This window comes from Rhincodon typus, chromosome 11 (genome assembly GCF_021869965.1).
Source record: "Rhincodon typus isolate 14 chromosome 11, sRhiTyp1.1, whole genome shotgun sequence".
Lineage (NCBI taxonomy): Eukaryota > Metazoa > Chordata > Chondrichthyes > Orectolobiformes > Rhincodontidae > Rhincodon > Rhincodon typus.
Window position 1 is genome coordinate 37,445,392 of NC_063342.1, and position 72,089 is coordinate 37,517,480.

At 39.6% G+C, this 72,089-nt stretch overlaps 1 protein-coding gene across 1 annotated transcript; it reads left to right on the plus strand.

Annotated features, from left to right (window-relative positions):
• Positions 1 to 5,543: 5,543 nt before the first annotated feature.
• Positions 5,544 to 48,972, plus strand: LOC109936274 (sodium/potassium-transporting ATPase subunit alpha). The gene is made up of 23 exons (XM_048603115.1): positions 5,544 to 5,706; positions 23,024 to 23,140; positions 23,241 to 23,300; positions 30,903 to 31,106; positions 31,217 to 31,330; positions 31,429 to 31,563; positions 32,027 to 32,144; positions 32,917 to 33,185; positions 33,585 to 33,783; positions 34,410 to 34,519; positions 35,264 to 35,398; positions 36,003 to 36,195; positions 36,921 to 37,096; positions 38,926 to 39,062; positions 39,607 to 39,757; positions 42,078 to 42,246; positions 42,982 to 43,136; positions 43,316 to 43,439; positions 45,449 to 45,594; positions 46,998 to 47,128; positions 47,726 to 47,827; positions 47,978 to 48,069; positions 48,766 to 48,972. Exons 1-23 carry the CDS (start codon positions 5,695 to 5,697, stop codon positions 48,792 to 48,794), a joined length of 3,078 nt encoding a protein of 1,025 aa, XP_048459072.1. The 5' UTR covers positions 5,544 to 5,694; the 3' UTR covers positions 48,795 to 48,972.
• The last annotated feature ends 23,117 nt before the right edge of the window (positions 48,973 to 72,089 follow it).

A 72,089-nucleotide genomic window follows, 5' to 3' on the forward strand; every position in this document is an offset into this window, starting at 1 on the left:
GAATATCTGAGCTTCAATATGTTCATGGCAAATCAATCAATCAGTACTTTGTTCCTGCTTTCTTGATCCTTTTTGATCTAAAAACAATATGTAAATCCTTGAAAATATTCAAAGTTTTGGCCTCAATCATTTTCTGTGGCAGAGAATTCCACAGGCTCACCACTCACTAGGTAATGAAATTTCTCCTTATTTCAGTGCTAAATGGCCTATCCTGTATCTTTAAACTGTGACCACTGGTTCTGGACTCTCCAGTCACCCGAATATCCTTCCTGCATTTACCTTGTCCAGACCTGCTAGAAATTTATAGGTTTCTGTGCTATCTCATTCTTCTAAACTCCAATGAATATAGTTCTGACTGATCCAGTGTCTCTTCATATATCAGTCCTGCCGCCTGAGGAATTAGTCTGGTAAATGCTTGTTGCACTTCCTCCAATAGTCAGAACATCCTTCCTCCGATAAGGAAACCAAAACTGCACAAAGTGCGCCAGGTGTGGTCTCACCAAGGTCCTGTACAACATCCCTGCTTCTGTACTCAAATCCACTGACTATGAAAGTCAACAGGTCATTTGCCTTTTTCACTGTCAGCTGCACCTGTATGCTTACTTCCATTGTATCTCCTTGTTATTAATCTACCACTATTCATATAATAATCTGTCTTCCTGTTTTTGTTACCAAAGTGAATTATGTCACATTTATCCACATTGTACTTCATCTGTCATGCCTTCGCTGACTCACTCAACTTGTCCAATCACACTGAAGCATCTTGACATCCTCTTCACAATTCATGCTCCTACTCAGTTTTGTGTCATTTGCAAACTCGGGGATATTACATTTAGCTTCCTCACTTAAATTACTAATATGTATTGTGAATAGCTGGGATCCAAGCACTGATCCCTGCAGTAACCCATTAGTCAATGGCTTGCACTTGTAAAATGACCTGTTTATTCCTACTCTTTGTTTCCTGTCTGCCAGCCATTCCTCTATTCATGTCAGTACGCTATCCCCAATCCCATGTGCTTTAATTTTACATTCTTTTTTGATGTTTTTATTTGCTTCTGGACTGATGAAGGTTCCTGCAGCCTCAGGCTCCTTGACAAAGGCACAGGAAAAACTCACCCATAAGCTTCTTTTCGCTGATGCCTGCACTCTCCTCATCCACAGTCAGTCAGATCTACCATGTATAACAACAAATTTTTCTAAAGTGGAAAAGCTCTTGAGATTAGAGTCATATAGCCATGGAGCCTTAGAGATGCACAGCATGGAAACAGACTCTTCGGTCCAACTCGGTCCATGCCGACCAGGTATCGTGGATAAATCTAGTCCCATTTGCCAGCATTTGGCCCATATCCTTCTAAATCCTTTCTATTCATATACCCATCCAGATGTCCTTTAAATGCTGTAATTGTAATATCCTCCCTCCACCACTTCCTCTGACAGATCATTTCATTCACGCACCATCCTCTGCATGAAAAAGTCATCCTTTAGGTCCCTTTTAAATCTTTCCCCTCTCACCATAAACCTATGCCCTCTAGTTTTGGACTTATCTACCCTGGGGAAAAGACTTTGTCTATTTACCCTATCTATGTCTCCAGTGATTTTATAAACCTCTATAAGCCTCCGATAACTAGAGGGAAAATAGCCCCAGCCTATTCAGCCTCTCCCTATAGCTCAAACCGTCCACCCTTGGCAACATTCTTGTAAATCTTTTCAAGTTTCACAACATCCTTCCTACAGCAGGGAGACCAGAACTGCATGCGGTATTCCAAAAGTAGCCTAACCAATGTCTTGTACAGTCACAACATGATCTCTCAAATCCTATGCTCAATGCACTGACCAATAAAGACAAGCATCAGCTTGCACCTCAAGAAGAATATGGATCTTCAAGTATTGTCATCAAGAGACCAAGCTGAATGATGTCAAGCAATTTAGCTATTTGGGGAACATCATCTTGTTTCATGAGTTGGGTAGAGGGCGTTTGTTTATGCCACATTTTCTAGGCTCGTTCAATTTGGGAGCAAACAGTCCCAGGGAAAGGCTGCATGGTTGCTCAGGGTACGACTAGGTGATGATGTCATCTCAAGGTCATCATCAAAATTATCAATTTCCTGAGCAGTGTGTTTGCAGAATTAGGACTGAGGTTCCCAGTGTCATCTTACACCTGTCATTTTTGCCCCTCTCCTATTGCTGCAAGACTTGTGTTGCAGTTGGTGTAGGTCAGTTCTTCCTTCCTCCCTGCATAAAAGGGGAGTGCAGTTTGTGCTTATAGACACCACCAATTGAGCATTTGTCATGGCCCAGTGAACCAGAATGGTGGCAGCAAGATCTCCAAGCCATAGGTTTGCATACAGAGTTGCGCTCTCCAAGCTGGGTTCCTGATCTTCCTTTGCCATTTTATCGATGGCTGGTAAACCAACAAGCATAGTCCATGAAACGTGGTGTTGTGTGTCTTTGGTCCAGAATATGATGGTCATTTGAATCACTTGGAATCCTGCCTCCCTGGATGACTATGACTTAGAGGAAGGAAGTGAATGTATAGCATCCAAATTTGCAGATGACACAAAAACAGGTGGAAAAGCAGGTTGCGACAAGGATACAGTTTACAGAGAGATATTGATCGGTTAAGTAAGTGGGCAAAAATTTGGCAAATGGAGTGTAATGTGGGAAAACGTGAAGATGTTCATGTTGGAAGGCAGAACAAAAGAAACGAGCAATAAGGTTCTTGAGTAGATTTGTAGCTCGGGTTGTGGATGCTGTAGTTGGTTCGCTCACCGAGCTGGTTTGTTAGTTTGCGAACTAACGAACCAGCTTGGCGAGCAAACCAACCACAGCAGAAACGAACAATAGAGTCATAGAGATGTACAGCATGGAAATAGACCCTTCAGTCCAAGTTGTCCATGCCAACCTATCCTAAATTAATTTAGTCCTATTTGCCACCATTTGGCCCATATCCCTCCAAACCCTTCCTATTCATATACCCATACACACAGAGAGTTGCAATACAAAGGGACTTTGGGATATTTGTGATCAAAACACAGAAACCTAGCACACAGATGCATCAAGTAATCAGGAAGGTTTATGGAATGTTGGCCATTATTTCAAAGGGTTGGACTATAAGTGTAGGGAAGTCTTAGTGCAACTGTACAAGGTGCTGGTGAGACCACATCTGGACTTAATTATGGAAACATATCATTTCATTGGAGGCAGTTCAGAGAAGGTTCACCAGGATGATCTCTGGCATGGAGTGATTTCTTATGAGTAAAGGCTAAACAGGTTGAGACTCTACCACTTGGAGTTTAGAAACATGAGAGCTGATCTCATTGAAACATACAAGATTTTTAAGGGGCTTGACAGAGTTAATACTGAGAGGATGTTTCCCCTCATGGTTGAGCCTAGGACCAGAGGGCATATTCTCAGAATAAAGGGGTGCCAATTTAAAACTGAGATGAGGACATATTTCTTCTCTCAGAATGTTGTAAGTCTTTGGAACTCCTTGCCACATAAAGCTGTGGGGGCATAGTCCTAGTGTAGATTTAAGGCTAAGATAAATCAATTTTTGATCGGCAGGGGAATCAAGGGTTACAGGCAAAAGCTCAGGATATTGATAATTTTGATGATGGCCTGGATGACATCATCACTGGTGGCACCCTGAGCTACCATGCAGCCTACCTTTAGCACTTTGTTCCTGAAAATGCAGGGAGGTGGGGTTGAGGAATGTCAGATCAGCCATGATCCCCTGTTGAATGGCAGAGCAGGCTCAAGGGGCCAAATGGCCTACTCCTGTTCCTATATATTCCAGTTGTATGGTGCAGCTGTTACCATTATCAAGGAACACATCAAGGGATGGGCAATAAATGCTAGTCAGTCAGTGATGATCATGTCCCACAAGTGAATAACAAAAGTTCATCATTTGTCCACTATGGTTTGCCCAACAGCCAATGGTGTGCCAGGCTGCGGTGTTTAGAGCCAGCAGTGAGACTTGTGTGCAGGTGATGACCAGGTATTCCAGTCCATTCTGAGTAGGGTGCAGCTGACTGAAGGTAATCCTGGTGGTCTGGGTTCAAGTCCCACCTATTCTGAAGGTGTGTAATAAAATCTCTGAACAAGTTGATTTTAAAAAAAACTATCTCTATCTGAACACTCCATGACTGAAGTATACAGAGTGTTTAAACATTCTCTCGTGTGAATTGTTGAGCATAATATAGGAAAAAAAGTAATAAAATATATTTTCATCACAATTTTCCATATTCTTGCTAGTGAGGGCTCATCACACAGGCAGTAACTTGTTTTGAGCACTTGATATATGATTAGACCTAAAATAAATACTGTTGCTTCTCCCAGCACTTACTGGTAAATTTCTTGTGTGGTGAGCTACTAAGTCACACAGAATAGTAAGGCAACGGTTTCAATTCCTGCTCTGTGCAAAATTTCCTGATGTTTGCAGTATTGCTGTGTTTCAAGGTCCCTGGATTAAGGAAAGGGGAAAATAAACCACTCAGGCTTCCTGATCCCAATTAGTAACCCATGTTAGGAAAATATTGGCACCGGCAAATTGCATACTGTCATTCGGTATCTTTGAATATGAAGACGGGTTATGTAGTACAGAGCTGGGACTTTTGATCCAGAACATGCTTCAAAGCAAGTTGCGCTGGTTCTGTGCAGAAAGTTCTGTTTCCAGCAGAGGGCAACAGTCAACCCGTCCCCGACGAATTTAATGACATTGTGGGTTTTCAAACAGACTTTATCGACGATGATTATCTTGGCTCTTACACTGACTAGAAATTGCAAAGGAGATAGATTGAAGCTAGATAGAAGATAGAAAGGAGTTTTAGAACACACAGCTTTCAGATTTGTTGCATAATCGCGCGATGAGAAACGCACAGCGTCCTGTACAATGTTGGAAGAGAATGAGCTTCTGTAAGGGGATTCGTATTGCTTTGTAAACTTCACCAGGACTGAAGTCCTCGAACACTCTAAACTTTCTTAGGACGTTAGTTCCTCCTCGCAAACACAAGCTTAAGAGTTGTAGTGAACAGATAAACATTCACATGATCTACTGTAAACTATTGTGTGTGTGTATAGGAAGCCCGGGGAGAATGTGCATTGCCAAGAGGAAAACACTGCGCTTCCTCCGCTCTCTCTTCATCTACCCATCACATCCACCCAGTTTGAAGACCAATGCAACATGCAAGACGGGTGAAATATACTTGTGCTTGTTCAGTCCGGTTCTCCCGTGCTTGGGGTGATGGTGGTGTCTGTACGAGACTAGTTTACACTCTGTCAGCTCCCCTCTGGCTTTGATAACTCTCCGCCACAAGCCCCTGTCTCCGGAAGCCGGAATCGTCGTTGCGCCTGCTTGGTCCTCATTCCCTCTCTGTCAATCATGGCAAGGGCCGCGCTCCGATTGGGCAATCTTGTCCTTACGTCACAGCATCCGTGTGATTGACAGGCCGAGACGGCTTTCCCATTGGCAGTAACCGTCCGAGGGCGGGGCGATAGGGGTCGGGAGGTGATTTAAGGGTCTCCCACCCACCCGCCGCGCCGCACATTTTCATCCGGTTCCGGTGGCTGAGGGGAGCCACGTGTGGGGGGGAAAAAAAAATTAGGAAAACAAAAAGTACTTCACTTCAGTTTATTTAATTTCTTTATTTTTAAAAGAATACTTTATTTATCATCCGATCGCAACTTGAAGAAGAAATGGGGAAAGGGGTAAGTAAGGGGGTGATGTTTGTGTGTGAACTTGTTTGAAGTTAGTGGGTCTGACTGGGGAGGATGAGTGGAGCTGGAGGAGGCCCCGAATCGGACTGGCGCTTCTCATGGAGCCATTAGGGGCAGGATTCATTGTACTCAAAAGGCAAGAGGGCTGACTCATCTGCTGTGGAAAAAAATGAACCAAGTTCAGATAGCCGGGCTGTTTTCTTTTTGGGTGATCAGGTTTTGTCAACACAGTCCTGAGAGGAATTGAAACCACCAATCTTGGAGCCACTGGATTCTGAACTGGAGAGGGAGTTAGGGCTGACTGCTCTCTCATCCGTTCAGTGAGTATCTAGTTGTTTTTTGAGGGGAATTGTACAGGTCCTGAAGCTCGGAACATGTCTTCGACCCGGCAGGTGAGCTGAACAGTGATGTGTCACTGTGTGTTACAAGGAATCAATCTGAGCGAAAGTTAATTTATTTTCAGATTGTCATCCCAAATAGAGGCTTACTGTCTTTCTTTGAGATTTTCTGTTGAAGGTATTGTGCGTGGTATGAGTGTAGGGTGCTTGTGTGGGAGTGAATGTTCCAATTAGTTCTGTAGTTACAACCGTGATGGAACTACATGAGGCAGGGTGTCGGTCGTAGGTTTTTCCTGTAACCCTTACTAACAAAAGGAGCATTGTTCAATATTTTTCCCCGTTTTATAAAATTGGTAGTGTGCGCTGATTAGTTACAAGTTACCAATTAGGACATGCAGTTAATGTAGAGTGGAAAAAAACAGGAAGCTGTTCATAAACTTGCACAAAGAGTCGGCATTCGTCGAATCCATGTCTGTAGATAAGTGTGCGGTTAATACGTTTTCGTTGCATGAGTAAGGCAGTCATACATGGCTTAGAAAATAAATGTCTAAATGAATTCGAGAAACGGAAGGATCGAAGTTGGTGGGGCCTTAGGGAGGGTGTGGTGTGGGCTAGAGGGAGAAAGACTGACATAGATACACACCACTAAGCTGCAACCAAAAGCAAAATAAGTACTGGGATCACAAACAAAAGTTGCTGAGAAAGCTCAGCAGATCTGGCAGCATCTGTGGAAAGAAATCAGTTAACGTTTCGGGGTAAAATGTCTCCTGAAATCCTTGCTAAGCCTTCCACTTTTAAAAATTATGTCCCTTGTTGACCATCAAGGAGAATAGCTGTTTTCTATTCACCCTCTCCGTTCCCTTCATAATCCTAGAGATGCTTATGCGCGGTAGTGCACATCTGAACAAGTTGATTAAAATATCTCCAAAGTATTCTCATACCTCTGGGCCAGAAGGCCTGTGTTCAAGTCCCACCTGCTCCAGGTATGTGTCATATCTGAACAGGTTGGTTGGAAAAAGCCCCTCAATCAGGTGCCCCCTCAGCCTTCTGTGTTCTAAAGCAAACAACCTAAATTTATCTAATGTCTCTTCTTAGCTAAAATATTCCATCCCAGCCAATAACCTGGTGAGTTTCCGCTGCACCCTTTCCAGTGCAATCGCATCCGTCCTTAAGTGCAGTGGCCATACGTGCACGCAGTACTCCAGCTGTGGCTCGACCAAACTTTTGTACAGCTCCAACATAACCTCCCTGTTCTTATTGAAAGGTGGAGCAGACTTGAAGGGCCTAGTGGCCTATTCTTCCTTGTTTATATGTTCAAAATTCCAAATGATAGAAAGGATGTAGAGTCGGAGCAAGTCCGAGAATAAGTTGCTGGAATGAAAGCAGAATACTGATGTTGTACCCATTAGGAGAGATTGACCAGGCTGCAGTAATTTCTTCTAGGAACGTTCAAGGAATGCCGTAACGGTGGTCTTTAAGATTATGAAAGTAGAAGCAGATGTTCCACTTGAGGACAGGATCAAACCTAAAGGCTGCAAATATAAGATAGTCAGTAATAAATCTAGTTGGAAATTGAGGAGCGATTTTTCCCAGAGAAGAAATGGTGAACGTGCTATCTCAGGAATAGTTGAGGTGACTGGCATAGATCTGTTTAAAGGGAAACCAGGTTAACATGTTGCAGAGAAGGCAATAGAATAATATGCTGATGAAGCTTGGAGAGATGAAGGATCTGTAGGTTGAGACATCTAGTACAATAAGATCATGAAACTAGCAGACACCTTTTAGAGATCAGATTTTTTCTTTTAGAATGTCTAATTATCTTACCCAGACAACAGCAAGGACAGACTGTTGAAATTTTTATGGCCAAGTTAGATTCTGATTAATAAGGGAGTCAAAGTGTAAAAGGGTTGACATGAAAGTTGAAGCCACAGTTTTATCAATTGATGTCCTATTCTGTACGTTAGATTCAGAAGGATAGGAAAAGTCTCTTGAAGTACATTAGTATAGGTCTGTTGGGCAGAGTGGCCTGTTTCAGTGCTCTTAAAAAAAAATTTATAATGTTGATTGCTTTAATTCCAAAATGTCATTGTACTGATCAGACGTGTTATAGTGATTCCTATTCTGTTATATATTAAATGGCGGTAATCCTGCTTAGCATTTACTGTAGCTTTATTTCACGTTTTTGCTTGCAAACGCACTGTATCAAAGTCATAGTCCAGGTACTCTAAAAGAATAATTTCCAAGCGATCATTTAGTAACAGACCTTGAATATTGCTGAAAATGGCAAATCTTTTCATCTTGCGCACACAGAGCAAATACAAGAGTACTAAATTTCAAATAACTGCAACAATTCATATCATAGGAGAAAAGGGTGCTCATTGATTGTCAAGATGACTGGTTCAAAAAGCAAAATGATATTCTTGGTTTTTCTGAGTTCCAAGGTAAATGAGGGCTGAACATAACCCTTCAGTTTGCAGATAAGAGGTCCTTGTGTTTGAATCATTGTCATTTTGATCAAGCTTTAAATCAGTGACAAAAGACTTTAAAAATTATAAGCATTAAAAGAATATATTTGATTTGATCAGCTAGTTGATGAGACATTCAACCTATGTATGTGGCATTGCACTGGAATTAACATTCTTGTGTGATCTTTTGGTTGTCCTCTGTAAACACTTAAGAGTGCGCTCAGGCAGCAGTCCTAGTAAAATCAAAAAAAATCTACCATTCATTGTGATTCCAAGATTGGGAAGTGTTGCTGAACCACCTTGAGTGCTAATAGCTACACTAGAAACCAATTTAAGATAATTGGACGAGGTTATAAAATTTCTCATTTACCCTTACTGGAAGCGACATGGTTCACAAACAGCGACCCTCCTCTGTAAATGAATTAAATGTTCAAACTTTGTACCTATTTTGAATTGCCAGTGAACCTGTGGTGTCATACATTCTCCATGGCAGTGCCTTGGCTAATCAGAGTTGATTTTCAGCCAATCAGTACCCTTTTCTCCTGTAGTATTAATTGTAATCAATCGAATTTTGGCATTTTTGCGATTGACCTGATGAGTGCAAGACATAGTTTCAGCAACCTATCTCTGTTCAGCAGCATAAAGTTCTATAGGAGCAAAACTTGCATATTAGAAATAAATCAAACTAATTTTTTGCTATATAACTTCTGTATTACAATTCTGTTAGTAAGAGAAAATGTCAACACTTGATCCTAAAGATGAAGTGAATTTTATTGGATTGGTAGTGCAAATCATGGATCACCACAAATACCATTACTTTGTGAATTCATTGGGATGTACAATAATGGTAATGATCAAGGTCCATTTGGGAGGATTGTGGGCGAGGGGATTGCAAGAAATTCAATGTATGTTTTACATGTGATGAGGTGATGACTATGTTTAAAACTCAATTGAATTTCAAAAGGATTCTGGCACTGAAAGCTGTAATCCTACCATCTTTTGAGGTTCTGATGTAATGTAATGCTCGATCACTGAGTCACATTTCTGTGCCTGAACTGACGAAATATGCAAAAGCATTTTTTATCCACTTCTTTTCCAAAAGAGATCAGCTGTGTCTTTTTTCTGCAGTGTTCCTTAAACTTTTATCTTTGCCCATCTCCAAATTGCTTTAACTGGTAAGTAGTAAAGCAAGAGGTGAAAAATAACAATGCAATAGTTCAAGCTGTTTTTTATTTTTATATATTGACAAGCCAGTGACACATCAAATGTCTTGGGGGTCCTCTTGTGGTGCAGTGGTAGAGCCCCTACCCCTGGACCAAGAGATCCAAGTTCAGGTCCCACTTCTGGAGTGGGTGTGTAGTAACATCTCTGAACAGGTTGATTGGAAAAGTAGATAAAATTTTTGGGCAGCACAGTGGCTCAGTGGTTAGCACTGCTGCCTCAGCACCAGGGACCCGGGTTCAATTCCACCCTCGGGCGACGGTCTGTGTGGAGTTTGCGCATTCTCCCCATGTCTGTGTGGGTTTCCTCTGGGTACTCTGGTTTCCTCCCACAGTCCAAAGATGTGCAAACTAGGTGGATTGGCCGTGCTAAATTGCCCGTAGTGTTCAGGGACGTGGGGATTAGGTGGGTTACAGAGGAAGGGTCTGGGTGGGACGCTCTGAGGGTTGATGTGGACTTGTTGGGCCAAAGGGCCTGTTTCCACACGAGGGATTCTATGATCTTGAGTTTTTGTTTTGCAGTTTCAAATTCACTCTGAAACATAAGGTAAATAGGAGAAGGCCATTTTGCTCCTTTAATCTACTTTGCTGTAGAGTTTAGTAATTGCTGGTCTATACTTCAACATCATTTATCCATTTTGTTACCTTGTTACCCTTAACCATGAAAACTCTATGCTGAAAATTTCAGTTGACCTAGCATCCACTGTCTTTTAGACTGAGTGTTTTGGGATTACACTAGAATTTGCATGAAAACCTGTTTTCTAATTGAACTTTTAAATGCCTGAAATCTAATTCTTAATATTGTCTTTTCATTCTAGATGCTCATTCTAGTTTCCCTATTAAATGCCTTTATCACTTTAGACATCTCAGCTCAGTTGCACAGTGACTGCTTAAAGTCAAGATAATGCCAAATAAATTCATACAACCTGTCATCATAATTTAGCACTTTCAACCTTGGCATCATTCTGAACAGCTTCCTCCTCCCCCTCCAAGACCAGTGAATCTTTCATGTAATTTGTCATGATGGCCTCACTTTTGATGAGCTGACTCCTTTAAATCATAAGCTTTTGATCCTATTCTTTAGCTGTCAATAATTTGGTTGCGCAGATACACAAATCCATTTTCTACCTTCCCAGCTTCATTTAGAAAATACGCTGACTTGACTTTCTAAGTAAATCCCCAGTTTTTCCATATTTTAATTCTGAACTACCATAATTTTCCTGCACTCTTTATCTGTCTGTTTCTTTGTAAACTCTTGTTGTCTAAATGAATTGTGTCTCTTGTGCACAAACTTGGTATGAAACACTATTCTTTTGTCCAAGGCTTGTATGCAAGGTGAAAAGCTGAGGGCTCAGTACAGATCCCTGAAAATGCCGCATCCCAGCAGTTAGAGAACATTCTGTGTCACAAGTCTGTCTCCCTCATGATTATTGGCCAGCTTTTCTTAATTTGCAAGTTGCTTTTTTGCTAGCTGTGCTACAATATTCACCGTACATATACAAATGCTCCACTCCATTATTGATAAGTATCTGATTGACAATAGTACTGCAGTATATGCCATGTTGCATTAATTTATATGTTCAAGTCTGACATGTCAAGAAAGGCACTGCTAAGACACTTGTATACTTGCTAACATTTGTTCTTGATGTTGATACTTGAATTCTTGTCATATGCTTTGTAGTGGTTATTTTAAGAACTGTATCAAAAAGTGGTTAACATTCCTGGTTGGGCACTCAGAATGGTACCCTGGGATCAACATCATAACATTTGAGGGTAGGATTGACAATTAGTTTTCTGTTATTCTGGAAGAGCTGAGAATTTTACTTTCTTACAGTCATGACTTATCCATAGGCTCCTTTTGTGTAAGGATGGTAGACAGCAATTTGGGAATGTATTCTGATTTCAGGAGTTTTACCAGAGGCTGTATTTGGTTGTCAAATTGTGTCATCACAACATCAGCCATTGTTGGTTTTATTGTGCCATTAAATGTGTATTCACTTTTGTTGGTTTATTCTTATAGCCCAGTTTCATGGAATCTAAGGCATTGTAATACATAAAGTTTCATAGAAAACTGCCAATTACTAATTAATTCAAGGGAGAATTTAGACCTTGAAAGATGTGTGACCGGTATGGGAGTAGTTGCAAGTCATGCTTACTGAAGTAATTTCTTGGCATAATAAACCTCCAAGCAGTGGAGTGGAAGAATGTCTTTGGATCATTCAAGCAGCCTTTTTGTGTTGGACTTGCTAAAGCTCTCTGCTTTCAGGAATGTTGCATACATTGAGATAATTGCATTCTCGATACAGTTAAAAATATCTGTTTGCTCAGGAATGCTAGTTTAACTTAATGTACAATGTACTTAAAGCTAAGGAGAAAAATAGTTCAAGCTAAGCCTGGTGTTAAATTATATGGCTGGTAATGAAGGTGCAGTAGAGAAGAGCTCCAGGTCCACTTACAGTCCCCGCCATGATATTCTTTCATGACCTTGCTCAACTCCATGGTAATGCTTTCAATTTGATTGGGAAATGGGTTTAATGCAATATAGGGCATCCTGTGTTCCTTGTGTAACTTGTCATTGGTCCTTGATCAATTATGACATGTTTTAGACATGGAATGCCACAGCCAGACCTGATCCAAACCCAAAGTCTACAAGTGCATGCCTATCCCCATACAAAGGTTGATAGTCTTTACAGTGCTCCCGTAGCTGGTTATTTTAATGTACATTAGAATTTAATGGTACCATCTTCCTCTCTATTCTCTTCACTTAAATCAGTAATTAAGGGAAGCCACAGAAATTTTAAGTTAATCAAATTTTAGAAATATCTCAATAGGATAATTAACGTATCTCCTGACTTGATTTTTGGAAACTGCTTTGAGTTGATGGATTGGTACCAACCAACTGAAGAATCTTTCGAGTTAGTTCAAAGTGGAAATGCATACTATATTTGGTTTTACAGCTGAAAAGTATGGGCTAGGCTGCAACTCTTGTGTATATGCATGTTTAGTTTGTTAACCTGCTATGGAAAAAATCAATGCCCGGATTAAACTACAAGCAGCTGCTACTTTTATATTTCAAATGGAGAAAAGTAAGATATAAAGGTGAAAAATAATTGCCTTCTAATTTTAATGAAAACTATCAGGTTGAGTTGTCTGAATCAGGCAACTGAAAAGTGAGGCATTTGGCAACTATTTATCATCCACAAAATATAAATAATCTTTGAATAGAAGCTATGTGGCAGTCCTAGCAGGAAAAATGCAGTCATTCTGTCATGAAGGAAGAAGTATCTACGTGTTTATTATTGTCTTGCACTTCAGAATTGGTATGTACATTGCTAAACGGGGATTAAATACTGCTACTGACCCAGCACACCACAAAACTGACATTTTCCAAACATTCCCTGTGGAAAATTTTTTTTAATCAGAGTAAAGCAGGTCAACCCAAGCTTTTTTTTTGAGAGTTAGGGGACATAGTAAAGAGATTCTAGTAGAAGGTCCCGTGATGTTTTTGGCAAAGCATCAATTACAATGTTTTCACTTGGTTGCTGTTGCACGTAAGAACAGTTCAAAGTTTGTCAGACTTTTTGACCAGGTGAATTATAATTCCCTTTGTTCATGTGTTTCAGTTGTTTTAGGTCAAAATCAAAAAAAATTGACTAGCGTTCTGTTCATTGTCTTAATCCAATAAGCATATCATGAATGAATCAGAAAACAACTTAAATGACCAATCTTTTAAAAGCCCCTTTGGTTAAATTTCACTCTCTTAAGGCAATTTATCTCCATTGTATTGGGTGCGGTATGGAGTGAACAGGAACAAGTTTGTACAGTGCAAACTGTTCAAAGACAGGAAGAGGGCGGTGATTCATATGGTGCTGCAATAGTTCTTACCCAAAAAGAGCTGACATTGCAGGGGGAGGCAACATAACTTTTATAATAAAAGGGCATCTTTAAACTTGGTTACTTGCCTGTAAATGGTGTATGGAGTGAGACTACAGACTGATATTTCCAAACTGTATATGTCCAAAATTATTTGTTCGGGTATAATGAACGTTACCTGTTTGTACACAAGTTCTTGACCTTAATGAAATGCTGCTGCTGTTGTGAATTTTTTTGCTAGTTATTGTCCAGGTGCTTTCAAGTATTAGCATTTCATAGAAAGCAAGATCTTTGTTTGTTCTCAAATTTTCATGCTAAATTGTTCAAATGATGGTAATGATTGAATTATTTGCGCAAGACGTATCTACTTGAATAGTTAAGTGCATATGTATCATGTCCTAGGTATTTGAAATAAATCTTTTTAACGGTGAGAACTTGGTTTTGTATAGTTTAATATCTCTAAAAGATATTTCGCAAGAAAATGTCAGCAGGGAAAGACTGAGTCAGGCAAGGAGACATCGGGACAGACGATTAAGCACTAGATGTAGGCATTGAGGTGAGACTAAGTTTTGTGGCAGAAATTTGAAGGATTGGAGCCTGACCGTTAGAAGGTATTGCAACATACTGTTGGAGGAAAAGGAACGTGAAATGGATAATGAATCACTGTTCAAGATTTGCAGAATGTGAATATTGTAGGGCTGGTGGGCCAGATTTAAATATAAAATAAGAATTCTAAAATAAAGCTTTTGGACAACCAGAAACCAGTTGAGGTCAGCAAGCACAGAAATGATGAGTGAAGATGGGGCTTGCTTTGAATTTGGATACAATCTGTTGAAGTTTTGAAAGAATTCTAGTTTATGGAGGGAGAAGATGAGATACAAGCCAGGACGAGTAAATTGGAATAGTTGAGGATGGGGGTAACCAAAGCATGGTTGAGGGTTTCAGTAACCGAATTGGGCAATATTATGGAAGGTCCAAGGTAGGTGTTAAGTGGTTTACCACCATCTTCTCAAGGGCAGTGAAAAGCACTTGTAACCTGAGCGTTTCCCATTGTGAGTATTTTATGTATAGGAGGAAGAAATTGAGACTTGCATATGTTACCCTGTCACCCCAAGAGTGAAGTACTTGAGCCTCAGCCAGTTGCTCAGTTGCTAAAAATACAACTGCACAGTTATAATGCATGATGTTCAGTTTTGGCCACTACTACAGGAAGATGCTAAGGCCGTAGAAATGATGCTTAAGTGGTTTATCAGAATGATCCAGGAGAACTGGTCTTTAACCTTTAGTAGAAATTCAAGAAGCTGGAGTGGTTTCCTTCGAGCTGCTGCAAAGTTTGAGGAGATTTCATGGAAGTGTTCAAAATCATGATAGAATAAGTAAGGAACATAGGACTGTAGGAATTAGGAGTGGGAGCAGGCAATTCAACCCTTTGTGCCCAGTCCATCAATTAATATGATCATGGCTGATCTTATCCTGGTGCCAGTTGCACTTGCCAGCACCCCATATCCCTTTATCTTGCTTTTCATCAGGCACATATCAATTTCTTGAATCTGTTGATTGATTTGGCCTGCACTGCACTCTTGGGGCACTGAGTTCCACAGATTCACAATCCTCAGAAGTAGTTTCTCCTCATCTTGGTTTTGAACCTACCTCCTCTCACTCTATACCTATGACTTGTTGTTCAAGACTGTCCCATAAGGGGGAACATCTGATCAATATCCATCTAATGAATCCCCTTTAGCATTTTATATATTTCAATCAGATTCCTCCTCATTCTTCTGAACTCTAGTGAGCACAAGCCAAAGCTATTGAACTGCTCTTCATATGACAGCCCTTTCACCCCTGGAATCAACCTGGTGAATCTCCTCCTGTGCCGCCCCATCCTTCTTCCAGTAAGGAGACCAAAACCGGGCACAATATTCCAGGTGTAGTCTCACCAACGCCTTGTATAATTGTATCACAATTCTTCACTTTTATGATCCAGTTGTTTTGCAGTAATTTGACCTTATTATATGCTGTAGCAGCATACTCACTTTGTGAATCATGCATAAAGGCGCCCAGATCCCTCTGCATGACGCTCTTTGAATAATAATTTAAAATAATCATTTGCTCTTATTTTTCCAGCCAAAATAGACAACCTTACACTAATCCACATGAAATTCCATTGCCAGATACTGGCCTATTCTCCTAGCCAGTCAATATCTATCTGTAAACTCTTTATCTCCTCATTACAGCCCACTTCCCTGTCAATTTTAGTTTCATCCATGAATTTTTTTTGCTTGCGTATCATTTGTATAGATTGTGTAAATAGTTGAGATCCCAGAATAGAACCCTGCAGCACCCCAATAGTTCCAGCTCACCATCCAGAGAAGGACCCATTTACCCTGACCCTCCACTTTCTGTCGGTCAGCCAGTCCTCTATCCATGCCAAACCTCTACCCTTAACCCCAAGGGATCTAACCTTCTTGAGCATTCTTTTATGTGGCACCTTGTTAATTGCCTTCTGGAAGCCTAAATATACTACATCCATTGGATCTCCATTATCCACGTGGCTGATCTACATTCTCGAAGAACTCCAAGTTTGTCAAGAACAACTTGCCCTTCATGGGTGATACTGATGAATTGAGCTTCTCTTCTCTCCCTCACCCACCACCACCACCATGTTCGGTATCCCTTACTTTATGATTGACTCCAGCAACTTGTCCACCACAAAGGCCAAACTAACTGGTCTATAGTTTTCCACTTTTTATGCCAATCTCCTTTTTTAAGTAAGGATAAACTGTTTCTAGTGGCAGTGTCAGTAACCAGAGGCCACAGATTTAAGGTGATTGACAAAATACCAGAAGTGACATGAGAAAGCATTTGTTTACAAAGTGAGTTGCAATCTTGAATGTACTGCCTTGAAAGGGTAGTGAAAACATATTTAATACCAATTTTCATAAGGAAATTTGCATAAACCATTGAAGGAGAAAAATAGAGTTAAGGAGAGAGCAAAAAAAAACTTTTTGGGGTTAATTAGATATTCCCCAGAAAGGTTGGCATGAAGTGAACGGTTTTCTTCAGCACTGTCATCTTTTGTGGTGTTATAAGGCAATGAAGGTTACTGGTAACCTCAAGCTTGCACAGTCACAATTGTGAATGGGTTGAAATGGAGTTATGTACATCGTACATTTGTAAAGTTATTTGTGTCTGAAGTTGGTTAATCTTAGCTGTGACTTGATGGTGCAAGTATTTAGACTCCTAGGTTAGGTTAACAATATTATCCACTCTTCATAATTGCTCAGTACCCCCTGTTGGGAAGTTGTGTATGTGTACATATCAGACAATTAAACTGTTGTGTGTCTCCACTCCTCACTGGTGATAGGTGGTTGGATAACTTACTAAAGGACAGTTTGTGTCTAAGTTATCCTACTCCAACATAATAATGTCCCTTGGATAAAAACCGAAAGAACTGTGGATGCTGTAAATCAGGAACAAAAACAAAATTGCTGGAAAAGCTCAGCAGGTCTGGCGGCAGCTGTGAAGGAAAAAAACAGTTAATGTTTCGGGTTCGGTGACCCTTCCTTATTAATGTTTCGGGTTCGGTGACCCTTCCTTAGAGCTGAGCTTTTCCAGCAACTCTGTTAATGTCCCTTGGATGTTTACTCTCTTAAACTTGCATTTGATTTGTACAAAAAGATGTCTTGGAAAAAGGAATATTACAAAGATCTAGGATCAACATTGCATTTGAAATGAAGGAAGGATCTTTGATTGATATAGCATTCTTCACACTCTCTGAAATTCCTGTAAGCACTATCCAGCATCGTACTTTTACATGAAACATTATAGTTTGCATACTTCAGCATCACTTGCACCCTCAGCTCATTTGTTTCAATTAACATTTGCTAAACTTTATCTGGGAGCTTTTGGAGAGCTTTGTAACTCTTACTGTACGCACTGCATACATGCCATGTACACGAGTGTAAAAGTCAGCCCTAGTTTTTCAGGATCCATGCCCAAGCATTTGCAAACAGAATCTGGAGAGGTTATCTTTCCCCAATATGATTCCATCTACATGATACCAAAGTGAAAATTTAGATGGGGTGGTGGCATGGTTGGGGTGGTTTCAAGAATTCTGACTTTGTCCTGAAAAAGGCAACGACAGTACCTATTTACAAGTTGTGATTGTAGCAGACATTGGGCCTCGGGGAACAAATTACGAAGCCGCACCCACAGATGAAACAGATAGAAGCCCAACCAGGCATCTTGTACAATTAATATGACCTTGCAGCTATCAAACTTCATTGCAAATTCTATGGCCATTGTTGCTGCCTTCAAACTTGTGACCCCAAAATCCTGTCCCTGCAACTCCATTTGAGGTCAAGAAGTCTCAGTTTCGAAATTCCCTGTTACTGATTTAATTCAATTGAATTTAAATCAAATATTTAAATATTTAATTCAAATATTTAGACACTTAATTATTTGTTTAAATTACTGACTGAAGTGATTGGATTATGGCAATATGAGCGCTTTCATATTAATGGTTTCTGTTTTATTCCATTGCAGTTGTCTTTTGGGCTCAAATGGAACTTAAAGTCAAATTTTGCCTAAAATATTAATCTCAAAGCTTTGGCTTTTAGACGTGTAAATGTGGTAAGCGAATGGGAGATTCCAATTCAAGGTTTTTGTTTCCTAATCACTATAATTCTATGTTTGTATGAACCTATTCAGAGTTGTTATTTTGCATCTCCGGAGCAGTTTGGACTTGAACCCTGGTCCCCTGGCTCAGCGGTAAAGACATTACGACTGTGCCATAAGATCATGAGAAATCCATTCAGCCCTCAAGCCCACTTTGCCATTCAGTAGAATCATGGTTGATCTGGCACCCTTTGTCTGTTCTCCTGTCCTATTCCCGTAATCTGTCATTCCCCTACTGATCGTGAATCTATCTGTTTTGGCCTTAGACATATATACACAAGCCTTTGTTCGCACAGCTGTCTGCCGTAGGTAGTTTTAAAGACACTCATCCCTCTGAGTGAAGAAATTCCTCCTCATCTCAGTCGTAAATTGGCGCCCTTTAGTTCTGAGACTATGCCCTCCGATTCCTTAAATGGGCTGCTAAATGGAATTGATGTGAATGGAATCAGGAGAGATATTACAGACTATGTTGAAACTTGGCGAAACTGATACTTCTAATTTTTTACGTTCACATGTTGCCACAGGTGTCAAAACGACTAATTTTTAAAATTGGTGTGTTCATTGGACGTACTGTTCTGTCAACTTAGCAACTAGAAGGCAGTGTACCATGGAACTGACAATTTAAGTTTTTAATGTGCACCCAATTGTATTGTGATCTGGTACTTAACAGTGCATGATGACATTACTGAAGGTATTGGCTCAGTTCTGCATAAAATTAGTTGCATGTCTGCCGCTGTGTAGAAGTTTTAGAATTTATACTGTTGGCTAAACGTTTCATCTGTCAAAAATAAAATTCCCTATAGAACAATGTATTCAAATGGAGTGTGATGGATACTACCATTGTGCCACAAACCTTACTTCTGAACTAATTTTTGTGTGTATAAATGTTTTATGACACACCACTGAAGCAGGTGGGACTTGAACCTGCCACTGTGCCATAACGGCCCTTGTCCTGGACTGATTTTTTTTGTGGGGGTGGGGGGAGGTAAAATTAAGGTTCTGCATCTAATGTGAGAATAGGGAGATCATCAACATTTTGGTGCCATGTGGTCACTGTATTCCTTCAAAGTTTGCCTATTTCCTTTTTTTTGTTTAAGACCTTTAGTATCTATTCAAAGGTTCGGAGGTTGCAGTTTCCAAAACATTTAGCTATTATCTGCAAGTATTTGCTGAGAAAACTCATGTTTAGACTGAGGCAGTGAAAATTGCAATTTGCGAAAAAATAATTATGACTTATGCAGTCTAGCCAGAGATTAAAATTTCTTTGTGTCTAGTACTGATATTGAGGGCAGTTTGTCTTAGTGATATTTTTCTTCTTTAAATAACGAATCCCTACTGAAATTTTACGCAAATAATCCTGTTCAATTTGAATTGATTAATATTAGAAACAAAGTACTGGATATTCCCACTACCTTTCCATTTAGTTCAATATCTGAGTAACTTGTAAATATGAAAAACATTATCAAATGAATGACTGCTGTATTCAAATTCTAATTTAATTGGCAGACGCTGCTGTTCCGAGATACCAGATAGTAGCAGTGTTGACTTTTAGCACAATTTTGCAATTTGGTACAGTGGGTTAATTTTTTTCTTCTATCAGTGAGACGTATTCTAATTTCACTTCATTTTGTAGGTCATAATTTTGCTGTACTTGTTATAATGTGGTCAAATTGTTGGAGATTTGGTGTGTGATTGACATGTTTTTCTACAATAGGGGTAATAATTAATAGAATATAAAAACAATAGAATGGAGTTTTGATAGAGATTCTCATGATCTAATTGAATCATGAAAATGCTCAAAGGTTAAATGGCCACTTATAGTTCTATAACTTTTGATATGGAATGAAAGTTGCAAAGTGGTATAATTAATCCAAAAGAGGAGAAAAATATGGAATTGAAAGGTATTCTAATGCTGACCATGAAGCCATTGTCATAAAAAACCCATCTGGTTCATTGTCCTTTATGAAAGAAAATCTGCCATCCTTACCTGAACTGACTTGTATGTGACTCTGGACCCTTAGCAGTGTTGTTGACTCACAATTGTCCCCTCAAATAGTTGAGCAAGCCATTCCATTTAAAATCAATTAAGGATGGGCAACAAATGCTGATCTCTCCAGCTATGCCCAAATCCCTTGAAACAAAGAAAAAATGTATGTTGTAATACGTTCTCAAGTGCAGAAATTCCTGTCCTTAGGGGGTGGATCCTGATTTAACTTGTTTTTCTCGAGCTGGTGAAATAGGCTGCTCATTTAACTGCATTCAGTGATATTTTACATCTGAGTAAATTAAATCCTGAAGACGATTCCCAGCATAAGAGATCTGGATGTTGAATAAGACTGCAGCTCAGTGGTTTTAGTCACTAAAACACCACCAGAAATGTTAAGACTGGCTTGGGTCCTGAATAAAGACAGGTGTAGCAACATATCTCATAGAAGATCTCATAGAATCCCTACAGTGTGGAAACAGGCCGTTCGGCCCAACAAATCTACACCAACACTCGGAGCATTCCATCCTGACCCATCCCCATAGTCTACACATCCCTGAACGTTATGGGCAATTTAGCATGGCCAGTCCACCTAGCCTGCACATCTTTGGATTGTGGGAGAAAACCAGAGGACCAAGAGGAAACCCACACTGACACAGGGAGAATGTGTAAACTCCACACACAGTTGCCCGAGGGTGGAATCGAACCCTGTTCCCTGGCGCTGTGAGGCAGCAGTGCTAACCACTGTGCCACCCCAAAGAAATTGTGAACTGCACACGAGCCAGGTAGGAGTCAAACCTACAACCTCCTGATCTGTAATCAGGCGTGCTATCCATTATGCCACTGACCCCACATTTATAAAGAGTTAACATTTCAGGTAAATCCTCTGTATCCTGCTTATGTTGCATCCTGAGTAACCTTGTTTGCTGGAGTCTGACGAGTGAATGAGGGTGTTGTTTTACATTAATTAAACCCAGTGGAACCACAGCTAAGAGTGTACTCTGCTAAATAAAAAGATGATGGAAAAAACAGTCTTTGGGGATGAAAAATACAAACTCTTTGTTAACATTTGACATGTCCTTTCAGTTTAATGATAAACAATGTTGCAGAGCAAATGGTATGTAATGCTTTCAATCCAGTGGTCCACAGTCAGGAGTTTTTAAACTGATTGAAGCTAGGATCCAAAAAACCGTTTTTATTTTCAATGTTTAATCCCATTGCTCCCAGCTTAATGTCCTTCTGTTAGTCATTCTATGGCTATTCTTTTTCTTAATGTTCTTGCACGCACTCAAACTAAAGCCTCAGCCCAAAACAACAGAGAAATACACAAGTGAGCATTTAATTCCACTAAGTAATTTAATTACATCTAACCAATATACTAAATCATAAGCTGTCCTCCATCTCTAATATAGTTGTCCCCTTGGAACTCTTGTCTTTTCACATTAAGTATTCGTCTAATATTTCTCTCATTTTGGCTCCCCTAAAATTGAGATTTGCGCATCATTGGCGAGCCATTGGTTTAGCCATTCATGGCCAGCTAGGAATGCAAATATAATTTGTAGCTTCGCTTTTCACCACTAACAATATTTTTAAATTGCTCTCCTTTATGTCCTCCACCAACAACTGAGAAGAAGCTTATGGACATTTTTTCGTTCAAAGATGTCAACCTTTGTTCAATTATCTCTGCTTTCCTCCTTCCCATAACCTATTGAGCCAATTGTCCTTTGGCTCCCTAGCCAGAATTGACAGCTTTTGTAGATTCTTTCCCATTTCCTGCAGCCCCCATCTTCAATCTGCTATTCTGCCCGTGGAAACACTGTCTATTCCTCTGATCCTATTCTGCGCGAACTGTTGAACACTTCTTTCCTTTTGGGCCTCATGTTAGCTGTTAATCATTTTCCAGTTTGGTTGGACAACGGTGCAAATGTCATTGCACATGCCTGTGATAAACCAGTCTCTTGATCGTGCCCTCCTTCTCCAATACTTGTGTCATCCAGTTAAATGGAACTGGCCTTGCTTGGTTCCAGCCCTTTTCAAAATTGCAATTAGGAAATCAGTTGCGATATTTTTTCCACACTTTGTACTGTATTGTTGGGGTTTCCCGCAGAATCTACCCTTGACCCGCCTTCTATTTCTCATCTAAATGCCATCATTTGTTGGTGTCACCCAAAATACATCAGGTTCAATGCACCAGCAGCATCGCTCAGTTTCACCAGTCTGGACTCCACCCCCTCTGTCTTATTTCTCCAGAATCTAATATTGGATGAGCAGAAATTTCTCCCAATTAACTATTAGGAAAACTGAAGCCATTGGCTTTGCTTCTCTTCACAAATTGTAAAGAAATATCATTGTAAAGCAGAGGATCTTTGTAATCTGAACAGAGGAGGGTAGCAGGCAGCATGACAATCAGTAATTTCTGTTGATTTGCTTCCCATTAGGAGAGTGATGTATCGCAGTAGCTACAGTTGAATTCCAAGGCAAAGCTAGCAAGCACTTGAGTATGCCAAGTGCATTTCATTGAGTAGAATAAACAAACTGATCTGACCGGTATGCTTAGCTTCAAAGGGGCTACCGTCAGCGGTGTTCAAGCAGGGCTGAATTAAGCTGGTCTTGAATTATTGTTTGTGTATCTTAAACAAGAGCATTGTAGTTTTAAAATTCTAATAAATAGTTCTTGTTGATTCCAGGTCCTAGATGTGATATTTTCTGTGCGTATGCATCCATGTAATAAACTTATGTTTTTTTATACAGACAGCAAGTGACAAATATGAGCCTGCGGCAACATCAGAAAATGCTACCAAATCCAAAAAGAAAAATAAGAAAAATATAAAAAAGGATATGGATGAACTCAAGAAAGAAGTGGCATTGGTATATAACGTTTTTTTTTTCTTGATCATGTAAACTTTATTGTCTACCTGATCTAAATGGAATCTTTGAAGTTTTCTCATGCTTGCCTTTCCTGTTCCAGGATGATCATAAACTCAATTTGGAGGAACTTACACGCAAATATGGTACAGACCTGACTCAGGTATGGGATTTAACGGTACTCTGTAATTTTCTGTGTCTTTGTTTCCAATACGTCATGTTTAGTCTCTGCACTTGACTAATTCTGTGCCATGGAAGTGCCACAAAATAACTATCTCCAGCAATAGAGAATCATAATTATCTCCCTAATAAAAATGGAATCAATGGGTATCAATAATGTAGGAACTGCGCTAGTTCTTCAGTATAGTGTCCGAGGACCAAGCATCTTCAGCTGCTTCATCAACGACTTCCCTCCATCACAAGGCCAGAAGAGGGGTCGTTCGCTGACAATTGCACAAATATTCTGTGCCATTTGTATGTCTTCGAGCTACAGTCAGTGTCTACAGGCAGTAAGGCTTAGATAACATTCAGGCTAGGGCTGAAAAGTGGAAAGTAACATTTGTGCCCCACACATGCCAGGCAATAACCATCTTCAACAATCTAACCATCACCCATTGACATACAGTGGTTTTACTAATACTGAATCTTTCACTGTCAGCATCTAGGGTGTTATCATCAACCCAAAACTGAACCATATAAATACTGTGGTTACGAGGTGAAGCTCATGGGCTTGGAATTATGTAGCAAATAACTCACCCCAATTCTCGTTTACCATCTCTAAGCGACAAGGCAGGAATATGATGAATTCTGATCCATGTACCTGCCTGGGTGGTCCACCAACAACACTTGGGAAGCTCGACACCACCTAGGACAAAGTAGCCTGCTTAATTGGCATCCCAGCCCCCACTTTCAACATCTCACTCCTATCAGCAGCAATGCACAGTGGCAGCACTGTACTACTTAGCAGGTGCATAGCAGCAACTCACCCAGGTTCCTTCAACAGCACCTTCCAAAGTCATGTCTTCTACCACCCAGAAGGACAAGGGCAACAGATGCAGCAGAGCGACGCTTTCAGTTTCCCCTCTGAGCCGCGCACTGTGCGTAGGCAGTGTTTCCATTTCTTCACTAATACTAGATCAAAATCTGGGACTGCCTCTCTAGCAGCACTGAGCATCCTTACACCCTGCAGATTGTAGTGGCCCAAGAAGGCACCTGACCAGCATTAAGGACATCTGAAGATTGGAAAGAAGTGCTGGCCTACTCAGCAATGCCAATATCCTGTGAACACAAATTTAAAAGATAACTTATTTCTGTTTTGCATTCTTAAGCACTCTATTTCTATCTCTGTACTATTTGGTTGCTTGTCTAAGGCATGTTTTTTTCAGGCTGAGCAGCAATTTCCCTTAAATTTAAATATTGGGAAGTTCACAATTGTCATTTTCAACTTTCACTGCAAATTCCATCCCTTTCATAAGATCCTAAGAGGTAGGATGGGAGCAGGCCATTCAGCCCATCACTTCTCTACAGTTCAGTAAAATCATGGTTGATCTAATTGTGGCCTTAAACCTAACTCTCCTGTCCCTCATAATCCTCGACTCCTGTGTCAATCAAAAATCTATCTTAACTCCGCACTGAGAATATTGAATGACACAGCCTCCTCTAGGTTTTATGACCCTCAGAAGAAATTCCTCCTCTTTTCTGTTTTTGAGGGGAACCCCTTTGTTCTTGAGCTGTGCCCCTGTTCTAGATTTCCCCCATCAGAGTAAACTTCCTTTGAGTATCTACCCTGGAAAGCCCTTTCAGAATCTTCTTTCCATGAGACCACCCTTCATTCTTCTAAACTCTACTGAACATATTGATCCATTCTGCTCAATCTTTCCTTCCTCATTTCGACATCACAGAGATCAGCCGAGTGAACCTTAGCTAAACTGTATCCAACAACAGAAGCACTCCTTTAATGAGGAAATTTCAAATATGTATGCCTAGGTGCAATTTCACAATCTCTGTACAGTTTTAAGGAACTTGCCTTAATTTTATACACTGTCCCCTTGAAATAAAGGCCACCATTCTATTTGTCTCTCTAATTGTTTGCTGTAGCAGCAAGTTGATGTCTTGTGATTCACGTACAAGTACACAATTTGTACCACAACTTTGTAGTCAGTATTTACTCCTCGCGTCTTGTTTCATACCTGTCTTTGTATCATCAAAGTTGGCCACAATACAGTGCCTCATCCAAGTCATTAACGTAGATCGTAAGTTGTTCAATCCCCAGTACTGATCCCTGCAACACTACTTAGTCTGTCAACCTGAAAATAACCTATTTATCCCGACTTGGTTTCCTGTTAATTAGCCAATCCTTATCCACACTAGTGTATCACTCCCCAACACCACTTATGCAGCTACCTTTTCTGTGGCACTGAATTAAAACCCCTTTGGAAATCCAGGTGCACTATATTCTGATTTCCCTTAATCTAGTCTTGTTTGTTATGCTCTTGGAGAATTCTGATAAATTTGTCAAACACAATTTCTGTTTTGCTACACTACATTGACTTTGCCTGATTGTAGTATGACCTTCTAAATATTTTACTATCTTGCAAATGGATTTTAGCATTTTCCAAATAATAGATGTTAGTATTAATAGTCTCCTTAGTTTCTTGAATGATGCTATACATAGAAACAGAAAATACAAGCAGAAGTAGAATTTTCGGCCCATCAAGTCCACTCCGCCATTCAGCATGATCATGGTTTATCCTCTATCCCAGTGCCATGCTCCTTTCTCCCCATATGCCTTAAATCAGTTTGCTTCGAGAAATTTATTTGAGATGTATTTAGTAACTTCAATTTCCACAGTTTTCCGTGACAAAGAATTCCATGGGCTCACCGCCTTCTGAGTAAAGAAATTTCCCCTTACCCGTCTGAAGTGACCTGCATGTCCCCTTATTCTGGACCCAGCCAGGGGAACATCATCCCTATATTCAGTCCATGCAACCCTGGTCAAAATTTTGTCAATGGGGTGGCACGGTGGCTCATTGGTTAGCCAGGGACCCGGATTCAATTCCATCCTCTGATGACTGTCTGTGGGAGTTTGCACATTCTCCTCATGTCTGCATGGGTTTCTGCCGGGTGCTCCGGTTTCCTCCCATAGTCTAAAGATATGCAGGTTAGGTGGATTGGCCATGTGAAATTGCCTGTAGTGTCTAAGGGTGTGTAAGCTAGGTGGACTGGACATGGGAAATGCAGGGTTACAAGGAAAGAGTAGGGGGATGGGTCTGGGTGGGATGGTCTTCAGATGGGGGGGTGTGGACTTGTTGGGCCGAGTGGCCTGTTTCCACACTGTAGGGATTCTATGATTCGAAGATCCCATCTCATTCTTAAGGCCAGTGAATACAGACCCAGTTAACTCAATCTCTACTCACTGGACAAACGTGCCATCCCAGGAGTTAGTCTTGTAAATCTTTGCTGCAGTCTCTGGCAAGCTTTCATTTTAATGGGTAAGGAGATCAAAACTGTACAGAATACTACAGGCATGACCTCACCAAGGCCCTGTACAACTGCATTTAGATTTTCATGTTTCTATATTTCAAGCCTTTTTGCAATACAGCACAGCATACCATTTGCCTCCCTAACCACTTGTTGCACCCGCACACTTGCTTTCAATGACCAGTGTACGAGGGCACCCACATCCCTTTGTACATAATATTTCCCAATCTTATCATTTAATACTCTGCCATTCTGTTTTTCATAGTGAAGTGTGCAATTTCACACTTATCCACATTATACTCTATCTGCCATGTGTTTGTTTGCTCACTCATCCAATTTGTCTAAATCACTCCGACGCCTCTTTATTTCCTACTCAGCACTCACATCCATTTAATTTTAACCTAGCTCTGGTTTGTTATATTGTGGCTTTCCATTGGAATCTCTCCAGAATCTAGGACATTTTTTAATGTCAGAACAAATGCATTCCAGTTGTTTTCAAAGAAACCTTATCAGGTTCCACAGGCATTGATGCTCTTTTACCTTCCCCAAGTGACCACAGTGCAAACTTGAATACAGCAAACTTTGTTTTAACCTTATGAACTGGCACTCTTGGTAAACAGGCAAAATTATAGACCTCAAAAATCGCAATCTGCCAGGATGTCTGAGTATTTATGCTGTAAATAGAGTATAACTGTGTGTACACCCCTGCATTGCTTTTCCGTTACTTGCTGAGTTTTTACAATGATTTTGGGAGATGTGTTGATGTTTCTCCATTGATATTTTTTGTTTTGTTTTGAGGGATGTTGATGGCCTGAAGCTTTACTTCATCAGGGTCTCTTGTGTTTATGCGTACCTTTTGATTATCCAGCATATTTGATCAACCAGCACACTCCTGGCCCTGTAGGTGCTGGATAATAAAAAGTCTGCTAAAATTTCAAGAGCCATCTCAATTGGAGAATGTCCTTTCCTTGATTCATATTCAGTTGTGTTCTTCCGTAGGGTTGGCATCCGGAGGGGGATCTGTGCTGTGCACCAATCAAACATTGATAAGGATCTATTATACCATGCTGTATGACTCTATTTGGTGTAGTGAGAATATTCTGTTTTATTGTGAGTTTAAGAGAAAGATTTTAGTGCTGTACTCCAGTTAAAGAGTGTCAGTAATGTCACAGAGATGGTAGTTTTCAAACCAGTGGGGTTGCTGTAGGCTTAGTATAATATTCCCATGATTGGTGTTACAGAATCCTTTGACTTTTAATTTGATTGGGCCATATTGAGGTGTGCGGGTTAAGCCAGCCTAATCGCAAAATAATGTTATCTAATTTCAAAAGCTGCTATTCGTCTCATCAAACAGTAAGCTTTTTTGATTTAAGGAAAGCTGCCTATTTAATTCAGTTTAGGCTATGATATGAGAATTCAGGAGTTCAAAGTCATTGTGTCCTCTTCCCTGAAGAATCACATGAACATTAAAGTTTGTGTCAGCAGTTTCAGCCATGAATAAGACCTTTTGGTCTGGTGATTTGGATTTCTGAAACTTGTATTACAGATCATTTCCTGTTTGGTCCTGCAGACTTTTTTTTGCAGAAGAGTTTAAATGCTTGTAATCCCTTCTGAGAACTCTAAAGCGACTGACTATTTCAACAGATGGCGTCCCAGATGCCAGTCTTTTGTAAATTTGATTCATTTTGTGTGATATCAAGAAAGCATTGGATACTGAGCAGGCTACGGGCCCTGAAAACATTCCCACAGTTGTACTGACGACCTGTTCTCCTGAGCTATCTGCACCCCTTAGACAGCCGTGCAGTTCCAATATATCTACAGTACTGATCTCTACCTATTGCCATGGTATATCCTGCCCACAAAAATCAGGACACATCCAGCCCAGCCAACTCTATTGCCCTGTCAGTCAACTCTAAATCAACAATGGAAGGGATTATTGACAGCTCTTAAGTGACACTTGCAAAGGACAAACATACTGATTCTCAGTTTGATTGAACTTTGACCAAATACAGCCTTAGCTCAGTCATGGACAAAAGAGTAACTGTCCTTCACATCAAGGCTGCATTTGACTGAGCATGACGTCAAGGACCCTTTCCAAATCTGGAGTAATTGGAAATTGTTAAAACCTCCCCTTTGATTGGAACCACGTCAAGCAGAAAGATGTTTTGGAGGGCAATCATCTCACTCCCAGGGCATCACTGCAAGGTTCCAGGGTAGCATTTTGGCCTGATCTCCTTCATCTGCTTCAGTGAGGAAGCTGCTCGACCGAGGACATTGCCATCTCCATAAGGTCAGAATAGGGAATATTTGCTGACCATGCAATGTTCAGCACCATTCGTGACAACGCCAATGCTGAAGCAATCTGTGTAGCAAGACCTGGATAATATCCAGGCTTGGACTAAAAAGTGGAAGGTAATGTTTGGTGCACAAATGCCAGGCAGTGCCCATCTCCAAGAATCCGACCATTGCCCCTTGATATTCTATAGCATTACTATCACTGAATTCCCTATTGCTAGCATCCTGGGGGGAATGTCCATTGACTTAAAACTAAACTGGGCTGGGCAAATAAATACAGTGGCTACAAGAACGAGTCAGAATCTAAAAATTCTGTGATGCAGAAGTCACCACCTACCTCCCCAGTCCCTGCACGCAAGGCACAAGTCAGGAATGTAATGGAATGTTTGTAGATTGCCTGGATGGACACCACTGCAACAACATTAAAGAAGCTCGACATTATACAAAACAAAGCAGCCCACTTGATTGGCACTGCATCCGCTATCTTCAGCATTCACTCTCTTCTTCATCTAGTCATAGTGACAGCAGAAAATACATTCTGTAAGATGCCGTGCAGTAACTCACCAGGACTCCTTTTGATAGCACTTTTCATACCTGCAATTTCTACCAGATAGAAGGGCAGGCAACAGGTACATCTAATTACAGCCACGTTTAAGTTTCCCTCCAAGGCACACCATCCTGACTTGGAGCTATATTGTCATTCCTTCACTTACATTATTACAAATCTTGGAGCTGCATCTCTAGAAGCACAGCAGGTGTCCTTACAGTCCATGGGCACTTCAGTTCAAGAAAGCAGCTCACCACCACTTCCACCTGAAAGAACTGTGGATGCTTTAAATCAGAAACAGAAATGGCTGGAAAAGCTCAGCAGGTCTGGCAACATCTCTGAAGAGAAATCAGTGTCAACGTTTTGGGTCTGGTGACCCTTCCTCAGAACTTCTGATTTCTCTTCACAGATGCTGCCAGACCTGCAGAGCTCTAACAGCAATTTGTTTTTGTTTCAGTGTTTGAGAGTTTGTTGACATGGCATCCTAATGTATTGTCAGTTGTTTTATAATCACTGATATTTATTGGGACTTCAAAAAAAGTCTAATTAAACTTCACCATAATTTTACTTATTGTTCAGTCACTGTCTGCCATGTGAGAATATTGTATTTTGTAATTTAAAAATTGATTAGTTTCCTGGGGATTGCAAAACAAATCTTGCAGGTTAAACAGCGCTAGTTAGATAAAACAGGGACCGATTAACTGTTATGACACTTCAGAACCTAGTTGAGTAGATTTTTCAGTCTTTCCAATAGAAGTGACCTCTCTTCAGAATATCATTCCTGAGCTTTATATTGAAAATAATTATTTCTGCAGCAAATATTTGGTTATTGGCCTCAGACTCAGTAATGTTCTACAAAAGGTTAACTAACCAAAGATGCTTCGAGCTAACTAGGGATCACTTTGGTGAGTTTGCTAGAAAGGAGGAGAAAGAGCAACACTTTCTGCATATCTTGTGTCCTGATAAGTTTTGTCCAAATAATATGAAGTTACTGTTTTCTACTGGGTTAAATTGTTCGGGGAGCATGGAGTAAATATAACACCAATGGCAAATATGATTGACCAGTAAGATCTCAAATTTAATCCCCAATCATTGTTGCCAAAAATTATGATGAAGTATCACAGTGTTCCTAGTTAAAGGGAGGAATTAGCCAAGCCTTCCAATTTCTATTGTTATCCTGTGATTGGTATTCCAAGTATCTCCTTGATGAGTCTTAAGAATCAGGACTGACTATGAAATTCTAGAGATTAATTGACAGTGAACCTGCACTGCTTGAATCTGTCTGTCTGTGAAGAATAAACAGTTAAGCATCAGGAGGCATCTGGTACCTTTGGAACTGAAAGATGTTGTACCATTGGAGGAGAGAAAACGTATTCAAAAATTGAAGTTTAAAAGTATGAAAGAAGGCTGTCTCTTTGGTGCTGATGATATTTATCTTTTCAGGGTCTCAGCAATAATCGTGCCAAAGAGATTCTTCTTCGTGATGGTCCAAATGCACTAACACCTCCGCCCACTACTCCTGAGTGGGTAAAGTTCTGTCGGCAGCTTTTTGGTGGCTTTTCAATCCTTCTGTGGATTGGTGCAATTCTTTGCTTTTTGGCATATGGCATTCAAGCTGCAATGGAGGATGAGCCAGCAAATGATAATGTGAGTAAAACACTTTTCCTGACCTGTAGTTGAGATTATGCTATGAATATTACGTTGCCAACTTGGTTTTGTTATATTTCTCTTTCATGTATATCCTGTGATTTTTGCAGTTATACTTGGGAGTTGTATTGTCTACCGTGGTCATAATAACTGGCTGTTTCTCATATTACCAAGAGGCTAAAAGCTCAAAAATTATGGACTCGTTCAAGAACATGGTGCCCCAGGTGGGTTGTACCTAAGATCCAATGAAACAAAGGGTATTGATATGAAAAGTGTGTATTGTTATATAACTGCGGTCACATTTTGATTCTCTCTACCCCAGCAAGCCCTGGTTATCCGAGAAGGCGAGAAGATGACTATCAATGCTGAGCATGTAGTTGCTGGAGACCTGGTGGAGGTAAAAGGTGGTGACAGGATCCCTGCAGACTTGCGAATTATCTCAGCACATGGTTGCAAGGTGTGTATGCCTAATGCAATGGGATAATCTCCTTGCCCTAACATCACCTCGTCCTTATTACCGTAATTGTATTAATGAACTAAGTCTATTTACGGAAGCTTTTGAGTTTGACCTGTATTGTTCTTTAAATGAAAGGGGCTATGATTGAAATAAACTCCAAGCTAACCAAATTCAAAACGGTCTCTAGGCCAGGCTCATTTTACAATAAATTAGAGGCCAATATATGCAGCCTGTATTTAACTGCATTCTGATTAACGTGGTAACATTACTAAGCAGCGATAATTATTCCTAGATAGTAGGTTCAGTTATGTGCTGCTGATAAAGAGCTCTAGGTTTTCCTTGAAAAAAGCAGAGGATATAAATGTGGCCTTGAAGTAAACTTGGTATTGCAGTTGACAGTTCAGTTGTACAAAGTCATTATGATCCTACCCAAAAATAAATGCATTTTTATGTTTTCATTTAGGTGGACAATTCATCATTGACTGGAGAATCGGAGCCTCAAACTCGATCACCTGAATGTACCAGTGAAAGTCCCCTGGAGACACGAAACATTGCCTTCTTCTCCACCAACTGTGTTGAAGGTATGAGTAAGCTTCATTTGTTAGTATTGAGAGTGCTAAAGTAATGAAAATCAAACTTGGCTTAGTACTAGCCCTCCTGTTTTGATGTAGAAAATTGTGGGTTTCAGCTATACTGAGACCTAAGCATATAATTAGACTGCTGTAATGCTATACAAAGGAGTTTTTTGTTTGTTTGTGGGTTATGGGTCATCAGCAATTATTGTCCAGAGGGCAGTTCAGAGTTGACTACACTTGTGTGTCTGAATCCTATGTAAATCAGATCAGGTAAGGATGCAGATTTGCTTACCTATAGAACGTTAATGAACCAGATGTGTAGTTAACGTCATTTAACCGTTCTTAGATGTTGCCATTATACTAGCTTTATATTCCAGTTCTTTTAATTGAATTCAAGTTCACCCATCAGACATGGGATTTTAACTCGTGTGCTCAGAATATTAACCTGGATTCCGGTCCAGTGACCTTACTACTATGCCACCAACCATTTAGTACTACATCTATTTTGGTAGATCACTTAAGATGGGCACAGAAACTCCATGGCGTTTCTTAGATCATGGAGTTCTCAGTCTCCTGGCCACCATTTATCTCTCAACCAGTTTCATTAAAAAGATGTTGTTTTTCACTGCTGCTCATGGTGGGCAGTCCAATAGAGATTGTGTTACACAAGCATTTAATTGAACTTGCAGCACTTCAAACTTCTCTTGGACTTGACAGGTACCATGCAAACCAATTTCATTTTCATAAAATAGTGATGTCAGGCTCCTCGTTTGCATAGGTACTGCTCGAGGTATTGTCATCAATACGGGTGACCGCACTGTCATGGGTAGGATTGCAACTCTAGCATCTGGGCTGGAGGTGGGACGAACGCCAATTGCTATTGAGATCGAACATTTCATCCACATCATCACTGGAGTGGCTGTCTTCCTTGGTGTGACCTTCTTTATTCTCTCCCTCATCCTTGGATACACCTGGCTTGAAGCAGTCATCTTCTTGATTGGAATCATTGTTGCCAACGTGCCAGAGGGCTTGCTTGCTACTGTCACGGTATGAAATAGTCTTGCGTGCTGTGGGGTCATTTTCAGGTTCACGTAGGATGGAATTTATCGGAGCGGATTTTCTATCTGTTGTAGAGCTAAGCCAGCATTTGTTTCAGTAATTACGAAGTGTTTTAGGAAGAAATAGAAAGAAAAAGATTTGGGAGGCCAGGCAAGTTAGACATAAAGTCCTTTCTCTTCTGAAATGAATAAAAAGTCTTGCAGTTTTATTTCTTTAACTTCTTAAGATACTGAAGGGCTTTTATTAAAAGGAAAATAAGGGAGGTTTGGCATTTTTCAGAGCAAGAGGTAACTATTGATATAATTTCACTTGTGGGCACATTAGGAAATATATCATGACCCTGGCAGTCTGCAGAATTTACTCATAATATCAATTATGTCCCTTCAGGTGTGTCTAACTCTGACTGCCAAACGTATGGCACGGAAAAACTGCTTGGTTAAGAATCTTGAAGCTGTGGAGACCTTAGGATCGACTTCCACTATCTGTTCTGACAAGACTGGAACACTAACGCAGAATCGAATGACAGTGGCTCACATGTGGTTTGATAACCAGATCCACGAAGCTGATACTACTGAAAACCAGTCGGGTTAGGAGAATAATTTTTCCTGTCTTTCAAATCTCGGATTTTACTGGCTACATCCCTTTTGTTAAGCAGGAGTTCAGATATGAGGTTGTAGGCTTCCTTGTTAAATCTCCACAAGATAGGTTTGTTCAGGTACCTATTGATAGGGAATTGGCATTATTTCCAGTAATTGTCAGTGGCTTTAAGTCCTACCAAATGCTACCTGTTGTTTAAGTGAATTCTTGGCAGCTTCCAAATTTTGCAATGGGGACTGAAAATTATGCAGAATTAGCAGTCATTTTAAGTAAGAATGACCGCTGGGTCAAAATGAGCAATCTGACATGCAGAGATTATGTAATGCGTGGGAAGCTTGCAGACTTCCAGCATTCAGTAGAGCTGAGTTCAATACCTTTCCCTGTTCAGGCTTTTCTCCATCACCTGGATAAGCATGTGAACTAACTGCACAAACCACCCTAGAGACTACCTCATATTGGCTTGTTCCTTAAAAGACTCACATCTAAGCAAAGCACATGTACGTTAAAGATTAATAGTTGCATAAGCTAAAGTGACACAAACCTTTCTTAATTTGAAATTGTGAGTTGAAGTCTGGAATCACCAAGACCTAACTACCTATGCCTGTCTTTTTATAGGTGCTGCTTTTGATAAGTCTTCACCCACTTGGTCTGCACTGTCCCGTGTTGCTGCTTTGTGCAACCGTGCTGTTTTCCAGGCAGGACAAGAAAATGTACCAATCTTGAAGGTGAATTTAATTGAGACACATGAATTCCAATAGTTTCAGTGTGCCCTCACAACAGTGGAAATTCCATGGTTGCAGCAAAGCTCAGCTTAAAATTCCACGTAGAGGTGATGGTTAAATATCTAGCATAAATAATGGTACAACTTTCAAGGCGGATCTTAGTTTACCTGGTTACTTTTAAGCTGTTCTGACCATTAACGTTAATATTTGATACGTCTTTAAAACAAATAGTTTTCAGAGCATCGTACCAAACGCAGTCGTCTTATTTCATTCAGACTTTTAAGCTGCATTTGCAGTACTGTTTGGTAGCACCTGTAGACTAGTCTCTTTTAAACTGATCATTCTCAGTAGCAGACTTGCAGACTCTCAGTCAGTGCTGCGCCATTGCAATAAGAATCAGTTTTCGCAGCATAAACGCCACTTTGAAAATTAAGGGTATAAAGGCATATTAGGCTTTACATTTTATTCCAGGTTGTTTGTTTGTGGTGTAATGTTGCACGTGTTTGCTTTTTATGTAATTGGGTAATAAACTTGTGGAGGTTGATGGTCATGTTGTCAGAACTCCTACATTCATAAACCTGTGAAATCATTTTAATGTACAGCCACCCTTCAGTTTGAATGCTGAGAATGGCTTGAAAGAAAGCTTTTGAGTGCTGCATTGGTGGTTTTGTTTTTGCCTGTTGAGTGCAGTTATTGGGTCTGTGGTGTTAGATCAGCTGTAATAATTGTGTTTCTATTTTCATGTAGCGAAGTGTTGCTGGAGATGCTTCTGAATCTGCTCTTCTGAAGTGTATTGAACTGTGCTGTGGATCAGTTCAACAAATGAGAGACCAAAATCCGAAGATTGTGGAAATTCCATTCAACTCCACCAATAAATATCAGGTAACAAGAAAATTCGGCAGGTTTGAGAACCAGCTTTGGGGAGGCCCAGAAACCAGACGAATGCTAATTGGAGGGGAGCCAATTAGAGTTTGTGGCCATGTTGCAGTAGTTGCTGATATTTGAGGAAACAAGCATGAATACTAAAGATCATCTTTCCAGCAGCACCAAATAGTGTATGGTGGTGGATGACAGCTTATCTTACCCAGAGTTAACGCCAGTGCAAATGAAGTTTCAGAATTCAAGTAAAGGCAACTTTTATATGTTGCTGGGCTATCCTGTTCTTTTTATATGATTAATTGAGATGGCCCAGTGAGTAGAAAATATGATCAGTTTTCTTTTAAACCCAATAATATTATAATGTTTCCATAATTGGCTTGAGGCTAGTTCACAATTGTGTATATGAATAAAGGGGGAAGAGCCACATTCCATTTTAATTTATTCTTTGGTCCATTTTCCTGTTCCAAAAGCTTGTAAGCATTTAATTGTATGATATGATTAAATACATCTCACAATCTGGTTCTTGTGATTTTCCTTAACGTAATTTTAGCAATGCATTTTAGAAATGTTCCTGACTCTTCCTAAGTTTCAGTAACTTTTCCTTCAGCTATCTATCCATAAAAATGAAAAATCCAGTGAAAGCCGCTACCTGCTGGTGATGAAGGGAGCACCTGAACGCATACTGGACCGTTGCTCCACCATCCTTCTAAATGGTGAAGAACAGCCATTGAATGAGGAAATGAAAGAGGCATTCCAGAATGCTTACTTGGAGCTAGGTGGCTTGGGAGAACGTGTGCTGGGTATGGAACAAGGCTTGGGTCTGGGAGGGTTTAGAAGTGCTGGGATTAATGGCACAAATACAGTGAGCATTTGAATGCTAAACTGCAACCATCTACTGAATATAAAGCAGAATAATTAATGTTCTTGAAAAGGTAACTTGCTGTCTTTAATGTTTACTTGGTTAAGGCAGTGTGTAACAAACTACACCAATGCAGTTGCAGATTTAATTCCTAGTCTGTGCTGTTAACTGGTCAGTGATAAGACTGGGTTTGTCACATTTGACTTCAAAAATCAGGCCAGTAAGGAAAATCAGCCAGTATTTGCAGAAAATCGATACAATTTCAAAACCTCTGTTTTTAAAAAGATAAAATCTTTTAACTCAAAACATGTATTGGATTTTTTTTAGACATGGGTGAATATTATGCGGGCATAAGCTTTTATGGATTTTTGAAATATCACAAATTATCAGCAGTTGTGCACTGGGATCTTCTACTCGCTGTAGATTAACACAAGAATACCTAAATTGAAAGTATAAAGGGCCTAACTGCCAACAGGAGAAACTTTAGTTCTATCTGAAATGGATTGCAAACCATATCTCCGCACAAAACACTTTTGATGCTCTCTACCAGTTCTTCTAAGTAAGATTGTTTTTAGCGAAGTACAAGTTAAGTTGTACTTGTAGATATTAGTTTATACAAATAATCAAGTGCAATTTTCCCTGCTGAACCTTCCAACACTCCTCTAGGGTTCTGCCATTTAGCACTGCCTGATGAAACGTATACAGAAGGATATGCATTTGATGCAGATGAGCCCAATTTCCCTCTGACTGACCTGTGCTTTGTTGGACTCATGTCGATGATCGATCCTCCTCGTGCTGCTGTACCAGATGCTGTTGGTAAATGCAGAAGCGCTGGGATCAAGGTAAAGATGAATGATCTGAGGTGCAAAGTGGTTGAAACTAATTTAAAGTAATTTTACAAAACTTCATAGAATGCAAATGGATTTTTAAGACCTCTAACCCAATGCAGAGGTTTAAAAAATATCTGAGAAATTAATCTGACTCAAATTCCGTGTATCCCATTGGCCAGTATCTCGGCTTCACTCCCTTTTGAATATTTGCATTGTACGTGCATTTACTGCACAAGCTGGTAACTTGTTCCTGAGGTCAGCAACCCTGCCAAAAACGAAAAACTGACATTAATCTATTTCGATGTTTGCATAATCTTTACGTGTCACCTGTTTTCCCGAGTTTACTTAAATTAGGAATGATATTCCTGGGCCTGGGCTGAACTCTTGTTCATTTAATAATCTTTATATTTCCCTAACATTTAAACATGTTTTAACAAGGCAAACCCAACTCCAATCACAAAAATTTCAGGGGTGTAATCCTTTGACCTCTCGTGTGAAAAGCCAGATATATAAACAGTATTGTATATAAGGCCAAAGAAAGGAAAATGAGGCTTTTTGCTTTATCTTGGCTCACCTGATAGTCCATTTACCACAGGCTCTCGGTTTTGGCCATGTATTTTGAGACAATAATGTTCCATGACATTCAGACTCGTTTTTGTCTGAAAACTTTAGTTCTGAACCCAGCATGTTATATCCATTGTTGACATTACCCCATCCAACAGGCATAATGTTATTACATTTAGCTTTATTAAACAACAATGGGTAGTGTTGTCGAACAGAGGGACCTAGAGGTGCAGGTACATAATTCTTTAAAGTTTGCGTCACACATAGACAAGATAGTTGTAAAGGTGTTTGGCACATTTGCCTTCATTGCTCAATCCTTTTAGTTTAGCAGTTGGGAAGTTATGTTGAGGTTGTACAGGACATTGGTGAGGCCTCATCTGGAACGTTGTGCCCAGTTCTGGTCGTCCAATTATAAGAAGGATATATTACCGAGCAGGAGAGATTTACCAGGATGTGGCCAGGTGTGGAAGGTTTGAGTTATATGGAAAGGCTGGATAGGCTGGGACACTTTTCACTTGAGCGTAGGAGGTTGAGAGGTGACCTGATAGAAGTTTATAAAATAATGAGGTATAGATAGAATTAATGGTAGTTATCTTTCCCAAAGATGGGGAATTTCAAGACTAGGACCCATTTTTAAGGTGAGAGGAGAGAGATTTTTAAAAAGACATCAGCAAATTTTTTACACAGGGTGGTTTATGAGTGGAATGAACTTCCTGATGTAGTGGTAAATGCGGTACAATTACAACGTTTAAAAGACATTTGGTTGGATATATGAATAGGAAATGTTTGGAGCAGGCAGGCAGGTGGGACTAGTTTAGTTTAGGATTATGATTGGCATGGACTGAAGGGTCTGTTTCCATGCTGTAGGACTCTGACTCTATAACATATCAGACAGGTGTTCATTTTCAACAATATTGAAATCTGATTTCAATTATTTCTTCAGATCATTGAGCTAGTGGCAGTTCCATATTACTATCCAAATTATTATGAGCAAAGATTGAAGAATATGAGTTCAAATTCCAAAGACTTTGAACACTATCGGTGACCACTCTGCACAGAGCCACCACCATTGATAACCACTTACAAGAATACAGTCGATTCCTTAATCTGCCCTTCAGTCCCCCACAACTTATCTTTTAAAGTAGTCTGTTGTGTGGCACCTTTCAAAATGTCGTGATATTTCTGTAAATTGTTATAATTATCTCTAAGCAAGAATGTGGGGGCAGGGTCTTCTGAGATTTTCTTTTCAGTTCATATTTGTAATTTGTAATTTATAGGTTATCATGGTAACTGGGGATCATCCAATCACAGCTAAGGCTATTGCTAAGGGTGTGGGTATCATCTCTGAAGGAAATGAGACCATTGAAGACATTGCTGCTCGACTGAACATTCCCAGTAGTCAGGTTAATCCCAGGTAAGCAGAATGTGGAATCCCCTTTGTGCTTCACTGTTTCTGTGGCTGTTCATAATACTTCGCTCTGACCTTGACTGAGATTAACTAACTGAGAACTAGATGGATTTGGGACCTAGATTATTGAGGTTCTCTTTAATGAGAGCCACTGATGGAGATCATTCCCAGCGTTTTTCATTCAATTCATTATCACTCCTCCAATGACTTATCAAATAAAGGCGCAGTAACTGGTACCGACAGATTATAAACTTCGATTCCTGGCATCTGCTGTGAGTTAGCTGACTTCTGGATAGTGACGCTAAAAAAAAGGCTGGGCCCTTTTTCCAGCTGGATTTTAAAAAATTGAGCAGGAATGCTTGCAATTGCTGTTCTGTAATCCCCTACTGAGAGAATGGTGAGTGAGTTAAAGATCAGTTTCATCTGTGATTCTTTCAATGGTTCAGCAGCCCAGTAATTGCAAACTACATTCGAATATGAATGATAATCACTAATCATTTATGTAAGTATTGCAATTTTTCTGAGGCTCATCTTGCACTTTGTGATACAGGGATGCCAAAGCTTGTGTTGTTCATGGTTCAGAACTGAAAGATCTAACCTCAGAAAAGTTGGATGAAATCTTACATCATCATACAGAGATAGTCTTTGCTCGAACCTCTCCCCAGCAGAAACTGATTATCGTGGAAGGCTGTCAGCGACAGGTAGGAAACAGTTACACTTGTAAACATGATGCAGATGCCTTCCCATTCTTCAAACACTATGTTGCAATTAAGGGGACTGAATAAGAGGTTTGCATTTAAATTATGCTTGCATTTTGAGCAAGTTTTTGCACAGTGCACAACTTACTCAGCAAATAAATCTAAATTTTACAAGTGTTGAATCCCAGATCTTGTGCTTGGTCACATCTTGGTTGTGACAGAACTTCTGCCTGTGGCGTAAATGAGCCTCCCATTTTGAGGCATTTTCCAACCTGGACCATTTTATATCAATGGGATTCTCAATGTTTACTGAAGAGTGGGTCCTGTAAAGTCCAAAGAATGGCTCGTACAGGCTGCATTGTGCTCAGTCAGCAGCTTCTAAGATTAAAACTGGAGTTTTTATTTAAATGAATTATCTATGGAGGTTTTATTACATACGTTTGCTTGTTTTTTTTGTTTAAAAAACAAGTACTCATCTTTCACCTAACCTTGTGCGGCACTGCATGTGAACCAAATGCCCCCCTTGTCCAGTGTTGCTCCAGAAAATGTGACAAAATACATCAAAAATTCTCTTTCCCTGAAAATTATCCAGTTGTTTGATCTCCGCTGCACAGCAAAGTAATTTTCTATCAGGGTTTTTTGAGATTTTCTTGACTGCTACATTTTGGTTTTTTGGGAGATACATTTTGGTTTTCAGAGTCCTAAGATCTTCAAATTTAAGTTAGACTCTGAATTGTTCATCAACCAGGAGTTTGCAGACTTGCTGTACAGCTTCATTAAAGGATATTAAAAGAAATGAGAAACTTTGGTCGGCGCACAGCCAAGGATCTAACAACTATGAAAGAATTTTTTTTTTTTTCATTCACCCTGCGCCTGCAAAATCCTCATTGTTATCATCCTCCAGTGGCTGATGGTAAAGCAAGCCTTGGGTCTGGAAGGTCAGGCTGTTCTGGAACAACTGGACCTTTTCAGCCCATTAAAAGAATTTTAAAAGTGGAATTAACCATGGCCAGTTGAAACTTGTATACAGATATTTTTGAGGCAAAAACATCTAAAGAAAGACTAGCAGGCACAATATTTTTCTTCCTCTATCCCAGATGCCAGTCAGCTCTGGAATTACAGTTTATTGGACAATTTTAAAAGAGGAAGCAAGATATTTGAAAGAATTTTTCCTTCATTTTTGTTCAATTATTTTCCAGCAGTCATTCATGACATTGAAAGCCTAGCTCAGGAAGAGGGTTTCAAAAGAACGAAAAGATTTCCTTTTAAAAGGAGTTGATGAAAATTGTATTCATTAATAAATAACACAAGCTACAAATGTTAAAGTGAGCAACGTAGCCTGTTGACCACACCTCTTCTCTCATTTGTCTTGCCTCTTCAATTCTCCCTCTCCTCTTTCATTACTGTTCTTTTCTCTGCTACCTCCATAGCATTGCGTCTGTCTTAGTGATACAGCCAGAACTGGCGTCACTTCCACTGGATTGGCTATGACCTTGACCTCCCTGTCTCCTTTCTCTCTCATTGCCTTTATTCCGCTCCTCCAATTATAGGTTCTCTCCCACAAGGACCGCTTCTGTAATCATAGGACATAGCAAGAACTACAGATGCTAGAGTCAGAGACAACACAGTATGGAGCTGGAGGAACACAGCAGGCCAGGCAGCAGCATTTCTGAAGAAGGGTCCCGACCCGAAACGTCAACTTTCCTACTCTGATGCTGCCTGGCCTGCTGTATTCCTCCAGCTCCATACTGTGTTGTCTGTAATCATAGATTCTGTCTCTGGAGTCGAGCCACAAAATTGACAGAGGGCAAAACTGTAATTGGAGGATCCAAATCAGCCTGCATGAGAGTTGCTTACAAATAACAATACATCAAATGAAAGGTTTAATTTATAAAGGACCTTTCACTGCAGAATTTATCAAATGACTTCATAGTGAATTAAGTACTTTTGAATTGTAGTCATTCGTTATTATGATGCAGGAAATGTCATGCAATACAAATAGCATGTTGGTGACTAGATGATTTGTTCCTGTACAGTTCATTGGGAGAAACTATTGGCCTGGATAGTTCTTCAAAATAGTGCCATGGGATCTTGTACATAGACTTGTGAATAAGCAGGACCTTAGTTTAGCATCTTGCCCAAAGAAAGATACCTATGACAGCACAGCATCCACTCAGTATTGTGGCGAAGAGCTTCCTTGGTTTTTTTTTTTAGTTCCGATCCTGTTTTGGAGTGGGACTTGAACTTAAAACCTTGCAGCTCAAGGCAACTGAATTGAGCCAAGGCTGATGGTTTGATAATGTTTTGATTTACTATCTTGCAGGGTGCCATTGTAGCTGTGACAGGTGATGGAGTGAATGACTCTCCTGCCCTGAAGAAGGCTGATATTGGTGTTGCAATGGGTATTGCTGGTTCTGATGTGTCCAAACAAGCTGCTGACATGATCCTGCTAGATGATAACTTTGCTTCGATTGTCACTGGTGTAGAAGAAGGTGAGGGTAATGTTTTGAATTGATAGAAACATCTGTCTTTGGGCTATCTAAATTTCTAACCAAAATGGAAAGTGCTAGAATTATAGAGCATATCAGTCAGTATTTCAAAAGAACTATTTAGTTACAGTAATTTCAATTTTCTGTACAGATTTGTACCTATTCCTATTACCACGTACTGCTATTTGTCCTACGGGAGTAGAAAACAGTTAAATGGAAAGTTTAAGTTACCCCATCAGAACTCAAGCTGCAGTTGGCTATTAAAAATATTTCACACTTCAGTGAAGAGGGATGTAGTTCAGTTAGCAGGTTGCAGCTCCTCTGTATTCAGTAATCCTGAAAAAGCATGTATGTAGTGATTTAACCAGAATAACATTGATTCAGCTGTGATGCTTCAGTAACCTCTTGACACTTTGCTGTCCAGCCTGACATTTTGAATAGTTTCCAGCGTAATATATCATGTTGAGATGAAGGATAAGGATAGAGGGTTGGAAGAGAAAGAAACGAGACCTTTGTTTATATTTCTTAAATATTTAAGTTTAGAACATTCAGTCACGGTTGCATCTTGAGCTGAGTAATACCCATGCCTTTTTTTAAGAGTAAGAATTATATATCCCATCTTGCTGAGATGTCTCATGTCTCATTTTTGTTATTTTGTAAGAAGTGCAAAGTACGGAGCTCAGTTTGTGCAGAGGTATTTTAATTATTTCTCCAAATTGTGATCTGATCTCTTTGCAGGTCGCCTGATTTTTGATAATCTAAAAAAATCCATTGCTTACACATTAACCAGCAATATCCCTGAAATCACACCATTTCTGGTTTTCATTATTGCAAACGTCCCACTGCCACTCGGAACTGTTACAATCCTCTGCATCGACCTGGGCACTGATATGGTGAGTTTTCATTCAGTCCTCCTTGTATTTGTTTTATGGAGGTGAATATTTAAGGTTCCATAATGTACTGGTACTTGCTTCTTCACCCAATGGATGTCCTCACCTCAGGCTGTTTATCCTACATTTTACCCAGTGACAAGAGGATGACCCATTAACTATTTCTGTGCTGTCGGTCGCAGGTTCCTGCCATCTCACTTGCTTATGAACAGGCTGAAAGTGACATAATGAAGAGACAACCACGCAATCCCAAGACTGACAAACTGGTGAATGAGCGATTGATTAGTATGGCTTATGGACAGATTGGTGAGTGATAGTTTTTGTTTGACTATTCTAATTTTTCTACTTCCACCATTTTGAAAAGTATGCAAGTACTGTTCGCAGGATTTAAAATTTTTGAATTGGTTTGATAAGGCTTTCAGCATTGAAAGAAGTAGTGAAATTCAAAGCTCCATTCAGTGCAGAAATGCCTAGATGAATGACTTTTTACCCACTACAGTCTGGGATGAATCCAGACTGGTCTACAGTAGTGCTTTATTTGGCTTAAATGTCCCCAGGCTTTGGGGTTTAAGCCAAAGTGTTTATTCTTGGACTGTTGCTCAGTGAGCCTGTGAATGACTGTCACATGAAGACTCGATTGAGCTCCTGCATTGAAATATGCTGCTTCTGCAGAATATCAAGTGTAAAGAGTGGCTGTTTTGACAACGTACTAGGGAGGTGTGCAATATGCCATGAATGTAAGTTGTAGTTGCATTTAAATGCATCTCCTCATTCTCAACCTGCTGAGGGCCAGCACACTCGGGTGGAAGGGGAGCATCAGTAAAATTGCAGCATCAGTAAAATGGCTTTTGAAACTAAACAGTGGAATGATTGGAGTAAGTGATTTAAGATTAGTCTAGAATCACTCTTTCAATTTGCTTTTTTTGACTTATTTATGCAAAATTGTGTTGCTCAGCCAACATTGTTTTCTATTTACTAGCACTCTGTTCATGTCAAATAATTTCCCCAAGTATGATTGACATGCATTTAATTGGTTTTGAGTCATTGCTTTATATTTGAATATTGCTTCACTAGAAAGTTATGTTAGCATTTGATGAGTACTAACTGGCTCATTATAAAGAGTTCTGTAATCTTTCCGGTAGTTCTATCTAAACAGTTATATCTAAACAGTTATATTTACTGCGTTAACTGTTTTAAAACAAAAAATTTAAGCCTATTTCTCTAAAATGGAACTGTTACAAGGAGTGAAATTTGAAGTCTTCCAAGTCCCTGAAATGCCTTCTCTCAAATATTGCTCAAGTGAGATGTGCCAAACTCAGTTCATAGAATCATATAGCACAGAAACGGACCCTTCGGCCCAACTTGTTCATGCCAACCAAGTTTCCCAAATTAAGCCAGTCTCAGTTGCCTGCATTTGGCCTATATCCCTCTAAACCTTTCCTATTCATGCCAGTGTAACTGTAGGCATGTCTTCAGAATGTGAAAATCTGAGGTCCCAGTGTGAACCCTTTGGTAATATTTATTGGTCACATCCTAATAACCTAGGCACATGCCCTTAATCCTAACTCTTTCCTGTTTATTACCTTTCAATCAATTTTCAGCTCATGTTGCATGATTGTCTCCATTTGTCTGCTTTTGTGTGCTCAAATCTTGTATGGAACTATCACATGCTGTCACTATGGTATATATGCATGGATATAATATACTGTTAGTACTCCCCTATAACATGATGATAATCTTCAATAAAAAAAAAATGCAGCTAGATTATTCAAATTTACTTGTTGATCACAAATCTACAGTGACTGATCAACTTACTCATTGGAATGATTCTAATTCAATTTCTTCCATTGATTTATTTTTATTTTCACTGCAGGGATTTTGTCTTATCTACTATGAAGATAAAGTACTGATCTAACAAGCTGCCTTTTTCCTAATGCCAATTATAGCATCACTTCCCACCTGTCTTTTATAAATGAATATTTTCTGTGGTCATTGACAGATTTAGTCTTTGTCTTTCTAAGTTTGTTCCATATTTTTTCAATTGTTAAACTTGCTTTGCTACTTTTTATATCGCATTTTTTTGCAACAGTCTCTGCCTCTTAGCTTGAGACTGTACTTCAGTTGACTATGTTTTGTATAATTACACAAATCTTTATTTTTCTTCATTCTGTACAGTGTTTTCACTGCCTACAAAACTGTATTTAATGTTTCTTGTCAGACTTTCGAAATTTCCTTCGTCTGTGCTATCTAATAGGTTTTTTATGAGCAAATGTAAAGGCAAGAATTAAAACACTAATGTAATTGTTTCTCTCCAGGAATGATCCAGGCATTGGGTGGTTTTTTCACATATTTTGTGATCCTGGCTGAGAATGGATTTCTACCAGTTGATCTAATAGGAATGCGTGTGAGATGGGATAACCGGTGGGTCAGTGATGTAGAAGACAGTTATGGTCAACAGTGGGTATGTACAAATCTCCTCACTGCTATGTATTTGTGATAACCAAAGCCTCGTTTCCAGTAATGTAGTTAGTTTAGACTTCGGGGATGCACAATCCCTCTGGTAGCTAATGATTAGAGTAGCTGAGCCCATTGTCAGAATTCACTCTTAACTGGCAGGCAGCTTCAAACATTTTCTAGAGCAACTTTATTAATAGAAACAATCATCCTACTTTACATTGGAACTTGACATATCATATATATCTCTTATGGGGTTTGGACCTAATTTAAAAAATCAAACTCTTTGAATCAGTTTAAGCAGAGACTCACGCAGGGTCCGGTTTTACATTTGTATTTGTGTAATCCTGCTAATAAAACTTACTTCTCCAAAAGGCAATGGGGTTGGGACTGCTGATAATTTCATTTTTGATTCCTCTTTCTAAGATGGAGGAGTCGTTCAGTAAACACTTCATAGAATCACAAGTCTTACGACATGGAAGAAGTCTATTTTACCTATTGTGTATGCGCTGGCTCTTCAAGTGACAGCATCAGTGCCTAATGCCAATCTCCTACTTGCCCCATACTGTTGACCATTATTACATTTCTGATAATCATCTAATGCCCTCTGCCTCAATGGAACCTGCCTGCATTACATTTCCAGGTAGTGTATTCAATACCATAACTACTGGCTGAGTGAAAAGGTTTTTTCCCAAATCACCCTTGCTTCTAACCCTAACCGTTGCAAATCACTTTAAATGTGCTGCCACTTCCTTATTCCTTTTACAAGTGGGAGTAGTTTCTCCCCATCTACTTCAGCCAGCTGGCCATGATTTTAAAGACCTCTGTCAGATTTCTGCTTAGCCACTTTCTTTCAAAGGAGAACAGTCCCAATTTCTTTGATCTGTCCTCATAACTGAAGTTTCTCATCCCTCAAACCATTCTTATAAATCACTTCTGCACCCCTTCCAATGCATTCCTATAATGTGGCACCCAGAATAGTGTGCAGCACTTCAGAGGTCTAACAAGTGTCTTGTACATAATAATGGATCGTGAATGAGTTGCTGCTTGTTGGAGGATCCATTTAACATTGAATAGTCAAGGTTTTCCTATAAATTTAGAAGTTTATGAATGGAGATAAAAGGAAGAGCTACAGTTTGCTTCAGAAGAGAAGCAAGATTATGGAGACATGGGTGGAGTCTATGATCTGCTTTCTTCACTTGTCAGAGCTGGGGTATTACACTCACTGATTAATGAAAACTTCAGTCACTGGGTTGGAGTTCATTCTACAGTGTGCTTCCATTGAAATAAAAAGGATACCTTACAATCTTATTACACTTCTTTTATTTATCAAGTTTGAGCTTTCTGACTACCCCTGAGCATATTTATAATTTAATAACTCCCTTCTACAATATTTCTACTCTTTTTCAGACTTATGAACAGCGGAAAATTGTGGAGTTCACGTGCCACACTTCATTTTTTGTCAGCATTGTGATTGTACAGTGGGCTGACTTAATTATCTGTAAGACCAGAAGGAACTCCGTCTTCCAGCAGGGAATGAAGTAAATGTTCAAAACTATGTTCAGGAGAGGGGTTGGCTGTCAATGGCATAATATATAGTAATCATAGTTGGCTTTCTGACTAAAGAATTGTAAAATTAAAGCTTCTCTTTCTATTTTATTCTAATGGTATATAAGTGCAATTGTTACTGGGTTAAATTTGGACTAGAATATATACATATTGTGATACAGTGATCTAGTTATTTTTCAAGTGAATGTGTTGTGCAGCAATACTTTATTGTAAAACAACCCATATCAATATTGGGTCTCCACCAAATTTTCGACCTATATTGCTATATTTTAATTGCCACCTTCAACTGGAATTGGGAAGAGTTGAAATCTTCCAAATTTTCTGCAATTGAAGTGCTGAAAAGGAAGTAATATATGATAATGTCATGTATGGTGCCACTGACTTGAATAACCTAATGGTGCCTAAACTCAGGTGGATGATGAGTCATTCACCTTGTTGCTGTCAAGTTGCCAGCACCCGTGAAACTGCCCCAATATGAGTAGTTGTGTCCAGGAGTGCAAGTTGTAGAGGTATTTTGAGTGACGACTGTTTTCTGTTGCACTGCCTCAATAACATATTCTATTTCGCAGGAACAAAATTCTCATCTTTGGTTTGTTTGAGGAGACCGCACTTGCTGCTTTCCTTTCATACTGCCCTGGCACTGATGTTGCGCTCAGGATGTACCCACTCAAGTAAGAATTCTCATTTTGTTTTTTGTGTCCTGCAATAGTGATTGCTTTAGTTCCAAGTTTCAAGCACCTTTTGTGTTCAAATTTTCTTACTGGAACTTTCTCTTATTGGTTAACATTCTTCTTGTTAATCCTTAATTTACTTTCTTTCAGACCAAACTGGTGGTTCTGTGCCTTTCCATACAGTCTTATCATATTTCTTTATGATGAACTCCGAAGATTCATCATCCGTCGGAACCCTGGAGGTAATCTAAAACTGTTTGTGACAGTGTGTCTTAATAATGTTTAGTGTAATTTTGTAAGTAATCATTTAAGGTTCATGTGCAGTCTTTAACTTCAAACTCTAATGTTCCTGACGGACTTTGCTGTGATTTATTTCTATATTTGCCCTGATAGTCCAGACTGCATCATGTTGCTTGATCTCAATTCTTGACATTTGAAATAGTATTAAATGGTTAATGATTTTGTGGATTTATATTCCTGCTACCCATAGTGGTTTGGGACATGTTTATCCGATGTTCCTGTTCTGGTATTGACCTGAGCCAGTTATTAGTTAGCTTCCCTGGTCTACTGGTATTAACAGATGCAAGAGAAAATCACATGAAGCTAGGGTTCCAATTCTTGTCCGTTAAAGCATGCTTATAAACACACAAATGTGATATTGGGTGAGGGCATGATATGCTCTGCTGTGAAATTACACTGCGCTTAAATTATTACTGCCTTGGTTTAGGTGTGAGAAGCAGCCATTGAGGGTTGGGGTACTACTTGAACAGTACTCATGTGACTGTAGGACCTCAAACTGTTCCTTTAGGAGAGGAAGGGAAAATAATGCTGGGAACAAGAATGATAAATTTTCAAAACTGAAATGAGAATTGCATAATTATTGTGGATTACTTCGGTTTGTCATGTACTTCACACTGATTTTTGTTCTTTTGTTCTAGGTTGGGTGGAACAGGAAACATATTACTAGAAGAACAAATGCTAGTAAATTGCATCAGTTTGTTTGTCTGCCTTAACTATTAAACATTTACTAAAGTGCTAATTGTGGTGAATGGAGATAGACTGTTTTGTAAGAAACAAAACTGAAAATGTCAGTGGTTTTATATAAACTTTTTACAAGTATAATTTAAATAAATTGGATTATGTCAGTGTTGTGTGTACTCTCTTTTTGTATTTTACTTAATTGCACAACCATTTAATATACACCAAATGCAATGGGTAATAAAACTATTTTAAATTACTTGCCTTAATTTCATTACTTTCAAGAATTGGTAATTCAATTTTAACTGGAAACCATAGATACTTTATGTATCTTTAGATGGAACAGTATTTTTTCTACAAAAAGGTATTGCATGTTATGAATACTGTTTGGATTTCATTGGGTGTTAGAATGCCAAATACACTATAAGACTTGGGTTTTAGCCTGCACACAATTGTTTTTTCCTTGGATATCGTCCTGGTACTTTACTGGATTTTAATTTGGGTAGAAAATTGACAAATTCTATCCAAAGCAATGTGATGTATTTGAGGAGAGAAAGAAAGTAAAAGAATGCATTATAATTTGGTTGTTACAAAATGTATATGGACAGATGGACCTTGGAGTGCACGTATTTCCCTTACTCAAGATGTAAATGGTCAAGAAGCGTAGATTTCAAATAATTGTAGGGATGTTTTCAGAAATCACTATCTGAGAGTGCTAGGGGTAGAAAACCTCACCATGATTTAGAAGTATGTGTGGTGTACACTTGTGATTCTGTAACCTACAAGAGTGGAAAGTGGGTTTAGGTTAGATAGGTTTTTCTGGCCAGAAAAACCTCAAGATAGACCAAATGAATGCCTTCTGTACCATATATTCGTGACCGTGTCTGACGGAAAAGGTGCTGTGCTGAAAAAAAGAAATATTTTGACCAGTTCCGCATTGGATGGAATGCTATATTTCTGTTGTTTGGAAATGTACTGGCACTAATAGCATAGTGTCAGATTATATTGCCTGCAGTCTTTGGACCTCCACAAATGTTCAATTGACAGCCACTTTTGAAACCCACCAAACTTTCAAAAATATGAAATCAACATCCATGGAGACCTAACTCTGGAATGGATTAATTTTTATCCAACCTTAGCTTTAGGGAGGTGGTCACACCACAGGTTCAGACAGATGGGTGACTGCCAGGAGAGGTAGGCAGGTGGTGCAGGATTCTCCTGTGGCTATTCACCCCTCAGACAGATATACCGTTTTGGATACTGTTGGGGGTGATAGCCTCTCAGAAGATAGTACAAGCAGCAGCCAGGCGTATGGCATCACAACTGGTTCTGCTGTAGAGTAGGATGGGGCAAAATCCAGGCAAGTGATAGGTGACTTAATAGTCAAGCACAGACAGATGTGAACGAGACTGTAGGATGGTGTATTGCCTCCCTGATGCCAGGGTCCTGAATGTCTGAGCAGGTACAGGACATCCTGAAGTGCGTGGGAAAACAGATAGAAGTCTTTGTCCACGTTGGCACAAAAGACATAGGTAGGAAGGAGGAAGAGGTCCTGCGAGGACAATTCTGGAAGCTAAAAAGCATGACTACAAGGGGGGTAATCTCAGGATTACTATCTGTGCCATGGGCTAGTGAGGCTAGGAAAAAGACTCTACAGTTGAACACATGACTATGGAGCTGGTGTAAGAGGGAGGGCTTTAGAGAGATTTGGGGGGGGGGGGGGTGGTGGTGGTGATGTGGAACCAGAACAACAGACCAGTAAGTGCAGGGACTGGGGATAAAAGAAAGATGCATCGCGCAGAGTAACAATAAGCAGAGGGAAGTCGTGGGGCTCAGCGTGCTGGAGTGTGTTTACTTCAATGTAAGAAGTATAACAGGTAAGACAGATGAACTAGGAGCATGGATTACTACATGGAATTGTGTATAATTGCCATTACAGAGGCATGGTTAAAGGAGGGACAGGACTGGCAGCTTAACATTCCAGGATAACGCTGTTTTAGCTGGGACAGATAGGGAAACAAAAGGGGTGGGGGAAGTTGCATTGCTGATTATGAATCACATCGCAGCTCTGTTGAGGGAGGACATATCAGAGGGATCTTGCAGTGAGGCATTATGGTTGGAGCTCAGAATTAGGAAGGGTGAAATCACAATTTTGGGAGTTTTTTGTAGACCTCCCAACAACTCGCGGGAGACAAAAGACCAAATATATAGTCAGATACTGAAAAGATTTGAAATAAAGGGTAGTAGTGGTGAGTGACTTCAACTTTCCTTTTATTGACTGGGACTCGCTTTGCGACAGGATGGAGAGCAGGTTGTTGACTTGTTCACTGAGCTGGCTTGTTTACATTTAGACATTTCGTCACCGTGCTAGGTAACATCATCTGTAAGGCCTCCAATGAAGCGATGTTCTTCTCAGCTTGGAATTTATGCTGTCCGGTCCGTTATGATGAGTTGTTAGTTCTGGTTCTGTTCTGTATGGGTTTGTATATGGAGTCCAATTCTATGTTTGTTGATTGCATTATGGGTTGAGAACCATGCCTCTGGGGATTCCTGTGCATGTCCATGTTTGGGTTAGGCTACTAAGGTTACATTGTCCCAGTTAAACTGGCTTTCATTGTCCAAGTGTACTGATATTAGGGAAAGTTTGTGTTGTCTTGCTGCTCGCTGATGTTTGTGTATTCTGGTGGCTGGTTTCCTTCCTGCCTGTCCGATGTAATGTTTGTGACAGTAGTTGCGTGGTATTTTGTATACTACATTGGTTCTGCATGTTGTGGGTATGGGTTCTTTAATAGTTGAGTTTTTGTCGTAGCATGGCTGTGCGCTTGTGTGCTACCATGATTCTTAGTGGTCTTAGGAGTCTCGTTGTCAGTTCTGATTATGTTCTTGATGTAGGGCAGTGTGGCCAGTGTGTTAGGGCGTACTGTGTCCTCTTGGTGTTGTCTATACTGTAGGCACCTGCAGATGAAGTTGCAGGGATATCCGTTCATAGGGAAGATTTTGTATAGGTGCTGTTTCTCTTTCCTGTGTAGTTCTGGTGTGTTGCAGTGAGCAGTGGCCCCTTTAAATAGTGTCCTCATACAACTTTGTTTGTAGACGTTGGGGTGGCTGTGGAATTTGAGGATTTGGTCAGTGTGGGTTGCTTTCCTGTATACCAAGGTTTGGCATTTCCTGTTGGTCGAATGTTCAACTCTGACGTCCAGAAATGGAAGCTCATTGTTGTTTTCTTCTCATGAATTTGATCCCGCCAAATACATTGTTAATGAGTTTCTTCTAGTTTGGTGCATTTAATGACAAATGTGTTGTCCATGTACCGGATCCACAGTTTAGGCTGATTGACGGGAATGGAGAGCAATTTGTTAGATAGGTTCCGGAGGGCTTTTTGAGACAGTATGTTGACAATCTAACCAGTGAGGAGGCCATACTAGACTTGGTATCAGGGAATGAGCCAGGACAGGTAATTGATGTTTCAGTAGAAGACCATTTTGAGCTTAGTTAGCATAACTGCATAAGATTTCGAGTAGTCATGGAGAAGGATGAGAGTGGCCATCCAAATTTGACAGGAACTGGAGAATGTGGATTGTCTGCAGTTATGAGGGCAAATCTACAACTGGCATGTTGGAAGGCCCATATAGACCAGTTGATTAAAGTGCAGGGCATGTGTCCCTGCAAAACTACAGGATAGGAATGGCAGGATTCAGGAACCATGGAAGACTGAATCAAAAGGTAGAAGGAAGCATATGATAGGTCTAGGCAGCTACAAACTACCGAAGCCCTTGAGAACAGCGAAATTAGGAAGGAACTTAAACACAGATTTAGGAAGGCTAAAAGGGGCCATGAAATGTCTTTAGCAAACTGGGTCAAGGAGAATCCCAAGGCTTTTTATGCATATACCAGAAGAAAGAGGATAGCAAGGGAAAGAGTAGGCCCACTCAAAGACAAAGGAGGAAAGTTTTGCATGGAGCCACAGGAAGGAGGAGAGATCTTTAATGAGTACTTTGTTTCGGTATTTACCAAGGAGAAGGATATGACTGATGTTGAGGTCAAGGGTGAGTATGTGAATACTCTAGCAGATGTGAATATAGGGAAGGACAGTTTTGGGTATCCTAAATTGCATTAAGGTAGACAAGTCTCTAGGGCCAGCTGGGATCTATCGGAGGTTACCGTGAGATGCAAGGGAGGAAATAGCTGGGGCATGAGCAGATATCTTCACATCCTCTTTGACCACAGGTGAAGTTCCAGAGGACTGGAGATTAGCCAACATTTTCCCTTGTTTAATAAAGGAAGCAGGGATAATCCAGGAAATTATAGGCCAGTGAGCCTGATGTCGGTACTGCGGAAGCTCTTGGAGAAAATACTGAGGGACAAGATATATGCACATTTGGTAGAAAATGGACTAGTTAGTGGCAGGCAGCATGGTTTTGTACTGGAAGGTCATGTCTCACCAACCTGATTTGAATTTTTTTGAAGAGGTGACAAAGATAATAGATGAGGGAAGGGCTGTGGATGTAGTTTAAATGGACTTCAGTAAGGCGTTTGATAAAGTCCCACATGGCAGATTGGTACAAAAGCTGAAATCATATGGGATTCAGGGTGGGCTGGCTAGATGGATACAAAAATGGTTTGATCATAGAAGACATAGGATAGCGGTGGAATGCTGTTTTTTCAGAATGGAAACCGGTAACTAGTGGTGTTCCAAAAGGATCAGTCTTAGGTCCTCTGTAGTATACATAAATGATCTGGAAGAAAATATAGGTGATCTGATTAGTAAGTTTGCAGATGACACGAAGCTTGGTGGAGTTGCTGAAAGTGCCGACAATTGTGAAAGGATACAACAGAATATAGACTGGTGACTTGGGCACAAATGGCAGATGGAGTTTAATCCAGACAAATGTGAGGTGATGCATTTTGGAGGATCAAATTTAGGTGAGAAATATACTGTAGATGGCAGACCCCTTAGGAACATTAACATACAGACAGACCTGGGTGTGCAGGTCCACAGTTCCTTAAAAGTGGCAACACAGGTGGCCAAGGTGACTAAGAAGGCATATGGAATGCTTGCCTTCATCAGCTATGGCATGGGGTACAAGCTTTGTCAAACCATGTTGCAGCTATATAAAACCCTTGTTGGGCCACATTTGGAATATTGTGTGCAGTTTTGGTTGCCACGCTACCAGAAGGATGTAGAAACTTTGGAGAGGCTTATTTTTTAGTTTCGTTAAGGCATGATTGGCACAAGCTTGGAGGGCTGAAGGGCCTGTTCCTGTGTTGTATTTCTCTTTTGTTCTTTTTGTTCTTATTGAGTACTTTACAGAACCCACTTCTTCAGATTTAAATTTGTATGCTGGATGGTATCAAAATGATATTTGCACATTTAAGTTTTCTTTAACTTATTTCCACTCTCTTTATTGTAGGTTTCCAACCGTCTCAAAATAAGCTCCTGATGTAACATCAGCCTGGCTCGAGGATTGGTTAGCTAACAGGAAACACAAAATAGGTCATTTTCATGTTGGCAGATGTAACTAGTACAGTAGCACATGGCTCAGTGCTGGGACCTCCGCTATTTACAACCTATATCAAGGAGTTAGATGAAGAAAACAAATGCAAGGTTGCTAAATTTGGTGACTAGAACACAGATGGGTAGGAAAGTGAGTTGTAAGAAAAGCGTAAGCAGTCTGGTTAAGTGAGCAGACAAATTTTTGGCAGATAGAAAAGTGTGGGGAAATATCAAGTTCTCCATTTTGGTAGGACAGAAGGCTGAACTGTATACTAATTACATGGAGAGAGATGATAGAACTCTGCCAATTAGGACCTGTACAATATATGCAGGTAAAGCAAGTGATTAGAAATAACAAGAAAATGTAATAGTAATTATGCAATTTTTCTGCAGTTATAGACGGTGTGGGTACAACCACATTTGAAGTGCTTTGGAGTTTTGGTCTCCTTAAGAGAGAATATAATTGCATTTGCAGCCGTTTATTTAGTTGATTGCTGGGAAGAAGTTACCTTAGAATAGTTTGGGCCTGTGTCTGAATGAATTTAGAAAAATGAGGTGATATTGAAACATAAAGCTTGGCAGGATGGAAGCTGAGTGGACGTTCCCCTTATGTGGACTATTAGAACTGGGGACATGATTTGAAATAAAGGGTTTCCCATGTAAGGTAGAAATGGAGATTTTTTTGAATTGTTAGACAATGCAAACTTCCTCCCCAGAGAGCAGTAGAGATGGGTTAGTGAATATCTTTAGGACTGAGTTAAGTGGATTCTTGATTGACAAAGGAGTTGAAGGGTAGAGAGGAAAATAGAGTTGAGACTACAATCAGATTGCCAAGATCTTACCACGTGGCAGAGCAAGCTTTCAAGGCAGAGTGGCCTTGTGCTGCTCCTAATTCATATGTAGTCTTCTGCAATTTAATTTGCTAAACTATGAGTTCCCATGTAGTCAAATCAAAACTGTCTTTCTAATAATCAATTTTTGAGGTATCAGACTGCTATCAAGTGTATAGAGATATACTTTTTTTTAATAAATCTGTTTGAGCATTTTATGACACTTCCACTGCACCACAAGAGCCCATGTGCACTCAATTAATAGATCTATTAGCTTGATGGCACTTCTAGGTTGCTTGCCGGAAGAAATCATTAAGTGTACTCTAGGCACATTCATGACACGCAGGGATTATAAAGCAACACTAACATGGCTTTTGGGGAGTATTTAAAGCTCATCAACCTGGTTTAATATATCAAAGGTTACAGATTAGTAGATATTGTTAATCCTGTGGATGTTTTATGTTTGGATTTTGCAAAAAAAAAATTGACAAGGTGCCTTGCATCAGGTGCAATATTAGAATACTGGTGTATCCTGGGTTGGATAAGGAAATTATTGAGATAGACTAAAGGGCTGTGATTAATGGTAGTTGCTCCATGTAGAGGCCAGTTGCTCCCAGAGTCCAAAGGATCACTTGTGGATTTGTTACACTTTGTGATATACAATATCCTGGATAAGCTATCCACAAGTTTATCAATGTGACAAAAAAATCTGGAGAAGATTACAACCCGATTTAGGAACGGTGAAAAAATGAGACAGGTGTCATTGATAGAAATGCAGTCTGATACATTTGTAAAGGATTAATGCTGAGCTATGAATTCCCTTAAAAGGAAACAATCTGGGTATTGTAGTGCACAAATCTAAATATTCACAACAAGTCTCAGACTGCAGCAAAAATTGAAAGTATATTTGTATAGGTAAGATAATGAAATACAGAATAGAGACTACGATGGTGTTAGTTGATTTGGTCCCACCAGAGTACAGTCTGGAATCCCAAATCCTGCAAATGGTTCAAAGGAAGGCCACAAAATTAAGGCCATGTCTAAAACACCCTTGCCTACCACAATAGTTTCAGGTATTTGGGGCACTTAATTGTTGAAGATTTAGAGTTCAGGACTTAATTAAATTGTTCAAACTGATAAGAGTCTGGATAATATGAATGGATTATTTGAATGAGGTGTTAGAATGAGGGGAACTTGTGTGCTGTTTAAAAGTAGAATTAAGTTACTAATTTATTTTCCTATGTCATGTTGACCTTTGCAATAATTTACTGCTTGTGTAGGAGTTGCAGATTTCCAAGAAACATTCAGTAGGGAGGTGAGCAAATTGGGAGGTTGAGTAATATATCTTGCGGTCATTGTTATCTCTGATTTTCAATAATCTTTGGGGTGAAGTTGGAGAATAATTTCTCAGAATTCTTGCCCCTGAATCGACCAACAGCTTTGTATTTAGAGCTTCCTAAAAGTCCACATACTTGTGTAGCTAGTTATATATGAAAATGACTTTGATATATGGCTTTTTTCATTGGTTGCATTGGCCACTTTTGTATTGAAGCAATCCATGTCCATAGGCAGCAAGCCCTGGATAATCAAGTATGGACTCATAAGTGGCAACTGACATTGCCTGCCTTTTGTATGGCATGAATGACCATCTCTTGCAAGACAGCATCTAGCTATCATGCCTTGCCATTAATTGACATTACCATGGCTGAGAACCCTGCAATGAACACCACAAGGATTGCCATTGACCAAAAACTGAACTATACCAGTAATATAAATACTGCGACTACAAAGTCAAGTCAAAGGCTGACAATTCTGTGGCAAGAATTTAACTTTATCTCCAAGGTACGTCAGGAATGTGATGTAATATCTTCCTTTTGCCTGAATGAATGCAGTTTTACTCAAGCTTGACACCATCCAGTACAGGACACCCCATTTGATTGGCACCATATCTATCGCTTTTAACATTTGTTCCCTTTGGCAGTGTATACCATTTAGAAGGTACATAGCAATTTATGGGAGCTCCTTCCAATTATTTGGGGTGGGGGAGGTGGGGATAGGCAGTGCGGTTGATCTTTTTGCACCACGAGTTTCTATATGGTTTAGGATATCTGACCCCTCCTCTAAACAACTCTTCTTTTTCAAAGAACCAATGTGCCTTTACCTAAAGTTTATAATTTGTAGGAAGCTTAAGGGCAGAACAGAGAATTCTTCTCACTATACTTGGTGTGTGTGTTCTTAATCCTTGAAGGCCACAGGACAGATGGATAGGGCGGTTAAGAATGCATGTGTGATACTTGTTTTCATTAGTTGAAGCATAGAATACAAGAGTTGGGAGGTTACAATGAAGCTGTATAGGAGGTTGGTTAGGATAAAGCTGAGTACTGTGTGCCATTCTGGTCACCACAATACAAGAAGGATTTGATTGCTTTGGAGACGGTGCAGAGGAGATTCATTAGGATGTTAGCTAGGCTTGCAAGTTTCAGCAGTGTAGAAAGACAGGTAAAGGCTGTTTTCCATAGAGCTTGAAGTGTACAAAACTATGACCAGCATCAATAGGGTCAATAGGAATAAACTTTCTCCCCCACTTTGGGAAACTGACAGGGGAGGGGGGGAGGGGGACATATATTTAAAGTAAGGGAAGAAGGTTTGGAGAGGATTTAAGGAGTTTTTTTTTCACCCAGAGCTGGAATTCAATACCTGAAAGGCTGGCAGAGGTGGGAGCCATTAAACATTTAAGTATTTAGACAAACATTTGAAAGCCTACAGCATACAAGGCTATAGACAAAGTGCAGAGAGATGGGAGTAGAGTATATAGGTACATGAAGACCAGCGCAGACTCAAAGGGTCTAATTCCATGCTGTAATACCCTGGCTCTATATTTCAGCTTATTGTCAGTTGCCCTTAAGTAATCTGCTTGGTTTAATTAGGTGATAGATTATTCCATTAAATGCTGGTATTTATAGCTTAAGCTGATTTGTTTAAGCAGTAAATAAATGTATACTAAAACAAGATACTGGAAATACACATATGCCTGGCAGCATCTGTGGAGTGGAACAGTTAACATTTCGGATCTGTGACCTTTCATGATGAAAAGTTATTGACCTGAGACATTGGGTAACTCTGCTTCCCAATCTCTGTTTCTGCGTTTCCTGTTTTTATTTTAATTTTTCAACATCTGTGGTACTTTGCTTTTATAACAAAACAATGATGCACAGTAGATTCATGTGGTTCACTAGCCCTTTACAGATGGTAGGAATAAAATAAAGTATCTGCTGCATTAGTCTGGGAGCATCATTCTTTCATGGTGGGTCACTGCTGAATGTTTAAAGTCTGAAATTTAAATGATTTCAGGCAAATTACTTAATTGGAACAAGACAGGCAGAAATATGCACTCATTATTTGACAATGACAAAGGAAACTTGAGTATGTATCCGCTCCAGGCTGTAGATGAAATGTATTCAAGCAAAACAATTGAAGTGAGGTGAGAGTTACAGCCCATGACATCAAAGCTGTATTTGACCAAGCGTGGCATCAAGGAGCCCCAGCAAAACTGGAATCAATGGGTATCGGGGACAAACCCTCCAGTGGTTAGAGTCATACCTGGCATATAGGCAGATGGTCATGGTTGATGTATATCAGTCATCTCAACTTCAGGGCATCTCTGTGGGAGTTCCTCAGTGCCCTAGGCCCAACTGTCTTCAGATGCATTATCAATGACCTTCCCTCCATCATAAGGTCAGAAGTAGGGATGTTCACAGATGATTGCACAATCTTCAGCATCATTTGTGACTCCTCAAACACTGAAGCAGGCCCTTTCTAGATGCAACAAGATCTGGACAATATCCAGGTTTGGGCTCACAAGTGGCAAGTAACATTCACGCCATACAAATGCCAGGCTATGACCATTATCAATAAGAGCTATTGTAATCACAGTCCCTTGACATTCAATTGTGTTAGCATCACTGAACTCCCCCTCCACCCCCATCAACATCTTGGGGAGTTATCATTCATCAGAAGCTCAAATGGACTCACCACATAAACTCACTGGCTACAAGAGTAGGTCAGAGGCTGGGGATACTGTGGTGAGTAACTCATCTGCTGACTCCTCCAAGCTTGTCCACCATCTACAATGCACAAGTCAGGAGTGTGATAGAATACTCCCTACTTGCCTGGAGGAGTGCAGCCCCAACAACACTCAAGAAGCTTGACACCATCCAGGACAAAGCAGTCCGCTTGATTGGCACTACATCCTCAAACATCTACTCCCTCCACCACTGACACTCAGTAGCAGCAGTGTGTACTATCTACAAGATGCACTGCAGAAGTTCACCAAAGATCCTCAGACAGTACCTTCCAAACCCATGACCACTTTCATTTAGAAGGACAAAGGCAGCAGATATATGGGAACACCACACCCTTCATGTTCCCCTCCAAGTCACTCACCATCCTGACTTGGAAACATATCGTCATTCCTTCACTGTTGTTGGGTCATAATCCTGGAATTCCCTCCCTAATGGCTTTGTGGGTCAACCCACAGCCGGTGGATTGCAGTGGTTCAAGAAGGCAGCTCACCACCACCTTCTCAAGGGCAACTAGGGTTGGTCAGCCAGCAATGCCCACATGCCACAAAGTAATTTTTTTTTAAAAAGTTCATGCTTTTGAAATAAAAGGTTTCACGTTCTTCTGTCAAACAAAAGTCTTCATGTTCAACCATGTTGGTATATTCTCATTCTGACTTTGAGCATAAATTGTAGCTGTTGGAAATCTAAACCAAATCATAGTAAATACCCAGTGAAGAATGCAGTGCAAGTAACAGTTCACATGTGGAACCCTCCTCTCATTTCTGCTGTCTGCATCCTAATCCACACCATGTTCTACTCGCCCTACCTCGTTTATGTTTGCTAACCTACTTTGGTAACTGGTGAAGCTTCAATTTTAAAATTCTTGTCTTTATTTTCAATATCCCTTCAATAACCACATCCCTATCTCTGGAATATCCTCCAGACCTAAAAAGTCTCCAAAATATCTGTGCTCAGGCTGTTGATTTTTCCTCATTTTAATCATTTTACTTTGGTAGCTGTGCCTCAATTTTCTCCCCATACTTCTGCCTTGCTACCTCTCATCTCCTTTAAAATGCTCCTTAAAACTTACTTCTTTTCAGAATGCTTTTGGCCAGCTGCCTGTGGTGACTTGCTGTCAAATTTTGTTTGATAATGTTCCACTAAATGCCATGGACTGTTTTATTATGTTAAAAGCAGTATATAATGGCAAGTTGTTATCAATTACAACAATAAAATGAAGAAAAGAAATATGGACGAAAACACATGCAAGCAAAAGCACATGAGAAAGGAAAAGAATGGCATGTAAAGTGCTGAGATGGGATGATTAAATTGTAGAAATAATATTTACAGAAGACAATTTGACTCCTCTGATGATTTATACCAAAATGGAAGCTGATCTTACCTGAGGAATACAGCTGGCTGCCCTTTATAGAATGGTCAATGGACTGATACTGAATTTGTTATTTTGGGGGTCCTGGCATCCATCGTTGGTGTGATAATGAAAGAACTAAACCTGAATCTTCTAAAACAGAACCCTAGATCTCATCCTCTAATGGTCTCCATCTTCCTTAAATTGCAATGCTCCAGATCTGTTTTGGAGTGCATGTGCATTAAAAGCTGACCAGTACTTCCATCACATAAATATCCTTTTTCAAGTTAAATGTTTTTTGTTAGGGGAAGAAAAGTAAACTAAATAATTTGATAGATTAAAATATTTGATCTTTCTCATGGAAGAATGTTTATGCGTTAGATTTGGGAATAATGGAGAAGCCTGTTGTCAATACTATTAGCAGATGGTGAACGAGTCTGATCAGGAAGTCACATTTACGTTTGAATTTATTGTTCTGACATTGTTTCCTTCATTAATTTTTTAATATCCCTTTAGTGGATTTTAATTAAATGAGATTTGTCTTTTCCATGAAGAGGCATTTGAATTGTGCACTGGCAGTCTTAAGAAGTACATCAGGAAATGATATAGCTGGTTGATAAACAACTAGTTAGAAATGACATCAGATCAAGTGGAGTATAATTACAGGAGAATTTAGTTCTAATCATTTTGGCGAATCCCAGAAAGATCATTACATCTGAAGGTGACAGCTGAGCAGATAGCACTGTTCATATTCAAAGTACACTTTGAATTCAAATCACAGTTACCCATGAAAAAAAATTAACCTTAATAAATTAAAACCCACTAAGAGAAAAATGTTAATGAAGAAGGGAGAAAGTCTCAAAGTTATGTGCTCACATAAAAGAAGTATTCTGATGAAGGATTACTGGACGTGAAACGTTAACCGTGTTTCTTTCTCTACCGATGGTGCCAGAGCTGCTGAGTTTCTCCAGCACTTTCTATTTTTATTTCAGATTACCAGTATCTACTGTTTCTTTCATTTTATTTTAGAGACACATGAGTCTTAGTTACTTTGGTGAACAAATTTAGAAAAAGGTCAGTGTGTTCTTCCAGAACCATGACCTTACTCAGAATGTGTCAGAGAGCAGCTGACTGCAAACTGCCTGGAATGATTGAGACTGTGGAATTTATGACAGGGGAGTAAACTTCGAAAGATTTTATTTAGCTAGCTTCTGGTATAAAATAATGAAGGATTGTTTTTAGCTTACGATATCCAGAGAATGAAATATTTTAGAGCAATTTTCTAGGAAACCTGATTAGGGCCAGAAGAAAATATACAGCAAACTTTTTACTGAGTGGCACCTCTGGGACTGGCAGTGTACCAGTTGATCAAATATTCTAGTTGATCTAGAGGTCCACATTAATCAGTGTAAAAACACACTAAGTAATAGAAACTTATTGCAGGAGAGGGGGGCATATACATATCACTGTTATACTTTAAATAATAATGCAACTTTGCTTTAAATAAAAATTACTGGCAAAGAGTTGTCTCACTTGCACGCTCAACTGACTACTCTGACATGGAAATCGCAATGATATAAACTGCGGTAATGGTATGGTGGCCTTCATTGCGAGAGGTTTTGAGTACAGGAGCAGGGATGTATTGTTGCAGTTGTACAGGGCCTTGGTGAGGCCACACCTAGAATATTGTGTGCAGTTTTGGTTTCCTTTTCTGAGAAGGATGCTCTTGCTCTCGAGGGAGTGCAGCGAAGGTTTACTATGCTGATTCCAGGGATGGCGGGTCTGACGTATGAGGAGAGATTGACTAGGTTGGGATTTTTTTCGTTAGAGTTCAGACGAGTGAGAGGCGATCTCATAGAGGCTTATAAATTTTCAACAGGTCTGGACAGGGTAGATGCAGGGAGGATGTTCCTGATGGTGGGTGTGTCCAGAACCAGGGGTCACAGTATGAGATTCGGGGTAGACGATTTAGGATGGAGATGACGAGACATTTCTTCACCCAAAGAGTGGTGAGCCTGTGGAATTCAATACCACAGGAAGTAGTTGATGCCAAAACATTGAATATATTCAAGAGGCAACTACATATAGCACTGGTGATGAATGGAATCAAAGGTTATGGGGAGAAAGCAGGATAAGGCTACTGAGTTGGATGAGCAGCCATGATCGTGAAGAATGGCAGAGCAGGCTCAAAGGGCCGAATGGCCTCCTCCTGCTCCTATCTTCTTTGTTTCTACGTATTTGTCATACATAGTTTTTGCAGGTTTATGGAGAGTGTCAGTTCACAAGGAGCCAGTTAAAACAAAGTTTGCTGTAGTTTCTTTTCTAGAAAGGATCGGGGAAAGTGCTGTTACCTTGGTGTAAATGTTCAACAGGCAGATTATTATTAAAGTCTTCAGCTTTCAAATTTGTGCATCTTCATGCAAGAAGATTTTACAGTTCTTAGGAGAAACTGGGGAGAAAAGGTTCGGTTAAACTTAAAGATTTTATATGACAAGGCAATTTCTCTGGATTTGATTAGATGTACAGTGATGGCATTGGGTAATAGATGAGCCTTTGTTTTCCTGTGGATTTTAAGATCTTTCAAACTGTATTCTATATTTAGATTGCTTGGTTTGTTTTGTTCTCTTTTCTTTTTGTGTAATAAAATCAACAGCCCTGTATACCTATGTTAAATTAAGAAAAAGATATGATATATCAAGCCATATTTCAGTCTGAGATCTCACTTGTCCATTCCTACCATCATGAGCACATAACTTACAGTAAATTTGAGACCGTATTAGTGTACATAGTTTTAAATTAACTAATTTGGCTCAGTTAGATACTGATTCTCTGAGCTATATATCACAGAAGCTAACATATTGGAAAACTACAAAATACACATGGTACCAGTAAGTAGGTGCTGAAAGTTAATGACTGCAATCATTCATTAGAAGCTGTTGACAGCAAGTTGGTACTGGAGGCTGGAAAGATGATTATAACAGTGGCAGTTGCAATAAGTTATCTTTCTAACAGTCACCTGGTTAAGGTTAGAACTAAACTTAATAATCAAGACTGACATGCTACAACCAAGCCTGAAAGTGATAACTTTGCTGAAGCAAAAAATAATGGACACTCTTTGAAGGACTATTAAATGTCTTATGGCAACTATACATTCCTTCAAAGTGCAAGGATGTATAAAAAGTGGTCAGTCAATCATGATTGACAAAGAAAATCAAGTATTGTTTCAGATTAAAAAAAACTCATAAAATCCCCAGAAATAGTGGCAAAGCTGATGATTGGGGTGTTTTTAAGATACAGCAAAGGGAGATCATGTAACTGAGAGGAATGTTTATAAAATAGTTTGAGTGCAATCTTGCAGAAAACAAAAATGACTCTATATGTATGTGAAAAGAAAACATTTGGCTAAGATGAATGTGGGTCCGTTACAGTGGAATCTGCACAATTTATAATGGGGCATAGAGAAATGGCAAAAATCTGAATGATTACTTTGGGTCTATTTTCACTCAGACACAATAAACCTCCTGGAATTAGAGATCCAAGTGACTATGGAAAATAAGGAGTTGAAGGAAAACAAGTATTAGTAAGAAAGTTGTATTGGCTGCAAGTTGATAAGTCCCTGTGATCTGAAATTCTACATGCCAGAGTGTTGAAGGACGAGGTTAAAGAGGTAGTCGATGCATTGGTTATCAAAATCCAAAATTCTATAGATTCTGGAATAATTTCTGTAGACTGGAAACAAACAAAAGTCACCTATTATTTAAGAAGATGGGAGGAAGAGAAAAAACTGGGAACTACAAGCATGTTAGCCTTATATGTGTAGTAGTACTGCTGGAATCTATTTTAAAGGATGTGTTCAATGAGCACTTGGATAATGTTGATCTGACTGGGTATTGTCAGGATGGATTGGCAAAAGGGAAATCATACTTGATTAATAAAAGCCAAAAGAACTGCAGATGCTGTAAATCAGGAACAAAAACAAAAGTTGCTGGATAAGCTCAGCAGGTCTGGCAGCATCTGTGGAGGAGAAAACAGAGTTAACGTTTCGGGTCCGGTGATCCTTCCTCAGAACTTGATTACTCAGAACTCATACTTGATTAATGTTTTGGACTTTTTTGAGGATATTGCTAACAAAATTAATAAAAGAGGGTCAGTGGATGCAAGCTCCTGCTAAAATCCCCCACAGGAGGTTGATTAGAAATACTAAAACACATGGGGTAGGATGTAATTTATTGGGATTAAGGATTGAGGACAGTGTGCGTAAAAGGCAGTGAAGCTTTGGTCAGCCTTGATTTTATTTACTGCCAGGGCAGGCCCAAAGGGCTAAATGGCCTATTCCTGTTCCAAAGTTTCTAATCATTTGTGAGTACCATCTTTCAAAAAAAGCCAAAACGTTACAGTGATTTGAATTTAAAAAGGCAGTTTAAAAGACACTAAAACAACAGCTCCAATGGGCTGTGGCAAGGAGCAGTACTTAGGTCCTAGCTATTCACAATATATATCAGTGATGTGGATGTGGGGACCAAATGTAATATTTTCAAATTTGTAAATATGGACATGTGTGCTGTGGGGAAGATATAAAATGGTTTCAGGAGGATTTGCATAGGCTTAGCAAGTGATAAAGAACATGGCAGAAAAAATATGACCTGGAAATATGTTGAGTTATCCAGTGTAGTAGGAAGGACAGATGTGCAGAATACTTCTTAAATAGTAAAAGTTTGGAAATATGAAGAAACTTAGGTGTCCTTGCCAATAGGTCACTGAAGGCTAACGTGCAGGTGCAGCATGCTATTACAAAGGCTATTGGAATGTTAACTTTTATTGCAAGATGATTTGAATACAGGAATAGTAAAGCCTTTGGTTAGACTGTGCCTGGAGTGCTGTGTAAAGTTTGGTATCCTTAACTCAAGAGGGATATTATTGCCATGAGTAAACCCAGCAGAGATTCACCAGATACATTGCTGGGATGACAGGACTGACATATGAAAGGAAATGGGGAAAGCAGTGCTTGTATTTTCAAAAATATTGAGGAATGAGAGGTGATCCCATTGAAACCTAGAAAATGCAAGTAAGATGTTTCCCTGATTAGGAAATCTAGAACCAGGACACACTCTTTAAAACAAAGGGAATGCTATTTAGGACTGTGATGAGGATGATTTCGTTACTCGAAGGGCCATGTATCTTTGTAATTCTCTACTACAAAGGACTGTTAAAACTCCATGTTTCAGAGTTTAAAGTACAAATTGATAGATTTCTGATTACTGTTGGCATAAAGAATTATGGGGACAGTGTGCGTAAAAGGCAGTGAAGCTTTGGTCAGCCTTGATTTTATTTACTGCCAGGGCAGGCCCAAAGGGCTAAATGGCCTATTCCTGTTCCAAAGTTTCTAATCATTTGTGAGTACCATCTTTCAAAAAAAGCCAAAACGTTACAGTGATTTGAATTTAAAAAGGCAGTTTAAAAGACACTAAAACAACAGCTCCAATCTAATGAAGTGATACTTGTGGGTTGAAAGGCCGGAGGTTAGGATATGATGTTTGTAAAATGACAGGGGGAAGAGTCCTTTTAAAAAATGGTGTGTTTCTTTAGGCTTAACTGTCTGCAGTCAGCAGCAGATTCACAGAGAGTTCTTGAAATTGAAACATTGTATCAAAAGGCTACACTGTTTGCAGGCAAAGCAGCATTTTTACCAAGACAACAGGTTTTTGAATTTAGCCAATTAATTTAGTGAGTGAGAGCAACCTGCCATCTAAAGAGAAACTCACTGGCTGTCATAGAAATGTCTAAGCTCTCAGACTAAACACTATCTAAATAAAGGTACTACAACACAAGAATTTGACAGAGAAAGGCGTTCCTGACTGGAGGACAGCGGAGAAGGCAAATAAAACATTCCAGAAGACTTGACTGTAATTTCGAGAGATTAAGTTTTAGTTTTTTTTTATTAATTTGGTTTAGTATTGATATAAGTGGGTCTTATATCTATTGGAACAACATACCATTAGGATTTTGTTTTGTTTGGAAATACTTTGTAGTTAAGGGGCAAATATTCAGTTTGTTAATAGTTCTGTTAATTTGTTAACTGTTAGAGTTAGATAAATAAATTTTTGATTTTTGATTGTGGAGTGACTGTCAGGAGTTCATTATATTTCACCTCCCCTTTGTAACAGATTGGGAGGTGAGAGGCAGGTTATACCACTTTTCACATTTCCTTTAACAGATTACAAGGTGAGGCCAGCTTCTCTGACAGTATTGGTTTTAATTATCAGAGATGTATTGACCTCTGCTTTGTAACAGTTTGGGGGCTCGAGTCGGGATCTGGCTGGTTTGTATATGGGATCTGAACAGATTTGGACAGATTTGAACAGATTCAGGGTGCGAAATGTCCCAGCAGATTTAAACAGACTTGGGGATTAATATCCTATATCTTTAAATAAAACTTACATGAGAAGTGGAAATTTGTGTGTAATTTTGATTACTTGTGTTTGTTTAAATCAAAAGTGGGGAAATGGCTCTTAACATTGCTAAGAGTTTCTGGGGTTTGAGGATGCTTCCCAAATTTGCCAAGAAAGTTTAGAAAGACAGAGGAAGGACATACATTTAGATTTAACAAACAGGCTAGAATTGGGTTTAATAAGGGATAAGAGGAAACCTGAAATTGTAAGGGAGTTGGTCAAGCATTGACCAGAGAAACAGTTAAGTGCAGTGGAGTTGGAAAAAATTAAGTTGCAGATTAGACGATGGGAGTTAGAATACAACGAAAAAGAAGATTCCTAGCTGAGAAAAAAGAAAGGGAAAGAAGAGCTCTAGCAGAAGAATTTGAAAAAGAGAGAGAGTTTGAACTTTGAAAGTTGACAACTAAATAGGAAAGACAAGCTATAAGGATGGAGATGAAGTAGAAGATAGACTTAGTGAGGAGAATAATGATGAGCAAATCCATTGCAGCCAAAACTCTGGTAGGGATGTATACAAATATGATAAAACATTGCCAAAATTTGATGAAAAAGATGTAGAAGCCTTTTTCATTTCCTTTGAGAAATTGGCCAAACAGATGAACTCGGCAGAGGATATGTGGGTAATGTTAATTCAGACCAAGATGGTAGACAGGGCGAGTGAGGTGTTTGCAGCGCTGTCAGAGGAGGTGTCAAGAGAATATGAAAAAGTAAAACAGGCTACTTTTAGGGCCTATGAATTGGTACCAGAAGCATATAGGCAACGGTTCAGAATATAAGGAAGGAACCATGTCAGACTCATGTTGAGTTTGAAAAATTAAACATAGTAACTTTGATCGATGGATGAGAGCATTAAAAATAGAAAGGACATATGAGGATCTTAGAGAGATTATTCTGCTGGAGGTATTCAAAACCTTACTTCAAGAAAGGATAAGAACTCATGTTGAGGAACAGAAAGTTAAAACAGCAAGAAAAGCTGCAGAGATGGCGGACGAATACACATTAGTACATTAGTCGAAATCCAGCTTCCGACAGCAATTTCATTCCATGAGGGATAGAATTTGGAAAAAAGGGAGATCCTTCAATGAAAAACAAAAGGTAGAACACACTGGGAGCAGTTTACCACGTGTGAAAAAAGAAACCCAAGAGGATGGAAAAGAAACAAAAGGCCTCAGGTATTTCCACTTTAATAGAGGAAGACACAGAAAGTCACAGTGCTGGTTGTTTAAAAGAGGCACTGGGAAAAGGGATGTGGTAAAAGAGGCTAAACCAGTGGGATTAGTTGAGTAGTGAAGGAAATCCCAAGAGAAATCGAGGAACTGCAGGGGAGTGCATAGCCTAGTCATGGACTGGATACTAAGAAAATGCTTGATTTCTTCAAAGACTTCACCTCTGTGGTAAGGTTTACTTAGGAAGAACAGGGGGAGAAAGTAAAGAAGTTAAAATATTGAGAGATAAGGGAGATAGTCTGTAATAATAAGAGATGGAAGTATTTGTACTCCTTCTGAAATCTTACCCAAAAGAGTGATAATTTGTGGGATAAATGGAGAGAGATTTAGCGTTCCCCTTTGTAAGATAAGGCTGGAAAGTCCAATCAAGACTGGGGAAGTGACAGTAGGAGTGATTGAAAGAGTGTCTGTTCCAGGAATGCAGTTTGTTCTTGGAAATGACCTAGCCAGATTAAACGTGGGAGCGATGCCCATTGTAGTGGAAAAGCCAAAAGAAAACCAGGGAACTGAAGAGTTAAAAGAAAAATACCCTGGAATTTTTCCGGACTGTGGTGTGACAAGATCCCACAGCCATAAGTTAAAGCAAGAGAGGAAAACCAAAGAGAAAGACAAAGGAGTTGAGGTCCGGTTAGCTGACTCCCTGTTCGATGAAATGGTAAAGGAAAAACCTAAGCAGATAGAGGAACAGGCAGAGATATTTAGTTCTGAAAGACTAATGGAGTTACAACAAAAAAATGAGACAATAAAAGATTTATATCATACAGCCTGCTCGGAAAAGGAATCAGAATGTATTCCAGAATGTTATTACCTTAAGGATAGAATCCTAAGGCAGAAATGGAGACCTTGGTAGGTTAGTGCGGAGTTGAAATAGGCGCAAGTTCACCAGATTGTTTTACTGGTAGCATGCAGACAGGACATATTGTGAGTAGCACATGAATTACCTGTAGGAGGTCATTTAGGAGCGAGGAAGACTCAGGCTAAGATACAGAAGCATTTTTATTGATCAGGATTACATAAAAATTTAGTTGAATTTTGCCGTATCTGTCATACATGTCAGATGGCAGGAAAGCTACAGGCAGTAATAAAACCAGCATCTTTGATGCCATTTCCCGCATTTGAAGAACCGTTGATACAGATTATGACTGATTGTGTAGGTCCCCTACCTAAAACCAAAAGTGGGAACCAGTATTTGCTAACCATAACGGATTTGTCTACCAGACTTCCAAAGGCAACTCCATTACAAGTGTCAAGGCAAAAAAGCGTTGTGGAGGAGTTGCTTACTTTCTTTACTGGTTGAGGACTACCCAGGGAGATTCAATCAGACCAAGGGTCCAATTTTACTGCCAAATTATTTAAGGAGGTTATGGATAGTTTAGGCATTCAACACTTTAAATCAAGTGTGTATCATCCTGAATCCCAGGGAGCATTAGAAATGTGGCATCAGACCCTAAAGACCATGCTGAGGGCTTATTGCCAGGATTACCCAGATGACTGGGATAAAGGTATCCCATTTATATTAATTCCTACTTGAAATGTTCCAAATGAATCCACCAAGTTTACTCGATTTGAATTGATATTCGGACACGAAGTAAGAGGGCCTTTAAAATTAATTAAGGAAAAGTTGATAGGTCCGAAGACAGAGATCTCACAGTTGGATTATGTATCTGAGGTGAGAGAAAGATTGAATAGAGTAAGTGAATTAGCTAGACAACATTTGAAGGTGGCACAGCACATAATGAAACAAGAAGCAGATAAGAAATCTAAAATTCGCACATTTGCCCGTAGGGATAAAGTATTGGTGCTGTTCTGAGTTCTGAGGAAGGGTCACTGGACCTGAAACATTAACTCTGTTTTTCTCCTAACAGATGCTGCCAGACCTGCTGAGCTTTTCCAGCAACTTTGTTTTTGTATTGGTGCTGTTACCAGTGGTAGGAGATCCCTTCAAAGTAAGGTTCAGTGGTCCTTATCAGATTGAGAAGAAATTAAGTCAGGTGAATTACCTGGTAAAAATGCCAGATAGGAAAAAAAATTTATTGGGTATGTCATGTGAACACGCTGAAACCTTACTATGACAAGGAAAGGGAACCAGAGAAACAGGTATTAGTTACTGCCACCCAGAGTGAGGAATCAAATCCAGATGATTTGGATTTTGATGCGCCTCAGAATAAATTGAATAATGAGGAAGTCTTTAAAGAATGGGATAGAGTAGTAAGCTTTCTGTCTCAGGAACAGAGAACTGAATTGAAAGACTTGATACAGCGCTATATGGACGTATGTAGAAATAGAATGGGAAGGAGTAATACTACAGTACATGAGGTTGACATAGGGATTACTGTTCTGATAAAACAACACCCCTATAGGCTTAATCCTCTCAAAACAGCACAGGTGCAGAAGGAGGTGGAAGCAATGCTCCAAGAAGACATCATCGCACTGAGTCAAAGTGAGTGGAGTTTGCCAATTGTGTTGGTTCAAATACCTGATGGTACTCAATGATTCCGCGTAGATTATCAGAAGGTCAATGCTGTGACTAAATCAGACTCATACCCAATTCCAAGGCTGGAGGACTGTGTGGAAAAAGTTGGAAAGGCACTTACATCACAAAGTTGGATTTACTTCGCGGTTACTGGCAAGTACCTTTGAGGGAGAGATTGAAAGAAGGTTCTGCTTTTGTCACCCCAAATGGGCTGAATCAATTTAATGTAATGCCCTTTGGAATGAAGAACGCACCAGCCACTTTTCAAAGACTTATGAACAGAGTTGTGGCAGGATTGACTAATTGATCTTTAGCCATTTGTGGACAGATCACATAATGCATTTGGCAGAGCTCTTTGAGAGATTACGGAAAGCAGAGTTGATCACAAAATTGTCAAAGAAAGAATTCACGAAGGCGGAAGACACAACATCGAACATGGAAGGATGGCACTGAGGAATGTGAAGATGAAGGCCATTGAGAAATTTCCAAAACCATCTTCAAAGAAGGAAGTGCTATGATTTTTGGAACTGAGCGGATTCTACAGGAAATTTGTACCAAACTTTGGTAATGTGGTGGCAATGCTACTAAAGTTTAGTATTATGGATTTGTTGAAGAAGAACACAAAGTTTCAGTGGACAGAACAATGCCAGGAGGCATTTGAACATTTAAAAGCAGTGTTAACCACCACACCAGTTTTAGCGCACTAAATTTCTTGAAACCCTTTAAAGTTGCTATTGATGCAAGTGATATAGGGGTTGGAGCTATCTTGTTACAGGAGGATGATTGTGGAACTGAAAGGCCAATTGGTTATTTTTCAAAGAAACTCAATATCCACCAAAGAAAATATTCAACTGTTGAAAAGGAGTTATTCAGTTTGGTACTGGCCTTACAAAATTTTCATGTTTGTGTTGCAAGCAATGAATCAGAGACAGTTATGTACACTGATGACAAACCTTTGACAGTTTTGGAATGATTTAAAGACAAGAACACCAGACTATTTCATTGCAATCTTATGTCACAAGCACTTAATTTACAGATTGTATATGTTGCGGGTCATGAAAATGTTATTGCCTATGCGTTATCAAGGGTTTAAAAGGAAAATGTATATATAAGATAGCTACAGTAGTATTTGATGTTATATAAATGTATATAGAATTAGTATGAAATGTGTAACTCTAGATTAATGACCTATGTATCTAGTAATAACGGCGTTAAGATTTAGAAAAAAAAATGAAACTATCTTTCTGTAATGATGGTTCATTTTTTTCTTAAGGGAGGAGGTGTTGAAAAGTTGGTGAAGTACTTGTGGATTGCAAGACAGGACATTAGGATTTGATGTTTGTAAAATGACAGAGGGGAAGAGTGCGTGGTCCCTTTATAAG

What these genes read in the sequence shown, in the direction of transcription:
- LOC109936274 (XM_048603115.1), top strand. An exon ending in TCAAGAACATGGTGCCCCAG is followed by an intron (nt 31,331 to 31,428) that starts GTGGGTTGTACC and finishes TCTCTACCCCAG; the next exon opens with CAAGCCCTGGTTATCCGAGA. An exon ending in CTTGGGAGAACGTGTGCTGG is followed by an intron (nt 36,196 to 36,920) that starts GTATGGAACAAG and finishes ACACTCCTCTAG; the next exon opens with GGTTCTGCCATTTAGCACTG.